The 70,535-nt window shown below is 46.6% G+C and overlaps 3 protein-coding genes across 23 annotated transcripts in view; all 3 read left to right on the plus strand.

Annotated features, from left to right (window-relative positions):
* Positions 1 to 4,190: 4,190 nt before the first annotated feature.
* AMHR2 (anti-Mullerian hormone receptor type 2) lies at positions 4,191 to 37,219 on the plus strand. Its single transcript, XM_033138489.1, has 10 exons — positions 4,191 to 4,589; positions 9,900 to 10,049; positions 15,622 to 15,702; positions 18,799 to 18,938; positions 22,099 to 22,326; positions 24,058 to 24,172; positions 26,836 to 26,996; positions 29,132 to 29,279; positions 35,513 to 35,649; positions 36,717 to 37,219. The coding sequence occupies exons 1-10, from the start codon at positions 4,334 to 4,336 to the stop codon at positions 36,843 to 36,845; spliced, it is 1,545 nt and encodes a 514-aa protein (XP_032994380.1). The 5' UTR covers positions 4,191 to 4,333; the 3' UTR covers positions 36,846 to 37,219.
* An 8,202-nt stretch (positions 37,220 to 45,421) lies between these two features.
* On the plus strand, positions 45,422 to 53,628 carry PRR13 (proline rich 13). Its single transcript, XM_033138490.1, has 4 exons — positions 45,422 to 45,507; positions 48,694 to 48,740; positions 50,211 to 50,626; positions 53,075 to 53,628. The coding sequence occupies exons 2-4, from the start codon at positions 48,722 to 48,724 to the stop codon at positions 53,111 to 53,113; spliced, it is 474 nt and encodes a 157-aa protein (XP_032994381.1). The 5' UTR covers positions 45,422 to 45,507; positions 48,694 to 48,721; the 3' UTR covers positions 53,114 to 53,628.
* A 9,565-nt stretch (positions 53,629 to 63,193) lies between these two features.
* Positions 63,194 to 70,535, plus strand: part of PCBP2 (poly(rC) binding protein 2) — a 24,973-nt gene continuing 17,631 nt past the window's right edge. For 13 of the 21 annotated variants that reach the window (XM_033138491.1, XM_033138492.1, XM_033138495.1 and 10 more), the window contains exons 1-6: positions 63,194 to 63,316; positions 65,651 to 65,788; positions 66,241 to 66,264; positions 66,360 to 66,392; positions 66,928 to 67,044; positions 69,005 to 69,136. In XM_033138491.1, coding sequence (XP_032994382.1) covers positions 65,720 to 65,788; positions 66,241 to 66,264; positions 66,360 to 66,392; positions 66,928 to 67,044; positions 69,005 to 69,136 — 375 coding nt within the window. In that variant the 5' untranslated portion in view covers positions 63,194 to 63,316; positions 65,651 to 65,719. The remainder of the gene's footprint in view (positions 63,317 to 65,650; positions 65,789 to 66,240; positions 66,265 to 66,359; positions 66,393 to 66,927; positions 67,045 to 69,004; positions 69,137 to 70,535) is intronic. The other 8 variants (XM_033138507.1, XM_033138509.1, XM_033138510.1 and 5 more) reach the window with 1 other exon arrangement.

Below are 70,535 nucleotides of genomic sequence, written 5' to 3' on the forward strand. Positions count from 1 at the left end.
ACACTGGCAATAAAATAATTCTTGTCTAGCTGTGTAAAAGACTGTTTTATCTTGTAATAATGTATGTGCTTCTTCTTTTTTTTAAAAAAAAAAATCCAATTCCCGATGTAATGATGTCTGAAACACTTTTTAAAAGTGCTATTTTTGTACAAAGATTAAAGTAGTTTGGCTCCTTTGTATACTGATTACAATTTTTTTTAAATGAAAGGAATAAAACAAGTATTTACAGAGTTTGTTTTTAATCTGCCTAGCCACACGAGCAGTATATATTGCACACACAAACATAAACATGTTTTATGGTATGCGTGCTTAGCCCCCAAACTTCCCGCCTTGAATAACTCTGGTTTCTAACCTTTTTCTCAGGCTTCTTTAGCCCTGTTTTTTCCGGTCCTCACATGTTAGGTCAAGATTCATGTTGACAGCAGGACCCTTTATCCTTTTAGCTCCATCCTTGCCTTTTGATGTTCCTCCTGCAAGACCCATGTAGTGTTAAAAGGACTAGTGGAAACCCAGGGAGAGAGTGGGCGGATTGTGACCTTCTCGCAAAACAAAGTTGACGTAAATCACTTCCGACCATTGCTGCAGCCTAGCCTTCCTCATTCAACAATGTATCCAGATCTGTGGGCACTCGGCACAAACCTTTTGTGGCTTGCTTCTCTGCATTCTTATTAACTGAAAAGGCCAGCATTTGTTTGTTTATTGTGTGTGTGTATCTTTTTCCCTGAGAGGGACACAAGGCAGCTTACAAATAAAAATAAGAACAGCTAAAAACATTAAAGATGAATTAAACATTGATAGAATTAAAACCACACACATACACAAAAAACCCTATTAAAACTACCGGTATATAAATAAAATAATTACAATAAAAAAAACAAGGCAGTAGCCATTCCATTAAAAGCAGTCCGTTCCCAAAAGCCTGTTTTAATATTGAGCGTCAATGCAGCAGCCAGACTGGTGACTGGGAGTGGCCACCGAGACCATATTACATTGGTCCTTAAAGACCTGCATTGGCTCCCAGTAGGTTTCCAAGCACAATTCAAATAATAATAATAATAATATTTATTATTTGTACCCCGCCCATCTGGCTGGATTTCCCCAGCCACTCTGGGCAGCTTCCAACAAAAATCAGATACAAAAGTATCACACATTAAAAACTTCCCTAAAAGGGCTGCCTTCAGGTATTTTCTGAATGTCAGGTAGTTGTTTATCTCCTTGACCTGGTGTTGGTGCTGACCTTTAAAGCCCTAAATGGCCTCAGCTCAGTATACCCGAAAGAGCGTCTCCACCTCCATCGTTCAGCCCGGACACTGAGATCCAGCTCCGAAGGCCTTCTGGCGGGTCCCTCACTGCGAGAAGTGAGGTTACCAGGGAACCAGGCAGAAGGCTTTCTCGGTTGTGGCGCCTGCCCTGTGGAATGCCCTCCCATCAGATGTCAAGGAAATAAACAACTATCTGAGTTTTAGATGACGCCTGAAGGCAGCTCTGTTTAGGGAAGTTTATAATGTTTGAAGTTTTATTCTGTTTCTAGTGTTCTGTTGGGAGCTGCCCAGAGTGGCTGGGGAAACCCAGCCAGATGGACTGGGTATTAATAATAAATTAATAAATTAAATAAAATGTGAGATGTTTTTGTATGCATGAGCATGGTCCTAATGCTTTTAAGCAAGAATGCACAGGTAGGGTCACTTAAGAGCTAATCTGTGACCAAAGATCTTGAGTCTACACTCCTGCTTTAAATTTGCAGCACAGTCATGGACCATGAAGCTTTGAAGGGGGGAAGTTTAGCCTATATCTGCTGTACTGTTAATGCACCTACTTGACATCTATCTTGTTTCTGAGCAGATAAGAGGCAACCAGGAAGCGCCAGTGCTGAGAACTGCAAGTGTACTTTGCTATGTCTACAGAGAGACTCCTTTATCAGCCTGGTTGTTGAAAGCAAGGCTGAAGTTGTCAACCACAGTCCTGGCGGTGGTGCTGGCAATCTCACTTAACGCCATCAGCAGAAGTGTTTATGCAACCAAGTACTGCCAGTGCTGCTCATAGTTAAATATAGAATCATAAGAAGAGTAGAGTTGGAAAGGGACCATGAGCGTTCATCTTGTCCAACCCCCTGAAATTCAGAAATATTTTGCCCAGCAGGGGGCTCAAACCCACAGCCCTGAGATTAAGAGTCTCGTGCTCTACCAACTGAGCTATATTCAGGCGGAAGGCTGAGGAGCTTTTGCATATCCTAATTGCTCTGCACTGGGTGAGAAAGTTAGCAAAATGATTGTTAACCTATACTGTCAAAGCGGAAGCTTTTATCATTTCATCTGCTCGATATTCAGTCTGGTGGAGACACTAGTATGTTTTAAGGCAGGGGTCAGCAAACTTTTTCAGCAGGGGGCCGGTCCACTGTCCCTCAGACCTTGTGGGGGGCCAGACTATATTTTGAAAAAAAAAAATGAACGAATTCCTATGCCCCACAAATAACACAGAGATGCATTTTAAATAAAAGCACACAATCTACTCATGTAAAAACATGCTGATTCCTGGACCGTCCGGGGGCCAGATTTAGAGGGCAGTTGGACTGGATTCGGCCCCCCAGGCCTTTGTTTGCCTACCCATGTTTTAAGGTGCTCTTCTGAACAAAACGGCAGCCTGCAGCCGGCCCAGGGGTGATGACATAGAGGGCAAGACACTTTGCATGAGATGTAAACTTCCATCTACTGGTTCCCATGTGAGTCCCCCACCCCACTGCCCCCTCGGTTCCTTAGCCCAGTGTTTTTCAACCACTGTTCCGCGGCACACTAGTGTGCCGCGAGATGTTGCCTGGTGTGCCGTGGGAAAAATTGAAAAATTCAAGAGAATTACTTTATATATAGTCAATATAGGCACAGAGTTAATTTTTTTAACATTTTCTAATGGTGGTGTGCCTCGTGATTTTTTTCATGAAACAAGTGTGCCTTTGCCCAAAAAAGGTTGAAAAACACTGCCTTAGCCCACTCATTCATTGGGTTGCATTTACAAGTGGGTTGTGTTGTGATAATATGAAGCTGTATTTTGCTGAGTCGGACTGTTGATTCAACCCCTTGCCAGATCAATATGATCTGCTCTGACAGGTAGCAGTTCTCATAAATCCTCAAGATGGAAGGATCTTTTCCTGGTTTACTGCCTGAAATCCTTGAACTCGAGATGCTGAGGATTGAACATGGGGGCCTTTGGATGCAAAGCATGCGCTCGTTCCTAGCGCTGTCATACCATCACAAATAAAAAGTAAACCCTCTCCTGAACATCTGGAAAGAAGGCTTCAAGGATGTCCCCCCCCCCCCAGGAAATTCTTTTGGAAAAAAAACCAAAAACTTTTATTTGATTTTACAAATACAATATTATAACAATCCAAATGCATATCCATATACAGAGAGTACTCTAAATCACAGGACTCCCCCCGCTCCCCTTCATGGGTCCTATTGTCAACATTTACAACTGTATTTTATTCCATAGTCTATATTTTATATCAATCCATATTGCCCATAATTTTGTTACACTACAAGTGAGATTAAAATCCTGCTAATGTTTTCATCTGCTTCCAGTGGTCGCTTTAAATAAAATAAAAAAAATTCCCATACTTTTAAAAAAATGTTTTTGTCCTCTTGGAAATTCAATGGGATGTAAGTACACAATTCTGCCAGTTAACCACCTCTGTCCACCTACCCACGCTATATATTGATGCATATAGCACAGGTCCCTTTCCTTGGAGTGGTGGAGGAGGGTGTTGATGTGATCTCATTTCTATTTTTTAACGAAGCACAAAAATGACCCCAACAGTATCTCAACAGGAGTGCTTGTGCACATTTTCAATTTGATGTTGAACATACCCATTCGAGTGGACCTTGAATGAATATAGCTGAGAATCTTGTTCCGCCGACTGAAAACCTCCTTGTCTCTCGCCACCCCCACCCCCCCATACCAATATTCTTTAAATCTGAAACTCTGTCCTTGAGCTGCCTAGGAGGCACCCCAGGCTAGGGCATCTGAGAATCGCCCTCCTTGAGTTTGCAGGGAGTTGTTTTGCTGCCTCGTGGGAGGTGTTTTTGTATGGTGGCATTGGAAGCTGTTAGATCCAATCTGTTTAGGCATGAAGGCAGACCCACTGGAAATTCATCTTGTCCCTCCTTGCCTAGATGTGCTGCCTCCCTCCCCCTGCTTCAGCACTTGCGGTCACTCGCTGACAGCAACCAGCCCCATCCCACATGCTGGAGCCAGCCAAGTCCTTCCCACCTGGGCCCGGAGGAGGAACTCCAAGGCGGCAAGTTAGGTTTGCATATCCAGTTCAGGTGCTCTTGGAGAGTAGATGGGGCCCTGCCGCCTGCTTTGGAGACTGTCTGCCTGGCTAATAGTACTGAGATGCCAAAAGATGAGCACCAGTGCCCTGAGTAAAAACCGCAGCTGCGTCTCCTATGGATCTAAGGCCGTGATGGAAGGTATGGAGCATCTCAAGGGCTTAATCTTGGAGGACGGCCACAACAGAACCATCCAGTGCCCTCACAACCAGTGCTGCTTCGGTATCTGGAACCTGACCCAAGGACATCTCCAAGCCAAGTTGCAAGGTGAGGGCCAAAGGTGGGCAGAGGAGCTGCTACAATTATTCCCTAGGGGTCGGGTGGGAAAGGAGGCAGGAAGACGGAAAGCCCAAAGCTCACATGATTTCGGATCCAAAGGGAGGTGGGATTTTGGAGCATATAGATTTTAGAGACAAGGACTCTGCTGCATGGTGTAGGAATGAGATGATGGGGACTCAGCAAGCTTAGAACAAAGGAATTTTCTTGATGCCATGTCCAATTATGGGTCCATTTAGTTCAGTATTGTCTACATGGCCTGGCAGAAGCTCTCCATGATTTCAGACACGATTCTCTCCCAGTCTTACCTGGAAATTGAAACTGGGACCTTCTGGAAGAAAAGCAGGTGCTCTATCATGGAGCTACAGCCTTCCCCGGCGATGCATGCATTTCATCTCTAGATCCATAAGCCTGTAAGAGAGAGATCAAAGGGTCATCAAGTATACCTGAGTGTCCCTAATGCAGGATCTCTTCCCTGCCATCCCTTAAAAACTACTGTGCTAGACTGAGTGTTCAAGCAGAAATATATTGGCACCGGGGTGGAAATGAAGCCTAGAAGATTAGCACCATGAGAAAGGGAGAAATTGAACAGCAGCCTCTACTTGCCTTTTGATTTCTGACAATTTAAAAGGCACGGAGATTCATCAAAACTGATTCCTTGCAGCATGGACTGCAGCGCAAAAGATCTGAGAGTTTTTATAGCGGCTTCAGAGGGGTGGGCTGCCTTATGGGATAATCCGGTTTGATGGTTTTCCCAGGTTGATTTACAGGTAGGTAGCCGTGTTGGTCTGCCATAGTCAAAACAAAATAAAATAAAAAAATTCCTTCCAGTAGCACCTTAGAGACCAACTAAGTTTGTTCTTGCATGCACACGAAAGCTCATACCAAGAACAAACTAGGTTGATTTGTTGGAGATGGGGTTGAGGTGCTAGTGGAGGAACAGCTCTGCACCATAGCTCTGTGGCTGGGTGCTGGGAATTATAGTTCGGGTGTGTGTGGAAACTACAATTTCCAGGTGTCTGGGGTGGGAGAATGCACTTCAAATGTATGGTGTGGATGCAGCCTGTTTCTGTGGGTATGTAGTAGATTCTACTGGCTGATTTGCAAGCACATTCAGCATCCGATGTCTCATCGCTGGATGATTTGCAGCTGAATGAGTGAATTGCTTCCACCACCACCTGGTCAAAGTGCTCTGCTTGAGAATAAGTGAGAAGAATCATAGAATTGTAGAGTTGGAAGGGAACCCCACGGGTCATCTAGTCCAACCCCCTGCAATGCAGGAATCTCAGCGAAAGCATCCAATGTAGGAATGTGTGCAACCGTCACATAATGGCTTGCCAGTGTAACTGGTCACAGCTGAGGGGCTAAGACAGAGCTTTCAGATTAACTAAAAATGTGAAAAGGCTTTTCAGCTTGTACACATGCTTGCCTGGACTCACCCACCCTGACATATGGCAGGTTACGAGCATGCCAAACGTTTCCTGCTTATTCAGTTTTGCATCGTGTAGTGATTTTGGTACCTAGGCTTCCCAAAACGAACCGCACATTTGCCATGTTATGCTCAGAAAGAGTTGCGCTTCACCACACATTTAATGCACATTCAATGCACATTTAAAGCATGTGGGCTTCCCCCCAAAACATCCTGTGAACTGTAGTTTGTTAAGGGTGCTGGGGAGGGTGAGGGAAAACGACAGTTCCCATGAATATTTGTGGGAAGTCATGTGCTTTGAATGGAGCCTTAAAAGTGTGGTGTGGATCTGCCCAATGATCATTTGGAGTCCTCATTTATTTATTTATTGCATTTTCCATCCCATTATTTTCCAAGAACATCATTTTTCTTCAGCTACCCCGTCTTATCCTCACAACAACCCTGTTATAGGCTAAGAGACAGTGACCAGCTGAAGGTTACCCACTGAGCTTTCAGGGCTGAGTGAGAATTTGAAGTTAGGTTCTCCTGTGCTGTAGTCCAGCACTTTAACCACTATTCCACACTTCCTTCCTTCCTTCCTTCCTTCCTTCCTTCCTTCCTTCCTTCCTCAGAATATGAGAGAGAAGAAAAAAACTAGTGGAGAACAGATAGCTGGGGGTGTTTGTGCTCCCAGCCAACATATATCGGACCCAGCTTATGAAATGTATCTCTGCAAGTCCTTTAGTCCCTCATTGCAGCTGTTTGAAAAGATAAAAACGAAGTTTTAATAGATGAAGAGAAAGCTCCCGGGCAGCTTTCTTACACACGGCGACCCTTCTTCCCTCCCTTCCAAAGAGGGCTGGGGAGCTGGCGGTTGCTATGGGGAGAGACGAGGAAGATCAGGTCAGAGTGCACCTTGTGCGAGTGTGTACCAAAAACGCAGCAGCAACTCCCACCTTTCCTCCCGCAGTTCGGCCAGGAGAGGAAGCCTTTCGTTGCCACAAGTGCAACTACCTGTGGCTCAGAGCGAGCGCTCACCAGTCGAGGACCTCCTCGCTGGAGGCCTGGCGTTCCCTTCCTCACCACAGAATCCCACCCGATTTCACTCCTCAGCTAGTTAGGCCGTGATGCTCTCCCGCCCAACTCTGCAAAAGAACAACAACCCCAGGCTTTCCAAGGATGTTAAGGAGAGCAGGTGACTCTAAGGAAAGGGGGGCGTCCCCCTAAAGCCGATGACAGGTGAGGGAGAGCAGGCCTGAAGGAAAACCTTGCGTCAGGGCTGGGTAACTGAGGGTCATTTTTCTTGCTAGGTAGCCTTCCAAGGGCCACATGCCAGTAGTGAGTGAGGCCAGAGGCAATCGGCGGGCATAACACCAGGTGCGAATTATATCTTTTTCCAGTAGACTACGACTACTTTCTCTCTCTCTCTTCTCTTCCTCCATCCCTCCTCCATCCAGAGAAGCAAAAGGCGCTATCAGAGTTCAAGGGCACATTCCAGCCAGGCAAAAATATACAGGGCCAGTGAGGATTTTTGTTTTTTTGGGAGGGCACCAAAGTTACTGAGCTTATTTTAGATGATCACCCCCTTATGTTGTTGAGCTTTTTTGAGGGGAAAGCACAGGTAAAAATACAGGCCGGTGGGGGGCAGGATTCTGCTGGGGGGGGCAGAACCTCAGTTATTGTCGTACTGTTCTTTGGGCCCCTCTGTCCCACTTGGCAATCCCCATGGTGAGGAATCTGGTCCTGGGAGACTTCTAGCATACAATATATTGAAATAATAAAAGTTTTGTTAGCATCCATTGGAGGTGGGGGGCAGTAGTGAAAGTATTACAGTGGTACCTCGGTTCTCAAACTTAATCCGTTCCAGAAGTCCGTTCCAAAACCAAAGCGTTCCAAAACCGAGGCGCGCTTTCCCATAGAAAGTAATGCAAAACGGATTGATCCGTTCCAGACTTTTCAAAACAACCCCTAAAACAGCAATTTAACATGAATTTCACTATCTGACGAGACCATTGATCCATGAAATGAAAGCAATAACAAATGTTCTGTACTATAAAACAAATGTTCTGTACTATAAAACAAATACTATAAAACAAATTATTACCATTACCAGTGCTTTTTTTCTTAAAAATAAAAATAAAAAAATGTTCAGGGGTACTCTCAGTTTCCTACTCATATTGAAATAATGTCCCTCAATGAGGCCTAACTTAGATTCTCAAAATGTTTAAGGGTATGCGTACCCCTGCGTCCCCCCAGAAAAAAGCACTGACTAAATTAATTAATTAATTGATTGATTGATTTAATTTGTATGCCATCCTATACCCACAGGTCTCAGGGCGGTTCACAAGACAAAATCACAAAATAAAAAAACAAACAAAATGCATAATAAAAACAAGGACAAGAACCACCCAATTATCCCCCCAACACATTTTAAAAGAAGAGTTTGGATTTAATATCCCGCTTTTCACTACCCGAAGGAGTCTCAAAGCGGCTGACATTCTCCTTTCCCTTCCTCCCCCACAACAAACACTCTGTGAGGTGAGTGGGGCTGAGAGACTTCAAAGAAGTGTGACTGGCCCAAGGTCACCCAGCAGCTGCATGTGGAGGAGCGGGGAAACGAACCCGGTTCCCCAGATTACGAGTCTACCACTCTTAACCACTACACCACACTGGCTGGTTTTGCAGGCTGTGTGCCAGCAGCAACCCAAGGAGGTGGAGCAGCAGCTCAGGAGAGACCGATATTGAGCACAACTTCTCACCCAGCTTTTTGGCCCTGGGCTATTGGTTTCCACAGAATGCTGCTATGGGTTCTTCCAAGTCGGAGGCTTCTCTTGTGATTCTTAGTGCGGGCTGGGCACTAATTCAGGGCAAACCAGTGTGGATGCTTGGAGATGAGAGACACGTGTCCACAATGCGGCGTCCAAATGCAGGGCGAGAATCGGGGCATGGGCCAAGGGTTAGGAGTCAAGATGCAAAAAAATTCAATTTATTTGAATTCTAGTCCCTACAAAATATGTGTGGGGAGGACCCCAGGTCCCACAAGGACTAAGTGAGGGTTGGCTGGGGGAAATGGGAGGAACGGTGGAAATCAGATCCTGAATTAAAATCCCAGCACAACTTTGGACTTCCTGGGATAGCCTTGAAGAAGCTGTTCTCTCTTGGTCGCTTTCCTATTTACTAAGGTGTCCTGTTAATTTCATAGTGACATACAGTATACTGTATATCAGGGGTGGCCAACTCCAAAGAGACTCCGATCTACTCACAGAGTTAAAAAGTGGCAGTGATCTACTCCCTTTTTTGGGGTTCAGGTCAAAGTTGTTGAGCTTTTATTTATGAAGGAGGAAGACCCATTGGGGGGGGGGGTTGGGTCAAAGTTGTTGAGTTTTTTCAGGGAGGAGGTAAAATGTTGAGCTTTTCTTAGGGGAGCCACAGTTGTTCAGCTTCTTTGGGGGAGAGCCAATGATGTACCAGTGATCTACCGCAGACGTCCAGTGATCTACCAGTAGATCATGATCTACCTGTTGGACGTGCCTGCTGTATATTTTTAAGACACCGAAGGACCCGCAGGCTGAATTTGAAGCCCCCTTTCCTTCTCATTGTTCTCTGTATTTGTATGTATACTTCTCCTTCTAATAGTGTCCCCCCCCCTTTCCATATTTATCTGTTAAATTTATAGCTGTCTGGGGTGCTTGCAAACCCATGAAAAGCAGAAAAACAAAATAGCATTTGAACTATGCAAACAAAGCAGATAAAACTGGCACACGAGGAGGATCTGCTTGGAATCTAGCTCTCAAGGTCACGGAGATGTGATGTTCCCCTGATTAAACTGTTTATCTGAACTCCCTCCTCTCCATCTGCCCCCCACCCCCCACCCCTGTCTCCTGCCCATCCAGGTTGCTGGATTAGTGAAAAAGATGCCTGCGATTCTGCAGCCTGTGAGTCTCGATCTTCAGAGGACGCCAAAACGGTCACTTTGTCCTGTAGGTGCAGCTCTGATTTGTGTAATGCTAACATCAGCCACGTTGGGCCTGGAAAGAAGCAGGGTAAGGAGGTCTATGGGGTCAGGGGTTGGTGGGGAGTTACAGGATAGAAAGTCGAGAGGAGGAGGAGGAGGAGAAGGATTGCAACTGAGCGGCAAATGTTGGGACCATAAAAGTGAGAATTAAAGTGAGGGAAATCCGGACACAAAAGAAGTTGTTGAACTTTTTGGGGGAAAGCCGTGTTGGTCTGCCATAGTCGAAACAAAATAGAAAATTCTTTCCAGTAGCACCTTAGAGACCAACTGAGTTTGTTCTTGGTATGAGCTTTCGTGTGCATGCAAGAACAAACTTAGTTGGTCTCTAAGGTGCTACTGGAAAGAATTTTCTATTTTGTTTTTTGGGGAAAGTCGCTGAGCTTTTTCGGGGGAAATTTCAGACATTTTCCCAGTCCCACCCCCCCACCATGCTGCTTCCATCATTTGAATTCCAGACGCATGGCAACCCTAGAACAGAAGCTAACAGCACAATCCTAACCACATGCATTAAAGCACATTGCGTACCCTACAAAAAAATCTGGACAACATACTTTGTTAAGGATGCTTGGCATTGTAGCTACAGTTCCTGGGATTCTTTTGGAGAAGTTAGGATAGCAGCCATAGGCGTGTAACTCTAATATTCCCTTCCCATGTCTTTTCTTCACTGTTCTCTTTTCTTTTCGCTGCTGTTTAATGTCCAGGCTTTCTCCAAACCCCTGTGAGAAAAATTGTGTCTGCCCTCCCGCATCCCACCCACAGGTGCACTCCTGCATATCAGCGGTTGGGGTGACCCACTCACTCAGCAAAGACCTTGAGAGTCTCGCTGGGAGGGAGCACACCACGTTTCTGAGTCAGACTGATAACCACAATTTGGAGAAGCAGGAGCTGCTTGCTCCGATGGGAACCATCGGATTGCAGGACTAGGGCTCCCTTCCAAAAACATCTCCTCCAAGAAATGTCCTGAACCCATTTGGGGGCTCACATGGAAGGGAGGGCAAAACTGGCTCTAATTCTCTGGTTTTCTAGCGCTGGAAGAAGCACAGGGATGTCTACGGGTAAGCACAACAGGAGGAGAAGAAGTAGAAGAGTTTGGATTTGATATCCCGCTTTTCACTACCCGAAGGAGTCTCAAAGCGGCTAACATTCTCCTTTTCCCTTCCTCCCCCACAACAAACACTCTGTGAGGTGAGTGGGGCTGAGAGACTTCAGAGAAGTGTGACTGGCCCAAGGTCACCCGGCAGCTGCATGTGGAGGAGCGGAGACACGAACCCGGTTCACCAGATTACGAGTCTACCGCTCTTAACCACTACACCACACTGGCTCTCAGCACACTGGCTCTCAGGAGCACACATTCTAAGCCTGAGTCCTAGAACCTAGGACCATGGTTGGGCCGGCCCAACCATTAGGCAAGGTGAAGTGTATCCTGCCTCAGGCAGCAGGATACAAAGGGGCTACATATTCCGGTGTAGAACTTTATTCTCCCTTTGTTCCCAATGTAGATCTTCACTCACCACTTCTTCCCTGTCGGGCAGGGAGGTGGCACTTTGCGGTTTGCCTCAGGTGCCAAAATGACTTGGGCCGGCCCTGCGTTTCACCCATTACATTTTTAAGACGTATACAAAGCTACAGTTCTCAAGAGTAGCTTAACTATCCACCCCTCTTCCCGGGGAACCTGGGAACGGTAGTTCTGTGCGGGAAATAGAGGTCTGCTGACAACTTTCAGCACCCTTCAACTACATTCCCAGGATTCCTTGGGGGAAGCTATGACGTCACAAAGTGGTATGATTCGGCTTTAAAGTAAGTAAGTAAGTAAGTAAGTAAGTAAGTAAGTAAGTACTTTATTATGGTCGACGACCAGCACACACACACACAAAAAAGATACATACAGAATCAATAATAAATGCAATTTAAAATTGATCTGAGATTTGATCTAAAAGGGGTTGGCCATATTAAAATTAAAATACATTAAAATTAATAATTATTGCTTTAAAAGAATAAATTTAGAAATTAATTAAAAAATCAACAATTCAGATTATTATAATACTTAAAAGAAGGATCAGGAGCCACCTAATTGTGCGGACTGAAGCTTAATAGCGACAGCACAGAACTTTGCCACCGCAGCTGTGACCTTAGGGTTGGCATCTGAGAGGAGCCAATGGGCATAGTGTTCTTCGGGACATCCCGGAGACTCACATAATAGCGGAGAGATAAGTTCATTCCGTAAAGCCCTATAAAAGCAGCAACGGAGAAGTACGTGGTCTGTAGTCTGTAATGTATAGTACACATGGGGGGGGGCCTTACGTTCGATGCACTCCTGCAGATTTGATGTGCACACTACAGCAACATTGCTTAACGCCTGCATGGGATCAAGGCACAGAATGCTAGGCTTGGCCATGGCTCCCAAGCAAGCACATGCACAGTGTGAAAGCACATCTTTTCACTGTTGGTCCTACTCTGGCATATGAGACAGTCGTGCAGCCCTGGAGTCAAAGGCCTGCCTTCAGCCAGCCTGCCCAAGATGGATCCCAGTCTTTCTTCCTCCTCCTCCTTTCCAGAACATCCTGCTATAAAAACTCTTATTTTCCTGTCACTTCAAACACACACCTGGCAGCATCTGTCTCCCCAGGCCAAAGGATTCCTCTTAGATGGCCCACCAACCCCTTTTGTCATGTTAACAGATTTCCTCTTCACCAGGTCATCTGGTCTGGTTTGCAAGCATAAGCCGGCCCAGAGATTCCTTCTCTGGCACAGCTCTGCAGCTTGTACTTTCATCCATATCCCAATTAATCAAAATTCTACCAGGGTTTTCTAGGGTTTAGGGGGGTCTTCCCCCCAAATCTATAACAATATTCATTAAATATGTCGATGTAAACAAACGTCAACATGTTACAGCCACTCCTTGAAGATGTGGTGGCCCTTGCTTTTTAATCCTGAAAGGGTCCCTTCCTCAAGAGTTTTTCTGAACCTGAATTTGACCTTGAACTCTTGTAACACAGGGGTTTTCAAAGCTGGTTCCTTTGTTCATAAAACATCCATTCAACCTCAATGTAACAATCATAGAACAACAAACTGATTGCCTCACACAATGTTCTCATGGTGGGCAGCTGTTCAAAGCAGGCGGATGGAGAGAGCAAAGGGAGGAATAAGGGTCTTCATGGTGTATTTTAGAGGCCTTAGAGTTGCCAGTCGACTAGTCTCATAGAATCGTAGAGTTGGAAGGGACCCCAAGGGTCATCTAGTCCAACCCCCTGCAATGCAGGAATCTCAGCTACGGTAAAGCATCCATGACAGATGACCATCCAACCTTGGCTTTAAAACCTCCAAGGAAGGCGAGTCCAGCACCTTCGGAGGGAGACCATTCCACTATCGAACAACAGTTACTGCCGGAGAGTTCTTCCTGATGTTCAGTCAGAATCTCTTTTCTCGTAACTTGAAGCCCCAGACCAGGAGAAAAAATGTCCTGGCCTGTTCTTGTGCCATTTTAACAACATGCAGAATTGCAGTTTGTGAAAATGGAGAACACTGCCTCCTTCAGGCTGAAACCAGGGCTTTTCCCTTTGCAAAAAAAGCTGCGAAACTTTTAGTTGATCCTCAAAAAAACCAGGGCTTTCCCCTTTGCAAAAAAGCTGCAAAACTTTTAGCTGATCCTCAAAAAAACAGGGCTTTTCCCTTTGCAAAAAAAGCTGCAAAACCTTTAGCTGATCCTCATAAAAACAGGGCTTTTCCCTTTGCAAAAAAGCTGCAAAACTTTTAGCTGATCCTAAAAAAAGGAGGAAAACCAGAAAAATATTTTTTCCCTTGTTTCCTCTTCTAAAAACGAGGTGCGCCCTATGGTCCGGTGCGCCCTATGGAGCGAAAAATACGGTATTTATTCATTTGTTATAATTGTATCCAGCCCTTCCAAGGAACTTGGAGACGTGTGCATTGTTATGGCCTAATATATTATGAGGTGGGCTCAGCCAGGAATAGGCAGATTTCAAGCTTAAACGTATCTACATTGGGTTTTTTTAGTGTTTTTTTTACTAAAACATTTAAATCCATTAACCAGTCACAGAAGCAAAACAATGGAACAGGGGAGCTCTGCATGCTTAGAATTAAGGGTGTCTCACAACACACGCTCAGCCCAGGAATTTGTTTTGGCAAACAGAACTGCCCTCCCAGACCTTTCACACACAAACCACTCCTGCTTCCTCCTCTCCAATTCCCAATTTTTCCTCCTTTCAGCCACCTAATTCTGGAAAAAACAACAACCAACCTTGTTGCTGTTGTTAAACAATTGGGAGTGCAGAAACAGTTACTACTACAAACAGTGCTTTTTTTCTGAGGGGGGTACGCAGGGGTACGCATACCCCCTAAACATTTTGTGAATCTTTGTACTTTTGTCCATTTACTGCATTTATTTCCCCCGATTTGAACTACAAAATGGTGATTTTCTTGAGTCAAAATGAGAGTACCCCTAAACATATTTTTTTTTAAGAAAAAAAAGCACTGACTATCAATCACCCGGAAATCTGTCAGTGAGCAGACATTTTGCTCACCCCTGGCTTAGGCTGAGATACAGCATTTGACCCCAAACCATCCTCTGAGTGTCATGTCTGAGGGAGGAACTGAACCAGTCTCCCTCGTCCTGGCAGTATAGCTTTGCTGAAAGCAATCTGTTTAATAAATTATTATTATTATTATTATTATTATTATTATTATTATTATTATTATACACCACCAGAGACAAAAGAATGAGAAAACAGCCATGTTCTCTCAGAGAAACTGGACTACGCAGGACATGCTTTTCCCCTCACGAGTGCTACACTAGGCCATGGCGAGATAGAGGAAGGAAACAAACTAAGCGTTGCTTTGCGAAACTGAAGTTAGTTTTGCATCGAGTGCAAACCGGGCTGCATTTTATTTTATACAGTGTACGTTCTACTCTTTGCAGAATAGCGTAAGGAAAGGCGTCGGCCCTCTCGAGAAGCTTTGCAATCGATCGCAGCCTTTGCTAGCAGGTCCCTTCCAGCTTTTTGGGGCCATGTGCAACTCCCGCCGCCAGCCCCAGACAGAATGTGTAAGGGCCGTGCACTGTTGCTCCTTTTGCACAAGTTTGCACCAAGTTCTGTGTTGCAGCGACTGCGTTTCCTGGTTCTCCCCGCCGCCTCCCGCCAGAGCGCTGCAGTTACCACAGCAAGGCCTTCTTCAAACGTGGGAAGGCAACGGGGAGGATGCAGGAATGTTGGCTGTCGAGATGAGAAGGGGGCTGCCTTATGGAGTGGGAGGTGTCCTTCCCCCCCCCCTGCCCAATTTTAATTTTAATTAAAACATCAGAGGAAAGTGCCTTGGAGATGGAAGGAAGCTGGTGCCAGGGTTGGGCAGAGAGGTCTTGGAAATGGACATGCCAGAGGCCCGTGAGCACCTGGAGGGATGGAGGAGTGGCTGATGGGATCAAAGCCCAAGGCTTGGAGCCAAGAGGCTTGGAAGTGCACACCCTGGGAAATGGGTTTACAAGAGATTGTCCTCCTTCCTCCTCCTCTGAAATGTGGAACGCACTGAACCGATTCTCCCACCGCAGCGGAGATGTTTGTGATCACCTTCCCTTCTTATCTCTGCAGCTGCGTCACTGCCCAGTGGGAACATCTGGATCATTACCTCCTGCATTCTTCTCCTCTTCCTGGGCTGTCTGGCGTTTCTAGGTATTGTGACTTTGAGGGGGGGGGGCAAGGCATTTGCAATAAGGGTTGGCTACACGCAACTGGGATGCGGGTGGTGCTGTGGTCTAAACCACAGAGCCTAGGGCTTGCCGATCAGAAGGTCGGCGGTTCGAATCCCCGCGACGGGGTGAGCTCCCGTTGCTCGGTCCCAGCTCCTGCCAACCTAGCAGTTCGAAAGCATGTCAAAGTGCAAGTAGATAAATAGGGACCGCTCCGGCGGGAAGGTAAACGGCGTTTCCGTGCGCTGCTCTGGTTCGCCAGAAGCGGCTTAGTGATGCTGGCCACATGACCCGGAAGCTGTACGCTGGCTCCCTCGGCCAGTAAAGCGAGATGAGCGCCGCAATCCCAGAGTTGTCCGCGACTGGACCTAATGGTCAGGGGTCCCTTTACCTTTACAGACAACATTCAGCTAGAGGCGAGGGAAGAAGGGGGCACACCTGCAGGCTGCTCAGAGAATGGCGACAGCAGACTCTCTGCTTGCCCTGCATAGAAAACCCAAACACACAGAACGGGCGCCAGGAGTCAGCATTGCTGGGCACCAGCCGATGCCCAAAACTCAGCAGGGGCTCCGATGATGAGCCCCCCCCCCAAACCCACTGGCCTCGCACTTCCTCCTGTCAGCTCTCTCCAAGCATGTAAACAGTGGCTTCTGCTTTGCTGTCTCCCGGGTAGCGATGCTAGTGATATGGACTGGATAAAATTATTTCTTCATGCAACACATGGCTTAACTATGGAACTCCCTGCCGCAGGAGGGACTCCCAACTTGGATGGCTTTAAAAGAGAATTAGGCAAATGTATGGAAGGGAAGTCTATGGGAGGCAGCAATGCTTCTGAATGCCAGTTTCTGGAAGCCGCCAGAATGCTTGGATCCTGCTTGCGGGTTTTCTGCAGGCATTTCGTTGTCTGCCATGAGAACAGGCTGCTGGATTGCGTGGACTATAGGCCTGTTCCAGCAGCTGTTCTGCTGTTCTTATTGAGAGAGGCAGGAGCAGGGCCGTGCTGACTAGACCAGTAGGGAGTGCTGACCAGCCCCAACTTCGATATCTGTGTCTTGAGCCCAAACAGTCTGCGTTGAGAGGAAACAGTCAAACATATGTACAAAGGCTTCCACAAAATCTGGAACCTGGCACCCGGGGGCAGAGCAAGGGGGGTGGGGGGCGGCCCACCCCAGGTTCCAGGGGAGGGGGGGTGACACTTTGGCCGCCCTCCCTACCCTGCCCCGCCGGGTGGGCCCCGAGTGGGCCATGCCGCCTTTCCCCCCTTTCCTCGGCTCTTTTTCGGCGTGAGGGGCGGGCCAGCGAGGAGGGGGCACCATGCCAGTGACAAGCGTGATGCCCCCTCCTCACTGGCCCGCCCACGCGCCGAAAAAGAGCTGAGGGAAGTGGAAAAGAGGGAAGCAGAGCAGGTGCGTAGAAGCCCCTGCTTTGCTTCCCCTTTCCCCCCTTTCAGCGGCTTTTCGTGTGCGTCGTGACATCACGTCGTGACGTCACGATGCACGTGCCGTGCCCCGCCCCCAGGGGGTGCTTCGCCGCCGCCGCACCAGGCAGCGCAGAGGCTTCCTCCACTGCTGCTGGCATGATCCCGAACATTGTCGCACTTAGATCCTCTCAAAGGACCTCTCACACGCCGTGCTTGTCCTCATTACAGGCATGACATTAGGATGAGTATGTGTGTGTGTCGTTTATTTCTGAGAAGGAAACACACTTTCTTGCAGCAGCCGCAAGCCAAGACTTCACCAAATGTGATCTTTTAAAAGTAGCCAAGATATGCGAGCAATGCATCGTATTCGTGGCTATTTTTCTATAAAAAGAGGTGCCGGAACTCACCATGAACTTGTTGTCTTATAAAGGCAGTGGCGCCCACCTGAGAGGTGCCGGAACTGAGTTCTGGTGAGTTCAGGCTGGGGAAAAACAGCCCTGGTTGTATTTATTATTTGTCGTATTTTTCCCGTCTATAAGACGCCCCCATGTACAGGTTATAAAACGACCCCTATTTTTTGAGCCCAAAATTAAGAAATAAATATTTTAAACATTCCACGTATAAGACGACCACCAATTTTAAACTTTAAAAAATTCGGTGAAAATATAGTCTTATACACGGAAAAATACGGTATTATCCCCCACCCTTTTTCTCTAAGGAGCTCAAGGTGGTGTGTGTGATTCTCCCCATCCCCTTTTAATCCCCACAACAAGCCTGTGAGGTAGGTTATCCTGAGAGGCAGTGAGCGGCCCAAAGTCACCCAGTGAGCTTCATGGTCAAGTGCAGATTTGAACCTTGGCCTCTCCCAGGTCCTCCTAGTCTGCCACTTTCACAAGAACTTTGTTTTTTTTTTAAAAAATAATATTTATTAAAGAATTTTAAAAAACAAAACATAAAACGACAACAAAAACAATTCAAACAAACTACATTAAAAAAAGAAAAATACAAAACAATACAAAAAAAATCTTATTTTCTTAAACAACCTATATTTTCCTCACATCTTAATCGGACTTCCTCCTGTCTCCTGCGTCCCTTGCAAATATCTTAAGTAACTTCCCATTTAAACTATATCTAACCTTCTTCTAATAACAACAATTTTCTTACCTTCTCTTATCACTTACTTAAAAATATTACAATATAACAATTTCTAACTCTATCTCTACATCTTACCTCACTACCCCAAATCATTTAACTCATCCTTTATTTAACAGCCTATCCTTATTTTCAAAAAAGAAAATCTAATTTTAAATCTTACAATATTTTTTTTTAATACAATTTAAATTTCCCCCATTCTTTTTCCACCGCGTCGTCTCTCTGGTTGCGGATTCTCCCGGTCATTTCTGCAAGCTCCATATAGTCCACCATTTTCATCTGCCATTGTTCGATAGTAATACCTCACTGAACTTTGGGTAAGGAACGGCTGAGCAGGATATCTAGTGGCCAGAGATTGTGGCTCTTCGTTGCCTTCACCCCCCCCCCCCAAGGCCAGCAGTACAAATTAGGCAAACATATGAACACCTGCCTAATCTGTGCAGGACTTTGATAATTTTGGGGCTCGTGTCTTGCTGCAGGGGCAAATATACTTTTCTTTCCTTGCAGTTCTACGGCAGTGGAAAGTCCTTGCTGTGCTCCTGAGCCCAGAAGAAAGCGGTGAGCTCACCAAGGTCACTACGAGCTCGGAGCCAAAAACCGAGAGGAAACTGCCCAGACAGGAGCTTCCAGATCTCCAGTTCCTTCAGGTATCAGTTGTTGTGGGGGACCATGGACCCACTGAGAGTCACCCTAGTTTGGTTGCTTTATCCGTGGGAAACGCCAACCTGGTCTGAGGGGCAGCCCAATGCATTTGGGCACCTGAGGCGAAACACAAAATGGCGCTCCTCCTCACAGGGGAAGAAGGGATGAGGGAAGATCTACGTCAGTAACAAGCAGGCAATAAATATAAACACAAGGAACAGGGTGGGAGCAGGCCAGAAGCATCTCTTCTTTTCTAAGAGGCCGTTGTAGCGACGGCATTGGGGGGAGCACTACTGAGGAGAAGGCAGATCCAGCCTCCAAGGAGTGCGCTGCAGCTGTTGCTGCCACCATGGCAGCGGAGGCAATGCATTTCTTGGAGGCCACATCTGCTGCTCATGTGGATCCTGCCGCCTGAGGCAGTAGCCTCACTTTGCTTCATAGGCGGGCAGGCCTTGGTGCAGTAGCCCTGTTCTCTTTTGCATCAGGCCATGCTATACATCTCTCTCACACGCACCTGTGTCATTTTTGCCTCCTCCTTACGATCCTAACTGCTTCGAGTGACGTTAAAGTAGGGTTGCCGTTTCTGAAAAGCTGAAAATCCGGACAATCTCTTGCCCTTACCACAGCAAAGAGACTGATACCGATGAATTGGAAAAATAAAAATGCGGCTCCCTTCTGCGATTGGATTGAAGGCTTATACAAACTTGCAACATATGAACCACTTGCATATAAACGCAGGCTTGCCATGGGCAAATTCAGTGACATTTGGAATCCATTCTTACGAATACTGTCATAGGTTAAGATCTGATGAAGTACAATAACAAGCTTGGAAAAAAGACAGTTTTGGGTGTGTGTGTCCCCCTTTATTTTTCCTTCTGTCTCTCTTATGCTTTTTCTCTCTTTTATTTACGTCTCACCATGTTTTGTTGTTGTTCAGTCGTTCAATCGTGTCCGACTCTTCGTGACCCCATGGACCAGAGCACGCCAGGCACGCCTATCCTTCACTGCCTCTCGCAGTTTGGCCAAACTCATGTTAGTAGCTTCGAGAACACTGTCCAACCATCTCATCCTCTGTCGTCCCCTTCTCCTTGCGCCCTCCATCTTTCCCAACATCAGGGTCTTTTCTAGAGAGTCTTCTCTTCTCATGAGGTGGCCAAAGTACTGGAGCCTCAACTTCAGGATCTGTCCTCAGGGCTGATTTCTTTAATAATGGATAGGTTTGATCTTCTTGCAGTCCATGGGACTCTCAAGAGTCTCCTCCAGCACCATAATTCAAAAGCATCAATTCTTCGGCGATCAGCTCTTCCGTACATTACTACTGGGAAAAACATAGCTTTAACTATACGGACCTTTGTCGGCAAGGTGATGTCTTTGCTTTTTAAGATGCTGTCTAGGTTTGTCATTGCTTTTCTCCCAAGAAGCAGGTGTCTTCTAATTTGGTGACTGCTGTCACCATCTGCAGTGATCATGGAACCCAAGAAAGTGAAATGTTTAGCGCACATATAATTATGTACTTTTAATAAAGATGTTAAAAGAAAGAAAGAAAGAAAGAAAGAAAGAAAGAAAGAAAGAAAGAAAGAAAGAAAGAAATTTATTTTTTGAAGTTTTATAACTATTTTTTTTCAGAAATTCACCAAAAAAACAGCACTTCCAATATGGGCTGCCATACGCCCGGGTGTCCCCAGACACTGTGGCGGCTTTTAGGAAATTCCGCCTGGACATCATTATCGAAGGACAAATCCTGGCTATTTCCGGGAGATTCCGGACATATGGCAGCCCTAGTTAAAGGGGCTCTTTCTTAGTTGCTTTGTAGTACAAATGTAATCCTGACATGGGCCAGAGGCATAGCTGTCAACTTTCCCTTTTTTTGGCGGGAAATTCTCTTATTCCAGCGCTGTTTCCCACTGCAAAAAAAAGGAAGACTGACAGCTATGGCCAGAGGGATGTCCATTTGCATTACTCATAATGGCTCTCCTTGACTTCCTGTTTGACATCCAGCTATCTAATGTTGAAGCATCAATGGCATAAGAGTAGCTCCACACCCCTCCACCCCTGTTGTTGTATTTCTTTGTCATGATTGCAAAAGAGAAGGCTTGCCTTGTGATGGCAGTGTTGTCCCAACAGACACCCGGAAGGAAAGAAAGCACCCTTTGATGACTAGTGTGCTATTTGTGCCGTGTCTGAGAGCTGTTCATCTGTTATAGAAAGCAGAAGAAAGCCATTTTTAAACCGATTATATATTCCAACCACTGTTAACAGTCGTGCCGCAAACTACCGCAACTGGAGCAAAATCCAGTTTAAGGTTCATCTGTGTGGAGGCATTCTGTGAACGGCTAAACTCAGAATTCTGAATACCGGCAAAAAAAACTACAGTTCCCAGTTCCCACTTCTCTACAAAGTGGGCAAGTGGGGTAGCCTTTGCTGTTAAGCTTGTATTTATGCCTCGAGGGTCGCTGCCCTTCTGTCTTCCCCCATCCTAACCACAAGGACTAGAAGCTTGCACGGTTTGTGAGGTGACGATCACATGGGGTAGAAAGCAAGGTATGATCAGTTTGGAAATGTCTTCCAGATTAACAGCTTTTTGAACTTAAATTGTGCATTTCAAGAATAATGGGATCAGAATAATGGGATACAGGGCTGTGCTTAGAGTTAGGAATTGGATGCTAAGATTTGCCGCAGCCTTTCCCAAACTGGTCCTCTCCAGATGCTTTGCATTATTATTACAGTGTTTTTGTTGTTGTTGTTAAATTAAATTTTATACTGCCCTTCACCCAAGGATCTCAGGGTGGTTTACAATATAAAAACACAGAAATACATAGCACAGTGACAAACTTAAACAATAACACCCCACCCCCAGTTTAAAATCAATTAATTAGGCAAAGGCCTGGGAGAAGAGGAATATTTTTGCCTGGCACCTAAAAATATCTAACAAAGGCTCCACAACTGGGGAGCCACCACATAAAAGGCCCATTCTCTTGTTGCTGCCCCATGGACCTCTCAGGGAGGAGGCACATGAAAAAGGGCCTCAGATGATGATCGCAAGGTCCAGGCCGGTTCTTACTATTCCTCATGCGAGGTGGGGGGTGATGGGAATTGTACTCCAAAACATCTGAAGGGCGCCAGGTTGGGGAAGGCTCCTTCACCCAAATTCTTTTTGCCCAACAGGTTCTTCATGAGGGGCAGTTCTCCAAGCTGTGGCAAGGAACATTCCGCCAGCAGCCTGTGGCCATCAAAGCTTTCCCCGCTTTGTGCTACCGGCAATTTGCATCCGAGTGGGCTGTGCACAGTCTCCCGCTGATGAGCCATGACAATGTTGTGCAGTTTGTGGCTGCCGGGTGTGGAGGACCACACAAGGAACAGGGGGGCCTCCTGGTTCTGACGCTGTATCCATTGGTGAGTGCCACGCACAGGAACTAGTGATATGATTCAGGTTGTGCCCAAGCAATTGTGCCCACACAAGTGGCAATTTATACATGTGTGTCTGGAGCAAATATTTGCCTGCATATAGTAATGCGGGTGGCGCTGTGGGTTAAACCACAGAACCTAGGGCTTGCTGATCAGAAGGTCAGCGGTTCGAATCCCCGTGATGGGGTAAGCTCCCGTTGCTCGGTCCCGGCTCCTGCCCACCTAGCAGTTCGAAAGCACTTCAAAAGTGCAAGTAGATAAATAGGTACCACTCCTGTGGGAAGGTAAACGGCGTTTCTGTGTGCTGCTCTGGTTCGCCAAAAGCGGCTTTGTCATGCTGGCCACATGACTCAGAAGCTGTACGCCGGCTCCCTCAGCCAGTAATGTGAGATTAGCGCCGCAACCCCAGAGTCGGACACGACTGGACCTAATGGTCAGGGGTCCTTTACCTAGTAATGCACAAACATTATTTGCCTGATTATAAGCACAGCACACGGTGCATTTTACGTGCTTACCTTCTTGTTCTATAAGTTGGAAGTTTGGAATCCTTCCTGGACAAAATTCAGCCCTATTGGAATCTCACCTTGCTTTTTCTAAAAATCACATTTCTAGACCGTAAGACTATGAGGAAATGTTTGGAAACGTGTTGGCAGTGTTTGATGAAATTCCAAATATCAGAGATGAATGAGGAGCGATAGCGGGATCTGACCAGGATCTCCTCTTCAACCCCTCTTCCTTTTCCAAGGCTTTGCGAAAGAACAAAACCAAAACAAGAACCCCAAATTGTCTGAAATCCTGAAAGTCAGAAGCAGAATATATGGTTGTGCAGACAACTCCTGTGGATTTTACTTAGTATACACAATTCTGTGCTGTAGATGTCAAATCCTGCAACTCTGCTGTAGTCCTAAGGTCTTGCTTGTGGGCTTCCCATAGGGACATCAGCTTGGCCACTGCGAGGACAGAGTGCTGGACTCGATGGGCCTTCTTAAGTTCTGAACCCAAATTCCCGGTGTCCAGTATAAGCAATGACAACATTATTACCGTATTTTTCCGTGTATAAGACGAGGTTATTTTCTTTAAAAATCATGCTGGAAATTGGGGGTAGTCTTACTCACAGATAGTGGAGAAGTGGGACGGGCGATTGGCGGCTGCCGTGAGCTGGAGATTGCCAGCAGCATTTTTGCGGGTGATTGGTGTGTGCGGCAAGGTCCGGTGGCTATTGGCTGCTGCGGCAATTGGGCGTGCGATTGGCTCTTGCTTTTGGCGAGCGTGCAGACGGTTGGTGGCTTCGTTGATGTGCGTGCAGTTTGCTGCTGCAGTTCTGTGGGTGAGTGCTCTTCAGCAACTCTGGGCAACCTCTCCCGCCCCCCCCCAAAATGCTGAACAACTCAGGGCAATCTCCCTCTGTTTTCTCAATTTGGAGTCCCGAACAGTGGCGTGTTATGCACGGAAAAATACGGTAACTTGCGTCTGGCAGGGCATGCGAAAGCCATACCTGAAAGTAGCTCCCGGCAGGGGAAGGGCTGTCAACAGATGATCAAGAGGCAAAGTGGTATTGGGTCACACCAGGGAAAGCAGTTAAGGACTGCAGTAGTCCCCAGCTAAGGCCTTATTCTCAGTCAGCAGTCCGCTGAGTTCTGCAATTCTCACCTAGTTGCAGTGGATGGACTGCTCTAGTTTATGTGCATTGAGTTCTGTTGCATGGTGCTTTCTTCACAGGGGTCCCTACGGCATTTCCTCATACAACACGTTTGTTCCTGGGACGTCACTCTCAAGCTAGGGTCCTCCCTTGCCAGGGGCCTTGCTTTCTTACACAAGGAGCTGTGGAAGGAAGGTAAGAGGCAGTGGTCCCGGGGGTACTCATCATCATCATGTGTTTTATTGTTCCTTAGATGTACGGGAAGGGGTAGTACCTCTGGTGGGGAACATGTCGTGCTCCTTCTGGGTAGTTCGTCCACCAATGTTCTCATTGCTTTGATCTGTGGCTCCAAGAAGCTGTGAGCAACAGCAGCCATCCCATGGGAACAGCTTTGACTAGCTGGCTAAACCAGGTGAGGGCAGCTGATGGGTCTTAAACGGTGAGTTAGGGACTTCCCCTGCATGCAAGGAAAGGCAGTGGCGTAGGAAGGGTGGGGCGTAGGGGGCGCTTCACCCGGGGTTCCAGGGGAGGGGAGGTGTTCCAGGGGGTTCCAGGGTTCCAGGGGAGGGGAGGGGAGAGCCAGTGTGGTGTAGTGGTTAAGAGCGGTAGACTCGTAATCTGGGGAACCGGGTTCATGTCTCCGCTCCTCCACCTGCAGCTGCTGGGTGACCTTGGGCTAGTCACACTTCTTTGAAGTCTCTCAGCCCCACTCACCTCACAGAGTGTTTGTTGTGGGGGAGGAAGGGAAAGGAGAATGTTAGCCACTTTGAGACTCCTTCGAGTAGTGATAAAGCGGGATATGAAATCCAAACTCTTCTTCTTCTTCTCCCCCGCCACCTGGCACCCCGTCTGGACGGGGCAGCCCCACGAGCTGCCGCTCGCTCGCCGGCTCGCCGCGGGAGCAGCAGCGCCAGCCCCGATGCATCTGGCCACCACTGCTGCTCCCGCGGCGAGCGAGCAGTGGGTCGTGGGGCTGCCCAACCCGCCGCTCGCTTGCCAGCTCGCGGCAGCACCGGCCGAATCCACTATGCATGCCCGGAAATCCCGGGCATGCACACTGCATCTGACGCATCGTGGCGTCACAACGCATGCGCCGTGGCGCCCCGCCCCCAATGGGGGTGCCTCCACACCACCGCCGTCCTGGGTGGCGAAGAGGCTTCCTACACCGCTGAGGACAGGTTCCAGTGGAAGGAGCGGGCAAGCAGGGGCGTTCCTAGCCCCTTGGCTGCCCGGGGCGGGAAGCCAAGAGGCACCCCTGGGGGTGGGGGCATCGCGGCACGTGCGCGCGTCATGACGTCATGACGCTGCGATGCCCCGCCCCCGGGGGATGCCAGGCGGGGGCTTCGGGACTACCTGCAGCTCGCAGAGGCTCCCGAAGCGGCGGCCCGGCATCCCCGGGGGCGGGGCATTGCGGCATGTGCGTCATGATGCACGCACACGCGGCGACGCCCCGCCCCCGGGGGATGCCGGGCGGGGGCTTTGGGAGCCTCTGCAGGCTGCAGAGACTCCCGAAGCTGCCACCCGGGCCCCCTCGGGGGGGGGGCGCAAGTGGGGCAGGGAGAGGGGCGGGTCCCCTCTCCTTGCCCCGGCTCCGCAAGCCAGCCAGCGGCGCGAAAAGCCGCTGGAGGGCGGGGGCTATTTTCGGTGCTGCCGGGGCAGAGCCGCAGGGACGGCCAGCGAGGGGGGTGACACCCCGACTCGCTTGCAGCCCCTGCGACTCCACCCCGGCAGTGCCGAAAATAGCCTAAAAAGAATTATTTAAAAAAGTATTAAAAAAAAGCCCAGTGGGCGGGGCCGCCTCCCGATGTGTCACCCCCAGCAGGGCCGCTGCCCGGCCCCCCCCCTGCGGCGCCCCTGCGGGGCGAGACCAATAGTGGATCCAATGGACAAGAAGCCGCTTTCTGCACGAGCTGTAGAGGAAAATGAGGGTCGTGTTAAAAGAAAAACTGCTCCTTTTCCCTTGTGGGGTATTCCGGAGCCCATATAGAGTTCTTAAGTGGGTTCTCTATCAGTAGGAGAAAATAACAGAGGCCAACCAGAATATACTGAGAAGCAAAGCGGCTAGTAAGCCTGGTCTTTATTAAGGGAACTGTTGCAACAGGGTCCCCACTCACCACACGCAGGGGAGAGGAGAACCCTGAACCATGGTGCGCAAGCCCTTATATAGACTTTTGAAATTGCCTACCCTGTAGCCCAAGACCACCCCCCCCCCTAAATATCATATCATACATGCATCACAGAATGAGGCAGTCTACAGCAGAAATACATCACAGGAGGCGGTCTACAGCAGAAATCCTGCTTGCCAGGATACCTGATAACGGTCACTGATTGCATTGCCTGGGCAGACTGGCCATTTTTTTGTGTGATGGTTAATATTTTAGTTCCTGAATCCAGGTCACAGGCTCACCCTATTCATACACAAATACACCCTTAAAACAGGCTTTGCAGAGGAATATTTGAGGTCGTTGGGAGAGTCAAAATGGCTTCAGGATTGTTCTCCCATACTATTTCAGAAACATGGTTCATATATTTAGATATGTGTGCATTTATGGATATTTATTCTATATTTGAGACCTTAAAATTCTTATAACAGTCGGATGGGACTTGTCAACCTAGGAAAGTAGACTGTCTAGAAGAAAGAAAATCCCCCTCCCCTGCTACCTGAGATCTTTTAAGTGGGAATGCTTGGGGTTCAAACCTTTTCCCATGCAGTCCCTGTGCTCTGCTACTGAGCTATGGGCCTTCTTCCTCTCTCTGCTTTCTCCCCGCTGCTCATTGTCTTGAGAAGTTCATGGTGGGTGAAGCCTGAGCTTCCGGTCAGGCCTTGCCACCGCTAACGCCCTTCCTCTTGGTACCAGGCCTGCATAAACCTGGGGTGGCACACCGAGACCTGAGCAGCCAGAACGTGCTGGTGCGGGAGGACGGGACCTGCGTCATCACGGATTTCGGCCTCGCCATGACTTTGCCTGCACGCCATGAGGCGTGGAGAGAGGGCCCCGCGGAAGGCCTTGTACGCAAGGTACCTGCATCGCTATGGGGTTGAACGGAACGGGAAGCAGGTTGGAGAGGAGTAGCATCAAGGCTTGGCGATATCGGGGCACGATAAGGTAGTGGGGGGTGACAATTGCAGGGCTTCTCAGCCATTAGACAGAGGGAGCTGCTTCATGCGGGAGATGTTGGGGACGAAGCAGCAGCAAAGCGATAGAGGACACAGCTATGTGCCACGTGACATAATATTGATTCTATGAGCTGCCTTGGAAATGGGCTGCGTAAGGCAAGGGGGTCCTCGGTGCTTTGCAAAACTTATTGCCTGCTCCTCTGGCGAAGGAAATTGCTCAAAATATGCAAAGTCTGCTTCCTTTGTTCAGTTCACGGAACACATTTCCTTCTCGCATTTACACGGCCACCTTTCCTCCAAGCCACTCAGGGTTGCCCCAGTTCTCTCTTCTGTTGTATTTTAATTGCGCCTGCAACCTGCCCTAGGACTTTAGGGTGAAGGGCAGGTAATAAATTGTAGTGTTTTGGGGGGACAGGGGGCAGGTGTGTGGGGGGGACTCCCTGGTCCTGAATGGGGTAACTGTGCCCCTGAAGGACGAGGTGTGCAGTCTGGGACTCATTTTGGACTCACAGCTGTCCATGGAGGCACTGGTCAATTCTGTGTCCAGGGCGGCTGTCTGTCAGCTCCATCTGGTACGCAGGCTGAGACCCTACCTGCCCGCAGACTGTCTCGCCAGAGTGGTGCATGCTCTAGTTATCTCCCACTTGGACTACTGCAATGCGCTCTACGTGGGGCTACCTTTGAAGGTGACGCGGAAACTGCAATTAATCCAGAACGCGGCAGCTAGACTGGTGACTGGGAGTGGCCGCCGGGACCACATAGCACCGGTCCTGAGAGATCTACATTGGCTCCCAGTACGTTTCCGAGCACAATTCAAAGTGTTGGTGCTGACCTTTAAAGCCCTAAACGGCCTCGGTCCTGTATACCTGAAGGAACGTCTCCACCCCCATCATTCAGCCCGGACACTGAGATCCAGCGCCGAGGGCCTTCTGTCGGTTCCCTCACTGCAAGAAGCAAAGCTACAGAGAACCAGGCAGAGGGCCTTCTTGGTAGTGGCACCCGCCCTGTGGAACGCCCTCTCATCAGAGGTCAAGGAGATAAACAACTACCTGACATTCAGAAAATCAGGCAGCCCTGTTTAGGGAAGTTTTTAATCCGTGATATTTTAAATGTATTTTAATATTTGATGGAAGCCGCCCAGAGTGGCTGGGGAGACGCAGCCAGATGGGCGGGGCACAAATAAAATATTATTATTATTATTATTATTATTATTACTACTACTACTACTACTACAATAAAATTTGTAGTAAATCTGAAAATTTACATTGTAATGTAGCCAAAGCAAATTCCGAGTATATTGAAAAATGTACTTGGCCAATAAATTATTATTCTATTATTCTATTCTATTCTACAACCCTGCGAGGTAGTTTAGGCTGAGAGAGCAGAACAGGCCCATCATCACCACGTGATTCATTTCAGCAGGGGTTGAAGTCAAGTCTCTCTCTGGCTGGAAGACAGAACGCTAAAACAGGATGCCTTTATCATCTTGGTTGCCCTCCTCTGCACACGTTCCAGCTTGTCAGCATCCTTCTTAAACTGTGGTGCCCAGAATTGGACACGGTATTTCAAGTGTGTGGTCTGACTATTACTTCCCTTGATCTGGGCACAATCCTTCTGTTGATGCAGCCTAGAATAGCATTACCCTTTCTTGCTGCTACATCACACCGTTGACTCGTGTTCAGCTTGTGGTCCACCAAAACCCCTAGATGCTTTCCACATGTACTGCTAATTCCCCCATCTGGTTCTTCCTGCCCATGTGCAGAACCTTACATTTGTCCCTATTGAAATTGATTTTGTTAGCTTGCGCCCAGTTCAACCATCTGTTGAAGGTCATTTTGAATTCTAATTCTGCCTTCTGCGGCATTAACTACCCCTCCCAGTTAGGTGTCACCTGCAAATTTGATGAGCTTCCCCTCAATTCCTTCCATTTAGCTTCAGCCCATGGTGTACAAAGGCAGGATGTGCCAACTCTGAGCATAACCATTTCCTATCCCAAGCTTGCATTAAGTAGCTGGTGTCACCCACATTCTCCCTAGGCAGGGGCGCCACGCTACATGGCTCCTGAAATTCTGGACGAGAGTTTGAACCTGCAAGACTTGGGCTCGGCGCTGAGGCAGGCTGACGTCTACTCCCTGGCACTGGTGCTGTGGGAAAGCCTGATGAGATGCTCTGCACTCTTCCCAGGTGAGCAAAAGAGAGAGAGGATGAGAGAAGCAGCCTCGCACTGCTCATCCATAGCCCCAAAGGTCATCACCCCATTGTAGGACATGGGTGGCGCTGTGGTCTAAACCAGTGTTTTTCAACCTTTTTTGGGCAAGGGCACACTTGTTTTATGAAAAAAATCACGAGGCACACCACCATTAGAAAATGTTAAAAAATTTAACTCTGTGCCTATATTGACTATATATAAAGTAATTCTCTTGAATAGGAATCAAATAAACACAATTTTTCCCACGGCACACCAGGCAACATCTCGCGGCACACTAGTGTGCCGTGGAACAGTGGTTGAAAAACACTGGTCTAAACCACTGAGCCTCTTGGGCTTGCTGATCAGAAGGTCGGTGGTTCGAATCTACGTGACAGGATGAGCTCCCATTGCTCTATCCCAGCTCCTGCTAACCTAGCAGTTCGAAAGCACACCAGTGCAATTAGATAAATAGGTACCGCTGCGGTGGGAAGGTAAATGGCATTTCTATGTGCTCTGGTTTCCGTCACAGTGTTCCGTTGCACCAAAAGTGGTTTAGTCATGCTGGCCACATGACCCAGAAAGCTGTCTGGGGACAAACATTGGCTCCCTCAGCCTGAAAGCAAGATGAGCGCCGCAACCCCATAGTCGCCTTTGACTGGACGTAACCGTCCAGGGGTCCTTTACCTTTTTTAATCACCCCATGCATCTTTTTATCAACATTATTCCTATTTATGGGTGCTTCCAGGCTGTCTCTATTTTTGAGTGGGTTTCAGTCACATACTGGCAAATTCGGGTTGTGCAATTAGAGTTGGGGGAGGGGGGTATGTCACAACAGAGCCACCAAAAGCCTAGGCATTTTGCAATAAGGAAACTCACAGGGAAACAAGCAGGAAAGTGGAGGATAACACATCGTCTAACCTCACTGCAAACAAATCCAATAGCTGACTGTTGTCTAATCTCCCTGCAAACAAGTCTGGGTGAAGGCCCAACGAATAGGTCATCTGAAAGCAGCCTCTGTCATTCCACAAAAAAAATGTTTGTAGCTTAACTCTTCACAAATGCAACAAACCAACAAATGGTGAGGCTGAACACAAAGCAATGCGTTTTTGGCAGCTTCTGGCTCACTCCCCACCTGCTCCACCTTGGGGAGGTTCAAAAAGCTCTCATGGGACGAGTGCTCTTTTATCTCCTAAAGCCCTTGCCCATGGCTGCAGAGTGGTCTGGCTCTCTTGCAAACTGGCCATCAGCAGCGTCGGTGACAAGCCTGTGTACTCTCCAGACAGTGCCTGCCTAAGACCTTTTGGTGCCTGAGGCAAGACGTGCCAGCAATGCTCCCCTACCCCCAAGATCTGGGCCCAAGCACTGGTGGGGTGAGAGCAGTATGCTGCCCGAGGAGGGTTGCTTCATTGGTACACAGGCCATGCCATGCCAGGGCAGCAAGCTAGCTTAGGGGCTGCAGGGCAGACCGCATGACGCACCTTTCTAGCGACCCCTCAAAATTTCGGGCAGCTGCCTCACTCTGCCTCGAGGTAGAGCCGGCCTTGCCTCCGGATGCTGTTGGGCTCCATCTCCCATCAGCCACAGCCAGCAGAGCCAATGGGCAGGAATGATGGGCTCCAGCAACACCCGGAGGGCCACAGATTCCTCATTCCTGATCTATAGCTATTTGATCCGCTGGCACTGTTAGGAGGTCGTTCTGCTCTCTAAGGCATACTGCCACCTGGTTTGCAGGTGCTCCCGCCTTGTGACAGTGGCCTCAACTTCCACCTCGAGGTCCCACTGCCAGATGCAGGGAAACAGGATGGCTTCTGAAGCGAGGGTGATGGTGTGGATTGTGCTACCACCTGGTGACAGTTCCAGGGCATGGCATGCTGTTGATGAAAAACAAGCGTTTTCTGCTCACGCACTCAGCTTTTGGGATGGGATTGAGCTCCTGGCATGAGGGTATCTTGGGAGGGTTGCCATATGCCCAGAATTTCCTGGGCATAGCCGGAAACAGTGTCCGGGCGGAAATCACCATGTCGGACGTGTAGATGTTGGTGAATTTCCTTAAAAATAGCTGTGTCCAGATTTTCACTTTTTGAAATATGGCAACCCTATATCTTGGTATTCACGCCATCTCCCATTCTCCCACAGTTTCCTTGATCCTCTCCCTCTCTCTGTTCTTCAAAGATTTATATTGTTCCTGGCAAGAGCCAGTGTGGTGTAGTGGTTAAGAGCGGTAGACTCGTAATCTGGTGAACCGGGTTTGCGTCTCCGCTCCTCCACATTCAGCTGCTGGGTGACCTTGGGCCAGTCACACTTCTTTGAAGTCTCTCAGCCCCACTTACCTCACAGAGTGTTTGTTGTGGGGGAGGAAGCAAAAGGAGAATGTTAGCCGCTTTGAGACTCCTTTGGGTAGTGATAAAGCGGGATATCAAATCCAAACTCTTCTTCCTCACTTTACCTTGAGAGTTGTCCTGTTCAGCAGCCTTGTGAGTCATGGCTTTGCTGAGTCACAACATGGTTGGCATCTGGAGTTCCCGGCATGTTGCTAGGGCCCAAGGGCCCGGGCCCCCACCGCTAAAGCCTGCCCTGAGCCTCAGTTTTACAGTGCTTAAGGTGTGGAAGCAGCCAAACCTAAGAAATGCATATTCTTGCTAGTTAGCATGAGGAGGAGTTAGTTCTACAGAGCTGTATTGCTGATAGGCAGCTACTCAGACTATAGAAATACAATTGGTAGAGAGGGCTCTGTGTGATGTCATTTCTCCTTCTCTCCCGGAAAGGAAGGAGCATATAGTACTTCCTGTTCCTTTCTCACTTCCTTTTGACCAGCCATGAGGGCAGCCATGTCTTGTGCTTGCTCCGTCTTCAGGCACATGCCTGAAGCTGGTTATACTGTAAACCTAAGTATTTTGCCTGCATAGGTTTTACTGCTACCATTGCTGTGAACCAATGCATAAAGTAAGTAAATCTTACTTTTAAACTTACTTTACAAGTTTTTGCCTGATTCTTTGTTAAGCAAGGTGAGAAGGGGGAAGGAAACCAGATTACTTTCTTAGCTTCACTTGCTCAAAACAATTCCTGTGCTTTTAATTTTGCTGCCAAGGATATGGATTTTGAAACTATTTGTCAGGAGTAGCCCAGCTACTCACGAGGAGGGGGAGAGAGGAAGCCCTGCACAGGAGCAGGGCAGGGAGAGCTGCTCTTCAAGGGGAGACAGCTCACGAAGCTATAGGGAACCTGAGCCCCTTTTGCAAACGGACTCCTCCTCCTCATCTAGCTTATCACGGGAATTGTCTCCAAACGAGGGAGCGGAGCAAGGGCTCCATGACACTGCTGAAAGACCCAGCACCACCAGCCAGACAAGATCGGACAGAAGCCCACAGCTTCCGACACAGGCACAGCGCAGGGGGGCTAGAGGACCCAGGAGACATCATTTCAGGGTGCCGAAAATCTGGTGTTGGGCGCGTAGCCGAAGGAATGTACTTCCGGATTCTGATAGTGATTGAACGGTCGTGTTTTTGACTAGCTCCGCTTGTAAATAGCTATGCTTAATAAATAGCTTCAGTTTTTTAAAAGAGGCTTTGTTGTTACTCATGAGCAACACTGGGGAAGATCCTGACACTATTCAACCCACACACATAGGTGCCTGAAGGGATAAGTTGCAATTAATAGATCCTCTTCTGCCCATGAAAACCCACCCCACACAGGGAGCACCAGGCAGTGTGGAGCCACCATTTAAATTTATTATTTATTAAATTTATATACTGCCCTATACCTGCAGGTCTCTTAAATTTACTACAATGAGCCAGAATGATTGCTATGGGAAGGGCATTGTAGCAGATTTAAATGGTAGCTCCACACTGCCTGGTTCTCATTGGTGAGCTGCTGCCCATCACTACCAGGTAAGCCTGCCATTGGGCCTGCTCACTGGCAAAGGAGAGGGATCCCAAGAGAGCACTTTGTCCTCTCAGAACTGGAGCTGGCCCAGGAGGGGCAGGGATGCCATCAGTGATGCCAAAGGCCAGTTGTATGGTTGTTGTTGTTCATTCGTTCAGTCGTGTCCGACTCTTCGTGACCCCATGGACCAGAGCACGCCAGGCACGCCTATCCTCCACTGCCTCTCGTAGTTTGGCCAAACTCATGTTAGTAGCTTCGAGAACACTGTCCAACCATCTCATCCTCTGTCGTCGCCTTCTCCTTGTGCCCTCCATCTTTCCCAACATCAGGGTCTGTTCCAGGGAGTCTCCTCTTCTCATGAGGTGGCCAAAGTACTGGAGCCTCAACCTCAGGATCTGTCCTTCTAGTGAGCACTCAGGGCTGATTTCTTTAAAAATGGATAGGTTTGATCTTCTTGTAGTCCATGGGACTCTCAAGAGTCTCCTCCAGCACCATAATTCAAAAGCATCAATTCTACGGCGATCAGCCTTCTTGATGGTCCAGATCTCACTTCCGTACATTACTACTGGGAAAACCATAGCTTTAACTATACGGACCTTTGTCGGCAAGGTGATGTCTTTGCTTTTTAAGATGCTGTCTAGGTTTGTCATTGCTTGTCTCCCAAGAAGCAGGCATCTTCTAATTTCGTGACTGTTGTCACCATCTGCAGTGATCATGGAACCCAAGAAAGTGACATCTTTCACTGCCTCCATTTCTTCCCCTTCTATTTGCCAGGAGGTGATGGGACCAGTGAGTTGTATGGTAGTGCTCATCAAGCTTCCCCACGTTCAGGTTGCTGCCAGTAGCTAAGAGGGATCAGGGCCCAAAGCAGTGGCAGTTGGGGTGTCGTGTGGTGTGAGCGCAGTGGCAGGAGTACCCGGTTGGGTCTGCTGCTGTGTCCACACCACACTGGATTCCTTGCCCTCTTGGTTACCAGCAGTAAGCAACACTACCCTGCTTCAGGCCACAACTATCAAAGGTACCATCCAATGTTTGTGCATGACACTCACCAAGAATATTCAAGACAGGAACCGCAATACACAGCAGCTCCACTAGTTGGGCAAAGAAGTACTCCTCACACCCCACTAAATATGTTGGAGCTTGAATGCTGGGAACATGCCGTATCCTCCAAGCTGAAGTGCTTCTGTGAGGGAAGATGTCTGTTATCATAGAGCCTAGGGCTTGCCAATCAGAAGATTGGCGGTTCGAATCCCCGCAACAGGGTGAGCTCCCATTGCTTAGTCCCAGCTCCTGCCAACCTAGCAGTTCGAAAGCACGTCAAAGTGCAAGTAGATAAATAGGTACCACTCCGGTGGGAAGGTAAACAGCGCTTCCGTGCGCTGCTCTGGTTCGCCAGAAGCAGCTTAGTCTTGCTGGCCACAAGACCCGGAAGCTATCTGTGGACAAACTCCGGCTCCCTCGGCCTATAGAGCGAGATGAGCGCCGCAACTCCAGAGTCGTTCACGACTGGACCTAACGGTCAGGAGTATCTTCACCTTTACCTTTACCCAGTGCCAGATTTATGTATAAGCTAAACAAGCTATAGCTTAGGGCCCCACTCTCTTGGGGGCCCCCAAAAAAATTTCAAGGGAAAACAACAACTGGATGCACATTTCCAATTGTATTTCAGTTCACCAATTACTTTGATAAAATACATATTTTTTATGTGCACATAGCTTTAGACATCTATTATGTCCATAAATTACCATATAGCATGTCTTCAACACAATTTGTTGTTGACAAAGGACGGCTGGACATATAAATGGCCCCATTACTTTAGGGCCTCATCAAACCTAAATCCGGCCCTGAACCTACCACTGCTGTTTGGGTTAGTAGAGTGATTAAATCTCCAGATCTAGGCTCATAGCTGTCAACTTTTTTAAAGGGAAATTCCCTTATTCCGAATAGAATTCCTCGCAAGAAAAGGGAAAAGTTGACAGCTATGTCTAGACTACAGGCACTTTGTGCAGCTCCTGCGTGAAAGCTTAAAAAAAAAAATTCCTTTCCGCTTGGTAGCACTCAACACAGTAACTGGATAACCTCTGTGATTTGACCTAACTCACAGCAGGGCTGAGAGATGCCGGCATGGACACTCACTCGCCCTCACACAAATAGGCTGAGCTCACTGAAAGCCGTTTCAGACCTTCCACAGCTGCCATGTGGAAATAATATTTAGCAGTCTCCGAACGGGGGCTCTGAAGTATGAACAGGTTCTAGATTGTGGGGTGCTGGTAGTGCGGTGAGCCTGTTGTGCCGACAAGGTGGAAATCCCCTGTCTCCAACTTCACCGGCTTCTGCCTCTCTCCAGAAAACAGGGTCCCCGAGTTCCAGCTTGCCTATGAAGCAGAACTGGGCAGCAACCCTACATATAGTCAACTGAGGAGTCTGGCTGTTGTGGAAAGGGGTCGGCCGGCCATTCCAGCCGCTTGGAGGAGAATTGGGCAGGTAAGGTAAAGAAAGGTCTTTGCTCCTCCAAGGGGTCCTGCTTGAGAATCTGCTAAAGATTTTGAAATCCAGAACGTCAGTATTTTGTGGGAGTGATTCAATTGTGAACCAGAACTTTGGGTTTGCACAATTAAAGTGGATTCAAAGAGCTCTGCCGTTCTAGGGCAACAAATCTTGCCCCAGTGCTGCAGAGTCATTCTTTGTTAAGGAATGATAATGAAAACTCGAACTGTGGGTGGGAGAGGAAGGAGGGAGGGAAGTGTTTTTAATACGCAGGCAGAAAGACTCGTAATCTCTCGCAGTTTATAGCAACTTTGCAGATCAGCCTACCGATATTAGCAGATGATTGAAACAAAAACATTGTCTGCCCACACGGAAGCTTGTCAGTCGTTGATGGTACTGCAAGGGGTATGACAAAATGGCTGCCAGTCTTTTTAAATATATAAAATGGCAGCCACTGTGTTACTTAGAAGCCTGCCTGCTAGCCATTAAAGTAGGGTTGTCATATTTCAAAAAGTGAAAATCTGGACACAAAGTTGTTGAGCAAAACTCGAAATCCGCCAAAGTCTAGACATCTAGATTTCTGACATCGGTTGCCATTCCCCCAGATTTTCCCGGACATTTAAGCGATTTCCTGTTCCAGCCTTTTGCCTGGCAGGGGGGCCAACACAAAACCTTGGAGTCAGCAAAAAGAGACAGAGACCTTTTGGAAGCTGAAGATGGCAGAGATCTGGGAGCGAAGGTCTAAGGCAGGGATATGTAAGGAGATAAGAATGGAAAGAGGTTGGGGCAGGGCTGAGGAAAACCTTGAAGGCAAAAGCAAGGACTGTAGAGCTGGAGGCGAGAGGAGGAAGAAAGCCAGTGGGGAGATGTGAAGAGGCACATTTCACTTGCAGACAAATGGGTTTTGTTTTGTTTTTTGCAGGCCTGTTTAAAGGCAACATTTCATCTTCTGGAGCACATACAGTTCCAAACGTCTGCCCCTGCAATGCCTTCCCACTCTAATGAATCTTCCAGCTCTCTGTGTCTCCTGACACCCATTGCCGCTTCTCTGTGTTTCCCCCTAGGCTGCTGTCTGTCTACAGGAGCTCCTTGAGGACTGCTGGGATCCTGAACCAGAGGCTCGCTTGCAAGCTGAATGTGCCCAGCAGAGGCTGCAGAAGCTGTATGCTGAGGGCCTCGTGAAAGAGTTGTGACGAGGCTGAAACACAGACGAGGCCTTTTGTCAAGAATAAGCGGCCACGAAGGGAAGTCCCACCAAGCATGGCTTCTCACCATGGCTTTGGACCTCATCGGAGTGGAATAGATGCGTTTCTTTTCCTTTGTTTTTATAAACCTTGTCCACTTAATCAACTCAATGAGCTCTGTCCACTTAGTCAACTTGAATTGCACTTGTTTACCAGTGGGTCCCAACCTGCACCTTCCTCTTGTCTCCTCTAGCCACTCTTTGGCTCTCAATCACTTGAATCTTCCCATTCCTACGTCACTTCCTGCAGCACTGCAAAGGCCATTTATATACTATGATTTGGGCTGGGAATCTTAGGCACATTTTCCTAGGAGTAAGGATCACTGGGACTTACCATATTTTTCGCTCCATAAGACGCATTTTTCCCTCCTAAAAAGTAAGGGGAAATATCTGTGCGTCTTATGGAGCGAATGGTGGTCCCTGGAGCTGAATTGCCCAGGGGCCAAAAGAGGATCATGATTTTTATTTTACAAAGAGAAAAGGGGGTGTTGAAAGGACCCTGCTCAGCAGCTGATCAGCAAGAGATTGGGAGAGAGATAAGAGTCCCCGGCTCCCTTTCAGCCCCGTCCTCCTTTGTTGAATGTGCTGCAGAGGGAGGTTGTTTGTTTCCCCAGCTACATGTGACTGGCTGATTAGATTATCTGTCTGGAAACTGTAGAAAAGGCTCCCTTTCCTTTAGAAGCTGCAGAAATGTGAGTTGAACCCCATAAAAGCAGAGCTCTTCCTCTTTGCTTTTCCCCATTTGCAAAAAAACTGCAAAACTTTTAGCTGATCCTCAAAAAACAGGGTTTTTCCCTTTGCAAAAAAAGCTGCAAAACTTTTAGCTGATCCTCAAAAAAAAACAGGGCTTTTAGAGGAGGAAAACCAGAAAAATATTTTTTTTCTTGTTTCCTCCTCTAAAAACGAGGTGCGCCCTATGGTCCGGTAACTTCTTAGTAGATCTACATAGGACTGCCGAGTAAGATACCCAAATGAAGAAACTGGTATTGGGCACAGAATTCAGTATCCTAAGAATGTCTGTTTTTCTGTCAAGCAAAATGCAAGTCCATATGCTTTCATGCAGCAAAAATAGGCTTAAAAGGATATGTGCAATGGATAGTTAAGGGAGGGCTGATGAGTGGGCTTCAGTGCTCAGTGGAGCTTCTTGCCGCTCTTTGTCCAGCAGCAATAAAACAAATATATTCAAATTTGCCACACACACAAAATAAGTTTATGCAAGTCATTTGGCCTGAAACCCCAGATAACTGCTGCCAGGACTTCAAAGTCCTTCACATATTGCTGGCACTCAAAGGTTTGGCAAATTGCCCTCTTTGAAAAGGTATCTCATAAACTAAACGTGTCTAAAGGGCAGAGCTCAGATGACTATTTTTTGCTATATGGCATGATTTTATTTCTTATACAAATATTGAGGCACATTGTCCCCCCCCCTGTTTCACTGGTATATGCAAAACGCCTGGCTCATCTGAGATTTTGTAGAACCTTTATTCTTAATAATGATAGAACTCCCAGGTGGAGAATACTTTTATTTTTATATATGTTGTTAAGGGAATCTTTCTATGAGCCAGTACTTTATTATTATCCCTCTGAAGCTGAGCTGCATCTTTGTGCTTTTGCCTCTCCTGGCTGTGACGTTTTATGGTTTACATTTTTTTTATTCTTTGTTTTCTCTCTCTTTTTGTTATGTTTGCACTTTTTAAAAAACAAACTCAATAAAATATTAAATATACAAAGTCTTTCGCATGCATCATCTTATTTATTTAAGTATATATATATTATTACCAACTAGTAGCTTATGTTCCCGGAATGAAATTAAGTAATAAAATTACCGTAGGTTGGTCGGTGCTATTATCCCCATAATACAGATTGTGACAGAGAGACTAATGGCTGATCATGGGTTCGTGAGAGAGGCGAGCCTGGAACTGGTTCATAGCTCAGTCTCACAGCCACTATACTACAGGTACATTTACAATGATAATACACTTTTAAGAAAGTACATAAAATGGTGTGGGCATGAGCTAACTTGTCATGTTGATGTTACAGGCACTAGCCAATAAGTGGCTGCGGCACTTGTACAAGACTATTCCATACAGTAATTGCAATAAACATAGTAAGTGGGGCAAAGATAACCAACATATCCCCAAAGGCAGCCCTGTTACATGGAAATTCAATTGCCATTTACCTTCCCGCTGGAGCGGTACCTATTTATCTACTTGCACTTTGAGGTGCTTTCAAACTGCTAGGTGAGCAGGAGCTGGGACCGAGCAACGGGAGCTCACCCAGTCGCAGGGATTTGAACCGCCGACCTTCTGATGGACAAGCCCTAGCCTCTGTGGTTTAACCCACAGCGCCACCCGCGTCCCTTTGCAAAAGAAATAATTGGGTTCAAATCCTCACTCGTTCAAGAACCACACTGGAGTAGCTTTGGGAAGGTCAGCCTAATCTTGGTAAGTATAATTGGTTTAATTCAACCTGAAATGGGAATGGCTATGTCTATTGGTGAAAGAGTTTAACTGCAGCTAAATTAAGAGCAAAAAGGAATCTCTTAACTCACTGATGGGTTGATACTTAACTCTTATTGTTCTCAGGTAGCTATGACGTGGTGTTTTAACCTTAGATCACATGAAAGGTATTAAATTGCAAATTCGCCATCTTGGAAGGAGTTCTTGGTTCCCAGACTCTCCGAGTGTGTGGGTGAAAATGAAGCTCTTCAGGTAAACAACCTAGGCAGGATGCAGGCTGTGGGGAGAGACAGACCTCTGCTTCTAGGTCTGTTGGAATGATTTCATATTTTGTAAGAAGATGCTGAGCTTATGCCTTGGAGCCGGCATATATCTTATGGAGTCATTTGCATGTTTCTGTTACGTTATGAAGAATGTTCTGCAAGTAAAGCTTTAATTAAACTTCTGGGCCTTGACAATGTTTTATTTCCCAAAAATGAGTCCGTTTTCATGCATCAAAGTGTGCAATATTAATATCTGCAATAAATCTAACTCTCAGGGTTATTGTGCAAATAAAAATGTGTCCTTGGTGGGAGAATGGGGATACAAATGGAATCAAATAAAGGATCTGTTTGTGATCTCCTTCAAGCACTTGAAATAAAGAGAGCAGAAGCTTCTGCTGCTCAGCGATGTTCTCCTTTTGACATTCAGCTGTCAAGCGGAATTGCATTCCTGCTGCTTCATCAGAAGAGAAAGGGTGGCTTTTTCCTACATTATGCACCGAGCTGCTTGGCTGCATGCCAGAATCTGTCAGAAGTGCAGGGCCTGTGTCCTTGGCACAGGTGCTCACTTGCACACACGGGCTCGGCTCTGCACACTGGAGCCTGGCGTCTTATTTATAGCTGGGAAGGTCGATTAGTCACTTTTTAAACGAAACTTGACTTAGAGTGATTTTTTTTTTAATGGTTGCTATTTGGGACGATGTTAGGCAAACACTATTTAAAGGTTGCATATGGACATTTTTTTTAAAAAAAAACAAAATTGTTCGGGAAGTTGATCGAGAGTGATGTAGATGGCATATTCTAAGGGCATAACTAGACGCAATGACGAACGAACATAAGGCTGCTACTAAAAATGGCAGCCCTGTGTCATGTTCTCCCTCCTCGCCCCGGACTGTGAACTTAGGGAAACATGCGACTTGCCATCATTATGTCACCCATTTCTTCTTCCCCAACCCCACATGCTGATAATGTGGAGTAGGGCTGGGCAATATCTGATTCTCAAGATTTTGATATATCACCAGCTACCGGTAAGCATTGTGATGTACCAATATATCACAATGTCTGAAATAAAGATGGAGCTATGTAGAGGCATGGGCAGGGCCGTCTTAAAGGGATCAGCCGCCCTGGCGCGACGATCCCTCGCCGCCCCCGGTGGGCCGCCTCTCCGCCCACCTCCCTCCCGCGCTGGCCGCCCCTCGGGAGGGGGGGTGGGCGAGGGGGGGATGAGGGGCGTGGCGGTGCAAGCCGGCCGCCCTCCGGAGCCTCAGCTGGGAAGGGCCACGCCCCTCATTCCCCGAGGGGCGGCCAGCGCGGGAGGGAGGTGGGCGAGCGGGGGATGAGGGGCGTGGCGCTGGAGCGGCGCGGGGCTTTGCGCGCCCTTCCCAGCGCTCCAGCTGGGGCTCCGGAGGGCAGCCGGCTTGCAACTCGCCCGCCGGCGTGGGGGCGGGTGCGGGTTGGGGAGGGGGCGCCCTGTATGCTGGCGGGCTCGCGGGGGCGCCCCTGGGGGGCCTGGCGCCCTGGTGCACCGCGCCACCCAGCCCCTATGACGAGACGGCCCTGGGCATGGGCTAGCTTCATGTTTTTTCCTGCATTGTGATTCTTGCCAGCACCTGCTCTTGTGATTCACTGGCCCTTGCAGGAGGCAGGGGAGAGCTGAGTCGGCAGAGTTAACAAAGGCAGCAGGAATCAAGCGAAGCGTTGGCTGGCTTCACGGTTTCCCCCGGACTGTGACTTTTGCATCACACACACACACACACACACTGTGATTTGTGGTGTATTGCCAGGTCAAAAATTATGAAACTGATACCACAATATGGACTTCAAACTGGTTTTAGACCATATATTGATATATCGCCCAGCCCTAGTGTGCCACAAGGAATTGGGACAGTGTGATGATGTCATGTCATTACAAATAGAGGAAGGGGAAGATTGCCTTGGAGCTACCTTTCCGGCGGGACGTGGGTGGTGCTGTGGGTTAAACCACAGAGCCTAGGGCTTCCCGATCGGTGGTTCGAATCCCCACGACGGGGTGAGCTCCCGTTGCTCGGTCCCAGCTCCTGCCCACCTAGCAGTTTGCAAGCATGTCAAAGTGCAAGTATATAAATAGGTACGGCTCTGGCGGGAAGGTAAACGGTGTTTCCGTGCGCTGCTCTGGTTTGCCAGAAGAGGCTTTGTCATGCTGGCCACATGACCCGGAAGCTGTCTGTGGACAAACGTCGGCTCCTCGGCCTATAGCGCGAGATGAGTGCGCAACCCCAGAGTCGTCCGTGACTGGACCTAATGGTCAGGGGTCCCTTTACCTTTACCTTTCCAGCAGCACTCTGTGTTACACTTTTCAGATTTGGGACCCACTTTTGAGTCCTCCCCTAACATGGGAGCCATTTTTGCATTATTATTACAGGCATCTCCACACACCCCTCCAACTTACCTGTGATCAACTGGTGTGCGATTGCATATACACTTGGCGCTGGGAAAGAATTAAATTCTAACCTGGGAACAGCAAGAAAGAGTTGAAGAGTTCTCATGGTTCGTGAGAAGACCCTTCTAGGAGCCTGAAGAGGACATCAGTGAGGGTGGAGGAAACCCCCAAAAGACCAAAGGTACAGTGGGGTTTTGTTTAGGCTGCTGAGCTTCCCCACCTAACAGCTGGCGTGTGGGGTAGCACAGCTACTTCATGCATCTTCCAACCTCCTGCTGGCCTCAGAGCTTCAATTTTAGTTGTGGATATTTTTGGGTACAGTATTTTTTGGTATGGATTGGAGAGAGAGCAGAAGAGTGGGCATTTAGAGGGTGCTTCCCTCTTACGCAGGCCATTTCCTTCTCCTCCTCATTCAATGTCAGTGTCCTTGGTACCACATAGAATTGTAGAATTGGAAGGGACCATGAGGGTCATCTAATCCACCCTCTGCAATGCAGGAATCCTTTGCCCAATGTGGGAATTGAACCCATGACCCTGAGATGAAGTCTCATACTTTATTGACTGAGCTAAGTGTGTTGTTCTTGCCCTCATTTTGAAACGATATCTATCCATATTCTGAAAATATTCTTTTTTTATACCAGACTAAACTGAAATATTTAAATGTTTCTTTGTCCTTGAGTATTCCCATCACACTTGCAATCCTTTCCTGCCACACCTGTTGAAGAAGAAGAAGAAGAAGAAGAAGAAGAAGAAGAAGAAGAAGAAGAAGAGGAGGAGGAGGAGTTTGGATTTGATATCCTGCTTTATCACTACCCGATTCTCAAAGCGGCTAATATTCTCCTTTCCCTTCCTCCCCCACAACAAACACTCTGCGAGGTGAGTGGGGTTGAGACTTCAGAGAAGTGTGACTAGCCCAAGGTCACCCAGCAGCTGCATGTGGAGGAGCGGAGACGCGAACCCGGTTCACCAGATTCCGAGTCTACCACTCTTAACCACTACAAAACACTGGCTTTGAGAACCACTACATTAAATAATCTGTTTCAGGTGGGTTTTTAGCAAAAGCTACTGTGGTTATATTACGTTTTAACTCAGATTAAAATTTTTAAATATTATTATTAGGACTGTTTTTTCTTCTGGGTAATTTGCACGCATAATGCTTTTTTGCTATCTGCTTCCTGTTATTTGTTTGGATTTGTGAGGTTTTGTGGTGTTATTTTTTTAGAAGCTACCTTCTATGGTAGCTACTCTAAAAGACAGTTTATTAATCTTCTAAACAAACAAACATTGGTGTGTACAGCTGCCCATCCTGAAAGCAACATGAGAGGGCTGGATAGACTTCAGGACTGCAAAACCAGTTTTGTACCTGTTGTTTTAATAGAGATCCACCCATCATTCACATGCAAAATATTGGCTGGGCTTTGAGCCAGATGCAAAGTGCGTGGCTCAACTGCATCCCATGAGCCCTGCAATTGGGTGTCTTGTATTTATTTACAAATCCCTGAACAACTTAGGTCCGGAGTACCTTAGGGACTGCCTTATGTCCTATCTCAATTGCAGAAACTATCTGGAGCATCATTGGCCATCCTACAAGTTGGTGAAGCTCAATTCACACCAGCAGAAACCCAAGTCATTAGCGACATTTACCCAGTCCTGTGGAATGCTCTCCCAATAAAGTTTCAAGCAGGCACCTTCAAAGATTTGTCTATGCTGCCAGGCTTATGCTTGCGATTAAGAAAACATCTGTAATAGTTAGCTGATGATCTGTGATTTAATTTTTTTTGCATGGTTTTTAATCGTGTATGTATAATGTATAGTTAGTGGGACGCGGGTGGCGCTGTGGGTTAAACCACAGAGCCTAGGGCTTGCTGATCAGAAGGTCGGCGGCTCGAATCCCCGTGACGGGGTGAGCTCCCGTTGCTTGGTCCCAGCTCCTGCCAACCTAGCAGTTTGAAAGCACGTCGAAGTGCAAGTGGATAAATAGGTACCGCTCAGGCGGGAAGGTAAACGGCGTTTCCGTGCGCTGCTCTGGTTCGCCAGAAGCGGCTTTGTCATGCTGGCCACATGACCCGGAAGCTGTACGCTGGCTCCCTCGGCCAATAAAGCGAGATGAGCGCCGCAACCCCAGAGTTGGACACGACTGGACCTAATTGTCAGGGGTCCCTTTACCTTTTTATAATGTACTGTATAGTGTTGGATACGCTGTATCCAGCCTTTATTGATGGGCAATTATAAGGCAATAAGCCTAATTTACTTCTAGGGCATTCATATATTTTCCCACCATTGTTCATCCCACACTTTTCGCTGCATTCCTCCCATCACTTTTCAAACTGCAAACAACTCTGATCCATTTTTTAATGGATTAGTTGTGCTAAGGCAAGTCATTGCTAATTTTGTTCTGTGAACTGCCTACCTCCGGGTCTAGGGCAGTATATAATTCAATAAATAATAAATTAATCCAATTTAATTGAGCAAACCAAAAGTGACCATTGCTGCCTTTTTAAAGTTTCAAAGCTGCAGCATTTTTAAAGAACTCCACAACCCAGTTAATATGTATACTTCTACTCCGTATAACAGAATGTTTTCATCTTTAAACTGTTTAACCTGGTTGCATTGAGAGCTATCTTTGACTGCAACCATTACATAAAAATTAAAATTTAAACGTTCAGATGAACGCATGCGAATATATTGACCAAGTGTATTCTGCATGCCAAAATTATTACAGTTACAGGTAGGTAGCCGTGTTGGTTTGCCTATAGTCAAAACAAAATAAAAAATAAAAAATTTCCTTCCAGAAGCACCTCAAGAGACCAACTATGTTTGTTCTTGGTATGAGCTTTTGTGTGCATGCATACCAAGAACAAACGAAAGCTCATACCAAGAATAAACTCAGTTGGTCTCTAAGGTGCTACTGGAAGGAATTTTTTAATTTAAAATTATTACAGTTATTACAAATATGAAAAGAAACAAGAGTCTCAGTTTGAATGAAAGTTTCTTTCAAGTCTGCAGGCAGAAATAATAAGTGGAATTAACATACCCTCCAACATTTCTTCAATAAAAATAGGGATATCCTAAGGAAAAGTGGGACATTCTGGGATCAAATCAGAAACCGGGACAGCTTCTCCAAAGCTGGGATGTCCCTGGAAAATAGGGACACTTGGATTCTGCAATAATTCCAGAACAAGGCTGGCCTCTTCCTTCCTTCCTTCCCTCCCTCCTTTATCTGCAGCCCGCGTCCGAACAGTCATTGGTGGAAGGCGCCGCCTACCCCGCCTGCTTGAGCCGCAGCTTCTGATGGACACGCAGCCTCTCCTATGGGAAGTTGGCGGTTACGGCCGAGAGCCAATGGGCTGGAGGGACCATGCGAAACGGAGCTCAGCAGCCCCAGGAAGGCTTCCAGGAAGTAGCTGCTGCTGCTGCAGAACTTGGAAGGGAGTGAGGGGAGAAGGCGGAGAGAGGTTGCAAAGGTGAAGGTAGGTAGGTGGGTGGGACGGGAATCCTTGCGATCTGGTAGGATTTCTTGCAATTTGTGCAATTTGTGGAAGGATTATATATGTATGCATGTATAAATGGGCTCTAAAAAGTTTAAAAGGCAACTTTTAAGGGGTGTTCTTGGTGGAGCATTTGCTGCACAGCAGTTAATGTACGATTGGGGCTATATCCCATATTTAGTCTCCCATTTCTACTTTTACTATTGTTGTTGCCTTTCTACTTTTACTGTTGTTGTTGTTTCATTTGTTATTTGTTTGAGGTGAACTCAAAACGGCTTACAAAAACTTAACATTATTATTAATAACAATTTTATTATTTGTACCCCGCCCATCTGACTGGGTTGCCCCAGCCACCCTGGGCGGCTTCCGGCATATATAAAAACATAATGGAACATTAAACATTAAAACCTTCCCTATATAGGGCTGTCTTCAGATGTCTTCTAAAATATAAATGACTATTTTTCTGGGACATCTGATGGGAGTGCGTTCTATAGGGTGGGTGCCGCTACCGAGAAGGCCTTTTAAAAATAAGAATTTAAAGCCTCCTAAAAGGCTCATTGGGACACGGTGGCGCTGTGGGTTAAACCACAGAGCCTAGGACTTGCCGATAAGAAGGTCGGCGGTTTGAATCCTCGCAACGGGGTGAGCTCCCGGTTGGTCCCTGCTCCTGCCCACCTAGCAGTTTGAAAGCACGTCAAAGTGCAAGTAGATAAATAGGTACCTCTCCGGCGGGAAGGTAAACGGCGTTTCTGTGCACTGCTCTGGTTCACCAGAAGTGGCTTAGTCATGCTGGCCACATGACCCGGAAGCTGTACACCGGCTCCCTCGGCCAATAAAGCGAGATGAGCGCCACAACCCCAGAGTTGTCCGCGACTGGACCTAATGGTCATGGGTCCCTTTACCTTTACCTAAAATGCTCATCAATAGCATATACATAAAAGGGCAGATCACTCGTTTGCATGTAGTGTGGGAACATTTTCCATTCACTTGCCTCAGTGGTGTTAAGGCTTGAGATACCTGGTGGGTTCGTGATGCAGGTGAGACTCGAATCAGGATCTTCTTGGACCACTTTGGAGACTCTTAGCTTTTAGTCAGTGCTGAAATTCTATATACTAATAGCAGACTCATCCTCGATGAGTCTGGGCTGTAGCCAAAATGGCAGCCTTTGTCTTGGGGAAATCCCAAGATCTGCAAAAGTACAAGCATTTCAAAGGGGGAGGGGACTCATAAATGGGGGTGTGGACACCCACAAACAACTCTATGAATGAGCATGCTCAGTAGGCATAGAATGCATTGCTGACTTGATTGTTGGGGGGGATAAAGACGAAGACTGGAAAACAGGTGGGGGGATGGAATAGAGTATCCTGGAAAAGGAATAGCTAGCTGGTTGGTTGGTTGAAACCCTGAACAGGACCACTCAACACTGCAACATTTGGTTGCTGTTCCCATTTGTCTGTACAAGCTATGCAAATTATGTTGGGTGCCTTCTTGCTTAGTGTGACTGGACTGTAATGTTAGGCAGAGGAGATAGAGGGGGGAAAGAGAGACATTGATAAGCGAGAGGAAAGAAGAACCATTAAGGTGAGACTTGGGTGTTCAGGAGAGGGTGTGTTGAAGGGCAGTGGATCTTAATGGGCAGTGGAGATGGCAGCAATGCTATATCCCCACTCATTTTCTGAAATAAAACAACCCCAAGTGCTGGGTTTTGCCCTCTCCCTTGGTGCAGGGCCCACCACTTAGGGGCATGTTCAGAAACCCTATGAAAGGGAACTCTTTAAAACCATACTTCTATGTACAGTGGTACCTCGGGTTACAGATGCTTCAGGTTACAGACTCCACTAACCCAGAAATAACACTTCAGGTTAAGAACTTTGCTTCAGGATAAGAACAGAAATTGTGCGGCAGTGGGAGGCCCCATTAGCTAAAGTGGTGCTTTAAGGTTAAGAACAGTTTCAGGTTAAGAACGGACCTCCAGAACGAATTAAGTTCTTAACCCGAGGTATCACTGCATGAATGAAAGAGAGGCTGGCCACTTCGTACCTATCAAGACGGTGGATTTTTGGCCTTCTTGGACCGGATGTGGGATAATAATTTGTTCTGTTCTCTAGGCTTTATCAGAATGCTAGGTTCCTGTTGATCATAAGTCAGTTAGCGGCGTTTATGGAAACTTCCTTTAGCTCAGGAAGTTTGGTTGGTTATACACTTCTGCCCCATTATCTCTTGAAATATTGCTGTGCTTAGAATAATAGTAACTTTGTAACATCGTTTGAATGTTTTAATCTCATGAGCAACACACTGATGATAGACTGTTTAGTTTTGTAAAATAACCTTATTTATTATTATTTATTAATTCCAGTTCTATACCACTTTATGTTTTTAAGAAAGAAAGAAAAACCTCAAGTGAGGTTTAAAACACCAAATAAAAAATATGGAATAAAACATTACCAAAGAAAGTCAGATATAAAGTATACATTCAAAGCAACTTAATTAACAGGAAGCTAAAATATTATCTTAAAAACTTCGTATTTAAAATGTAGATAAACCTTGAGGATTGCATGATGGAAAGATAGCCTGGAAATTATAAACATGAAATGATATAATTGACCTATCTAGTTTTGAATCTTGAATTTTGTATGAGTAACACACTGATGATGTATAGTTTAGATTTCCAAAATAACCTTATTTAGATACTTAAGATGCAGATAAACCTAATTTCATACTGATTTAGAAGATGGAAAAATCAAATTAGAAAAAAACGTGAGTTGGAAGGGAGAAATGAAATACACATGGTAGACTTTTCACTTGCCTTCCAGTAATTTAGTGTGGGCCCTCGCATGCTTTCAAACATACAAAAACATAGATCCATATTCATGATGGCTAGGGACTTACTATTTTATAAAACAAGTTGTCAGAAACTTGAATTTCAGTCTGTGTACCGCATACTATTGTCCTTGGATAATCCTTGTCTTAAATTAAATTCTACGTAGTAGAATCTGTGTAACTCTGTCTGTGTAGCCTGTAGCGCTTGTCTTTTTGCAATTTGACCTTATGGCGTGGACTTTGTTATGAGTAGAAATCTTTCCCTCCGACTTGATTTATGAGCCTGTTTATGCAGTAATTGATGGCCTTTAACTTTACGGAGTTTATGCTAACAATATCTTTCCCTACCCAGGTGACACATTCTCCCCTCCTTGAGAACCATGTGGGATCCCAATGCAGGTAAAGTGGGAAGAAGGACTGATGGGTTTATCCAGGGTACCTCTCTAGGGAATATGCATAGATGGATGGCCACAGAGGTGCATGTGAGCTACCCCTGGGCAGGAGGGCATTTTTTGATGGGCGTTGGCTGCCTCCAGAAAGGTCTCTGAGTGCTTTCTTCGCACTGAGTCATGTGCTTGTATCCATACATTTAAATAGCTTCCATGCTATTTTTTAAGAAAAGAGAGTGAGCTGACTTGGTAACTCCCAAGGCACCTCTCGTGCCATTGTGCTGGTGTACCTGATCAGCATTAAAACTCACCTGGATGGCAAAGATCTTGCAAGTGCTCTGTGAAGGTAATCCTGCCAAGAGGAAAAACAGAAGGCATTTTAAGTCTAGTCACAATTGGCTTGGGCCAGTCTTGCTTTCTTGCAACAGAACTAGGTTGTCTCAAGTCAAGGACAGACGTTTGTTTTGCCTGACCTCACTGCCCGTGAGTTGTCCTCAGCGATTCAGCAGAGGGCTCAGTTTGACATTGCTAGCTGTCACTAGTGATGTGTTGTTGCTTTCGAAAGACCCTGAGCTTTCTCCGCAGCCAACCACATGGCCTCCTTGGACCTCCTGAATCCGAAGTTCCTTCTCCCGTTAGTGTTAGGGGAGACTTGCTTTCCGAACGCCGGAGGTCCTTGGGTTGATTGAGGTTGAAACTTGTGTGGCCAAAAGCGCAGGGGCTGCTCCTTTGCAGAACAAGCAGAAATGTGGAAGGAAGAAGAACTGCTTCTCCTTGCAAGCTTGATGGGCTGAGGTTGGGAGTGGAACATGTGTGGATGTGCCCAGTTCAGGGAGCAGCTGAACTGTTGTAGGAGATCTATAGCTCAGTGGTAGAGCCCAGGCTTTGCAAAACAGAAGATCCCGGGTTCCATCCCTGACGGCACCTCCAGGTAGGGCTTGGAAAGACCCCTTTGTTTGGAAAATTTTGAGCTGGATGGATCACTGCTCTGACTTGTTATAAGACCGTTTCCTATGTTTTAGAGATGGTGTCTTGCTCATGTTGCCTAGTATACATAGACCAGGGGTCAGCAAACCTTTCCAGCAGGGGGCCGGTCCACTGTCCCTCAGACCTTGTGGTGGGGCCGGACTATATTTTGAAGGGGGGGGGGAAATGAACAAATTCCTGTGCCCTACAAACGACCCAGAGATGCATTTTAAATGAAAGCACACATTCTGCTCATGTAAAAACACCAGGCAGGCCCCACAAATAACCCAGGGATGCATTTTAAATAAAAGGACATGTAAAAACACGCTGATTCCCAGACTGTCTGCGGGCCGGATTGAGAAGGCGATTGGGCCGGATCCAGCCCCTGGGCCTTAGTTTGCCTACCCATGACATAGACGGAATGGTAAGATGCTTCAGGTTGACTGCTGTGTGTTTCATTTAGCCTTGCAACTGATAAGACTTTCTTCCTCTCCCTCCCTTTTTTTTGTTTTAGGCCAGCCAGGCGCCTACCCAGGAGCTGCCTATCCTCCCAACCCTTCTTATCCAGCAGGCTTCAACCCTGCCCACCCCCCTCCTGTGAATCCTGCCTTTCCTCCAGGTCCAGTACCTGCTGGCTCATATCCTGGGCCCCCAGCAGGGATCCCCGGGCAACCTGCATACCCACCAGGTCACCCTATCCTGCCCCCATATCCTGGACACCAACCTGGTTACCCTGTCCCCCCTGGCGGTCCTTACCCCCCACCTGCCCCGGGTATGCCCGGAGGGATGGGGGTGAATCCTTTGCTGCCCGGGGCTGTTGCGATGGGGACCCATGGGATGGATAAGAAGGCAGCGAAGAAGATGAAGAAGAAGATGAAGAAGGCGCACAAGATGAACAAGCCACACAAGCACCACAAGATGCATGGGAAGGTGTGTGAAAGCGGAAGGGAGGTGTCAGGGAAAGAGGGGCTACTCAGGAGGAACAGGGAGAGAGAGAGGAGCAGGATAGTGTTTCCTCCAGAGAAGGGGGGTCGCTGGGTTACAGAGAGCAGCCACCAATAATATCCACTGATTCATCTCCCAGCTCAAGCCCCCGTCAGGAATTGTCACCGGAAGAGGGAGAGGTGCCAGGCTATAGGAGGGCAGGGCAAAGACCAAGAGCAGTCGGTCTCAGACAGGAGGAGGAGATGATTGGGGGGGGGGGAGACGACGCAGATGCTGTTTCAAAGTGCCCAGGCATTGGCTGTGTTGGCGGGCAAGACAGAGCCCGCCACTCCGAGAAACTGAAAGTAACTGACCAGACGTATGTCAGAGACTCTGTAACTACATTATGAAAATAAATACAGTGGTGCCCCGCTAGACGAATGCCTCGCTAGACGAAAAACTCGCTAGACGAAAGGCATTCGCTAGCGGAAGGCTGCCCCGCAAGACGAAAAAGTCTATGGGGCTGCCTCGCAAGACGAAAAAATTTTTTTGCGTCGCCCGAAAACCGCTATTTTGTATCGGTGCTTCGCTAGATGAAAAAATCGCTAGACGAAGATACTCGCAGAACGAATTATTTTCGTCTAGCGAGGCACCACTGTAGTTTTAGCTTACCGGAGAGCCTGTCGTTTCTCATGAGCAACATCTAAAGGGGGGAGCCACCCCTTGACAGGAGGGTTGGGGAAGAACAGGAATCTTGGACTTTCTTTACTTGTTGCTGTGCCTCAAGAAGCTAGCCAATCTGGTGCTCTTCAGATGTTGCTGGACTCACATCAGCCCTGATCGTTGTCCAGGCTAGATGGGGCTGATGGGAGTTGGAATTCAGCAACATCTGAGGGCTAGGACTGGGTGCTATTTCCATCCAAAACTGGTTTGAAGTCCATATCGTGATATCAGCTTCATAATATTTGACCTTGCGATATAACATGAATCGTTAACGTATGTTAGGGCTGGATGATACATCGTCCCAAAAGCAGTTTGAATTCCATATTGTGATATCAGCTTCATAATATTTGACCTGGTGATGTATTGTGAATTGTGATTGTGTGTGTGTGTGTGTGTACTTTGCAAAAATCACGATGAAGGAAAAACTGAAGCCATCCAATGCCTCTTTGTATCTCCATCCTTATTACAGGCATTGTGATTGTATCAGTATATTGCGATGTTTAGCTCTCCATATATCACAATGTTGAAAACCAGGTATCGCCCAGCCCTACTGGGGGGCATTATGTTGAGGGAGGCTGCCATGGAGGTAGAGGAGAGAAGGCCTGGTGGTCTGAGGTAAATGGTCACTGGGCCTTCAACCCTGAGCCAGACAGGGTCTGTGGGGTTTGTGATTAGAAGTATTTTGCGGTGTAGCTGTAGAATATGGGGTGGTGTTCGAGGAGGGTACATAGTGTGGTTGGGGAGAGGTACTCCTTTCTGCAGGGAAGAGCTTTGACCTCTGACAGCCTGGTCCTCAGTCAAACTATGGCCGTCTTCAGAAAGCAGCAATTGTGCCAGTTGGTGGGAAAAGGAGTCCCAAGAGAGAGAGAAAGGGAGAAGAAGAAAATGGAACTGAAACAGGCGGAAAGGGTGGGGAAGCCCTCTGCAAGTAGTCAGTTTGGACCGCTTTTTAATTGGGGATGGGTCAGTGGCGCTGTGGGTTAAACCACAGAGTCTAGGGCTTGCTGATCAGAAGGTCAGCGGTTCGAATCCCCGCGACGGGGTGAGCTCCCGTTGCTCGGTCCCTGCTCCTGCCCACCTAGCAGTTCAAAACTACGTCAAAGTGCAAGTAGATAAATAGGTACCTCTCCGGCAGGAAGGTAAACGTTGTTTCCGTGCACTGCTCTGGTTCGCCAGAAGCGGCTTTGTCATGCTAGCCACATGACCCAGAAGCTGTCCACTGGCTCCCTCGGCCAGTAACACGAGATGAGCGCCACAACCACAGAGTCTGACACGACTGGACCTAATGGTCAGGGGTCCCTTTTCCCTTTCAGTGAAATGGACCAAGATGGAGGGCAGTGGGGGGCAGCAACCGCACCGAGGGAGAGAAAATAGTGGCACTGGGGGGGGGAGCACTATTCAACGCTGCAAGTTCCACCTCCCGTTAACTCTGGCTTCTCCCACCATCGGCTGCAAACTCCAGTTGACTTTGTCCATGGCAAACGGCTCTTCGCAGTGGGGGGGGGGAGTTTCCCCTCCCCTGCAGTACATGTTCAGAGTCTGTCTCTTCCTTCAGCCAATCTGCGTGTATAGGAAACAGTAATTTTAGCTGATAATGAGGCATTTATATCCCCAATTGACATTTTCTTGAGCTGAGCTCTGGGATAGATTAAAGCCCTGATTAGATTTCGGTAGCAGTAACACTGAGTCAGAATTGAAGTCTCATGAGGCTCCCCCTTCTTCTGTTTACAGCACTCCTCCTCCTCTTCCAGCAGCAGCGACTCCGACTGAGGCCTGTTCCTACCTCTTCCCGCAAATGCTGATCCTTGCGCCAGTCTTCCTGCTTCCAACAAGCGCTGATCTACTTAGCTGTCACCAGATAACAATGAGGACTGCTTGCGGGTCACCCGTTATTTACAGGGTTTGGCCAAAGTTTATCCCAACGGCATGCGCAACCTTCCTTCAAAGTCTGATGGGAACTCTGGTGTTGATGATTTAAACCGGGTTGGTGGGATCAGCTAATGAGTCTTCAGAAAGTCAGAATGTGAGGGCCACCAGATGGCTTAAGTAAAGTCCATCTGCAAATGCGTGGCAGCCTTTGCTCTTCTGAAATGTAGGCTGTTCAAAATGGCAGCCAATCAGGTTGTTTCTCGAAGCTTTCTGATTGGCTTCCTCAGGCAGTTGGGGTCCAATTGAATGGATAAGATGTGCTTTAAGTGACAAAGAAGTGGGCCTTCAGATGGCGTTGAACTAGACCTCCCATCATCCCCATGCTGGCTGGGACTGATGGGAATTGTAGTTGCAACAACATCAAGAGCAGGTTTTTTTTTTTGCAAACTTAGGTCTCCAGCTGTTTTTTCAGACTACAGTTCCCATCACCTCTGACCACTGGTCCTGCTAGCTAGGGATGATGGGAGTTGTAGTCCAAAAACAGCTGGAGAACCAAGTTTGGGAAACCCTGATCTAGAGTGCCAAAGCATAGCCACCCTTATTTTAGACGGAGGTTGAACGGGAGGTGATGGGTCCAAATTGGCCCGAGCACTTTCAAGAAATTGCTCCCACTCCTCAGTATGATCGTCTTTCCTGTGCTACCTGGGGAAATGGCAGATAGAAGCGAAGAGATTTGGAAAGTGTGTGTTGCTTATTTAATATAAGGTTGAATGATAGGTTTCTTAATATTGCAGATAAAATGTGCTTGATCAGGAGTGATTATGCTCCTTTGTGTGAACATTTCAGTAGCTTTATGATATTATTTCAGAGGCATGATTAATTTTTTTAATATAACTGAGGATGGAAATCTTGTTAGGGGGCGTGTTGCAGAAAGCTTAAATACTTAACTTCAACATGGGGAAATAACACATTGGTCATTTGCGTCATGTTTAATTGTAATGCTATAACCATGGGCACAATTTTTGGTGGATAAAAGTGGGTATCTGATCCAAGATAGCTGGAGTATCTTAATGAATTGCAGAAAATCTAGGATCGCACATCCTGCCCTGTAATGATAGAATGCTCTAAGCCATTGCACTTGGAGGGAGCATGTCCTCATTTTAACTCACAATTGCTTTTCCCCCCTGCAGAAAGGGGCTACTTAGGGAACAACCAGGTGTGCTTGGAGAATAAAAGAAACAAGTTGCAGTTGACCAACCAGTTAAAAAGTGCAAAGAGATTACAAGCAAAATGGCTTCACACAGCTATCCTTTAAAACTCTTCCTTGTTCTGACAATTGTTAGTGTTTTAGTATTTTGGTTTAATATGTATTAAAAACATATTAAAGGCCACCCTGCGATCTTTGCAGGAAGAGCGGGTTACAAAAGTTCCAAATAAATAATTTTTAAAAATGTTCTTTAATATCTTGGTGCATGTTTTGATAGTGCGAGGAGGGAAAGCTTTGTGGAGTATAAACAGCAAGTTTAAGCGTGTCGGGGATTCTCCAGATTGTTCAACAAAGAATGGGGGAGCACCGCTCTGCAATATCCAGTGCACATTAGCAGATCATAATTGTCAACATGCTAATTACTGTGTATCGGGATGAATCATCATCTGCTTGTTTATTTCCTTTTGACATTTTGCTATTATAATTCAGCAGTTGAATAACGGCAGTTACAAAAATGACTAGGTTAATCCTGGGCCCTGATCCTGTGCTGGTGTAAAGCAGATACTGTTTTGTACATTGACACAATCTCCACACTCGGATCTTGTTGACAAACAGAAACATTTGTGGTTAGAAAGTACATTTGCCTTGCGCCTTCCCCAAAGTCAGTCTCTTAAAACTGGTCCAATAAATGCAAATATCACCCTCTGGACTCGTTTGTGGAGCCAAAATGGGAAGTGCATAATTATTCGTTTAGATTTCTTATCTTGCCTTATAGCCAAAGGTCCAGCAGTAGGAAGCATTAAAAGTATTGGACTGAAAGGCTAGAACATTTCAATATGAAAGTTGAAATCCCCCTTCCCCTCCTAAAATGAGGCTTGTAAAGAGTCAATTTGCCTAATCACCTGTGGGGAGTTAGACTTGTCTCCAGGTAACCAGGCAAGTTTATCCAGCTTTTGTTGAGGAAGACATCTGTTCTCTCTACCCGCCCCCTCTGCTTTTAGGTTCAATATGTATACGTTTTACACAGATATGTGTAGGTAAGTAGGCTAATAAACATTTTTATTTGGGCATAGTATCCTTTTGTGGATGTGTTGGCACAGCTGCCCAAAACATTTATCTGAAAGAAAAGGTCTTGTGTTTCTTCCAAAACAAACCAGCGCCACTGCCTTTTTCACAACCTCCTTGCATTTGCCATTCCAGGGTAACAGCACAGGTAGATTTGTTTGGCCACTAGTGGGTCACTGCACAGAGCTGGGGGGCTGTGCAAGGCTTGATGGGGCACAGTTTGTGCAAGCCCATTCCAGAAGATATTCGTACCACGTCAGACATTGCAGAAGGGGAATGGGGATGCCCAAAGCCCTCTGCTGCTGTTTTTTTTTTTAAAAGGTCATTCCTGGTGAATCATCCCTTTTTCATTCCCCCCCCCCTATTTATTCAGAAGATGTATATACCGCTTAACAAAAATCTGCAGCTGATTTACAGAAAAAGAATCAAAGTACAGTAAGATATGCACAAAGTTCAGAATACAATTAATACATTTCGAATGCGTCATTTAAAACAGCCACTGAACAAAGTAGCGCTCTCAAACATCTCCAATATACCTGAGTAAACAACCAAGCTTTTAGGAGACTTTTTTTCCCCCTCCCCCTCTCCTCCCACCCTCCCCTTTGGACAGACCTTCATTCTTCAGATCTTTAACCATGTACACAGTCTGTTCATTCGAGCTTGTATGTTTGGGTTGGCTTCCCCCCTTTCTATCCAGTTCCTGTAAATTGCCCATTTATTTGTAATTCTTTGGCATTTATTTTCCCAACTATCCTCTGCCGCTATCTGTGCAAATATTTCAGATTGTACGTATTCAAAAACATAATCATTCCATTTTCCCATTTCCCATTTCGCCTTTTCTTTCCATCCCAGTGCAATAACTGCCATTCCGGCTAGAATCATAATCTTATACAGCTCTTGCATATTACTTTTTTACTTTGTTATTTCCCAGTATTCCCGAAAATAATAAATCCCTATTCACTTCTATATTTCTTTGAAATAATCCAGAAATTACCTTTGTAATCTTTTGCCAATATTCCTCTCTGCTGCTGTTATAACGTAACCGATGAAAAGCACTGTGTTTATGGAAACAGAAGGCTCTGGCTGCACCAACTTGCTTGCAGATAACGCTTGGCCAAACCATGGTTTAATATGAACAAGCTGCAAATTTGTGGGCTCCCAAACAGGAGATGGCTGTTGGCTTGCATGGCTAAGCCGTGGTTTGGTTTAGCATGTGGTCTGGTCCCAGACTCGTGGTTTTCCTCTCTTTAAACCACACGAGCGGTAAACTACGGAACAAGCCTTGGTTGTAGCTTGTGGTTTGTCTGGAGACAGCTAAAACGTGGGTCTGGGTTCAGGCAAAACGCAAAGCCGAACCATCATTGCAGCAGCAGAACAAACAGATGAACGGCAAAGGGAGCATGCCAAACCACGCCAAGGAGGGTGCAAATTGGGATTGGTGAGGGGCATGGCGAGGGAGAGTGGATGACCTAGGGGCCAGATAAGGCAGACATAGGAAGTGCTACGTTTGGGTCCTAATTCTGAGGTTCCCTTTCCCTCTCCCTTCAAGAAGCAGCTAATGAATCTCTAGCAGAATAGTCTCAACATCTTCACCAATCTTCGAGGTTTGGGGGGGAAGCCATGATTGCTAAACTGATATAATATCAAAATATGTGGCATGGGTGTACAATCTCCATATAAATATGGCTGGCTGCCAACCTTCGCCTCTTCGCTGCAAACAGCTGTCTTCTTTCCCCACCCCAGCCCAGCGGCCCACCAACTCGAAAACCTGTTCCCCCGTGACTTGTGTTGTTTAGAAAAATGGGTCATTGTCTTTAGCCTCTCAAAAGGCGGACTCTCTTGGATGGGTAAATGGTATTTCCAATTTTATTTTTAAGTCACGTTAAGGGACTGATGACATGATGAGGTCTCTCTCTCTCTCTCTCTCTCTCTCTCTCTCTCTCTCTCTGTGCTCTCTCTGTGTTTTATATATATATATATATATATATATATATATATATATATATATATATAGGCCTCCTCAGTTTGAGACCCCTAGCAACAGAAAAGTCCTGCTTGATCAGACCCAAAGACCTCCCTTTCATTTTTGTTTGTTAACGGATTTATAATCTGCCCTTTTATAAAATAAAATAAAATAGCAAGCTGTGAAGTACCTGTACAACATTTAAGGCTATTTAAAAACAACCCTAAGAACATCAATCAATACTGATTGGTTTAAAATTAATTAGAAAATCATAATTATTATTATTATTATGTATTCAATTTATATACCACCCTTTCTCAAAAGATCCCAGGGCGGTGCACAACATTAAAAACGCATTACAGAACATCAGAAATAAAAAACATAGTAAAAAGCATACTGACAGAAGGACAGATAGTAAAATAATAACATTCCTCTGCCCCACACTTTCACAGGCAACGGGAGCTCACTCCGTTGTGCAGATTCGAACCGCCAACCTTCTGACCAGCAAGCCCAAGAGACCCAGTGGTTTAGACCATAGCGCCACCTGCGCCCTCAACTCTTAGGGAGTTCCACACTGCAGGGCCTGCGTCACTCAAGGCACGATCCCTAGTGATAGCCAAGTGACCCCCATACCCCCTGCTCTTCTCTGCTGGCTCAGCAGAGTAACATGTTGCCAGCCCCCTATTCCTGTGAGCACCTTGGCTAATGGAGGATTCTGAACCAGAAACTGGGGCAGCACCACAAAAAGCACGTTACAGCAATCAAGCCTTGGGGTTACCAAGGCATGAGCCACTGTGCTGTTTTAGAGGGGCATTCTATATTTGACCACCTTCAGTTATGTTTTATTTTGACATCTTTTAAGATAATATTTTAAGTTTCCTGCTAGTTACGTCGCTTTGAATGTACACAGTAGTACCTCGGTTTTCGAGTGTCTCAGAAGCTGAACGCTTCGGGTTTCGAACGCCTGGGTTTCAAAAACCCGGAAGGAAATGCTTCCTTTTTTTAATGTGCATCAGAAGTTGAACAGCTTCCGCTGCATTTCTTTCAATTTTCTCCATTGATTTTGCTGACCGACCTTTGTGCCTCGGTTGTTGAATGTTTCGGAAGTCAAATGGTCTTCCGGAACGGATTACCAAGGTACCACTGTATTCTATATTCCATAGCCATCGTTATTAGCAGCTATTGGCAAAACTGTATCAGGAATTTTCTTTTAAAGCAGGGGTGAGGAACCTCAGGCCTAAGGGGCCAAAGGCAGCCCCCCCCGGCTTCTGTCTGACCATTGATCCCTCCCCTCACTGGCGCTGCTCCATTCCAAGTGCTTTTGCCTGGCTGGAATGTGTCCTTGAGCTCTCTGATAATGCCTCTCATTGTCTCGATGGAGGATGCACAGGGGGGCACAGTGTGTATAGACACAGGCTCACTGTAAAAAAAGAAGGTAAAATCTGCTTTAACTGTCCCTGCTGACCAATGAATGGCATGTGGTCCTCTGAAGATGGCCCGGAAGGGAATGCAACCTTTGCAGTGAAAAAAGGCTCCCCACCCACCTTTTGAAAACCATCCAAGTTAGAAGCACAGCCCACCTGCAAGGCATTGTGATCTGCCAGGTGTTGCAAATGAAGGCAAGGTGTGTGGCGTTCTCTAGCCGGCTTGATTGTGCGGCTCTGTCTGGGAACTGTGAGTTCTTGCTGGCAACAATCCTGGGTGTTTCGGAAGCTGAGTGGGATGGGAGGGAGACTTTGTTTTCAAGTGCTCTGAAAAGAACTGCCCCTTCTTTTTCTTCTACTCTCCACCCAGAATGTTCGAAAAAGGAAGCTGAGTCAATTGAACTATCTTTTCACACAACAGGGAAGACTGGAATCGATTTGGCTACAGCTAGGCGTAAGACTGGGCTGTACGAGCCCTGTTTAAAATAAAACCACATTATCTTTGCACATATCGTTTTTAACCAATTTAATCTTTATTGGTAGTTGTGCCCTTGTTGTGGTATTCACACTCCACAGAGGCCCATCAGCTTCATAATCTATTGCAGGGGTGGCCAACTCCCAAGAGACCGTGATCTACTCACAGAGTTAAAAACTGGCAGCGATCTACCCCCTTTTTGGGGGTTCAGGTCAAAGTTCTTGAGCTTTTTTTAGGGAGGAGGAGAGCCCTGTTTTAGAGGGGTTCAGGTAAAAGTTGAAAGTTGTTAAGCTTCTTTGGGGGAGCCAGTGATCTACCCGTGATCTACCACAGACGTCCAGTGATCTACCGGTAGATCACGATCTACCTGTTGGACATGCCTGCTCTATTGCTTTTCAGAAAGATGGAGATGCAGTGATTTAGACAAGCTCTTGCCAAACAGGGTTGCTTACATGGTGCTAAGGAGGGGCTGGTTTTAGTTTATCTCTTAGGCTCCTTAAACATTATACATTTAAAGCAGATTAAAAGTACATTTCCCCCCTCAAAAGAATTTGGGGCACCTGGAAATTGTAACTGTGAGAGGTGAACTACAGTGCCCAGAATTCTTTGAGCTCTGAAACTGCTTTAAAGGTATAAGCAAGTGCACAAGCATAGTCGGTTTTCTTTTTTTAGCTGCACTTGTTGCAGTTTTATTATTTAGATCCCTTTGTCTCTCAAGTGTCAACTTAAAATAATTTTCTCCATATGCAGACATAGTAAGGGCTTGTTTGCATACACATTATGAAACATGGACTTCCTTCTCCTCCTAGCTGTTTTTTTTACGGATCATTTTCATATCCTTGTCAGGTACAGCCTTTCTTTAGCAGCAAGGACCCAGAGCAGAGCAGGATTTACCTCTGTATCCTTGAATAGCTGAATGTTCCTGTGAGATTGAGAATAAATTAGCAAATTGAAATAGCACCGACATTTGTGTGAGAGTTAACACCTGTTAAAATAAAGAGGGTTGTGATCTCAGTTTTATGCCACTGTCAGTTTCCTTCATGGATTTCTACACATTCACCCCCGGGTTTGCACAACTAAGCAAACTGAGGACTTTTTCCTACAAGGATGCAGCGTTCACATAGGGAAACAAATGTATACCAGCAAGAGTACAGATCACATGGATGCCTATTTTGCTGCAACTGCACAGGAAGGTGTTCAGTACAATGAAATACAGAGAGGCTTTTTTCAGTCCCCCCTGCAAAAAAAGAACCACTGAGGTGCTTGCCACAAAAAGGACCTTAAAGACTGACAGACAGTAGCTTTTGTGGATCAGAGCCCACTTCCATCAGTACTTTGTTATTGAGCCCTTTATTATGAGCCAAAGGGAGAGTTTGTACTATTGTGTGGACAAATTATCTTTCTTAGGGCTAATTCACAGATTCTATTTTGCCTCTGCAATGGAAGACAGGAGTGCCTGGCGTGCTCTGGTCCATGGGGTCACGAAGAGTCGGACACAACTAAACGACTACCGGTAAACAACAACAACAACAACAACAACAACGTGCCTTAGGTTTTGTTTTTTTTAAAGAAGTATTTCCTTCACCACTGAATAATCATTGCTGCCCTTCATAAATGGATTTGGGGACAGTGTTTCTGCATCAGACTGATTCATATAAATCTGTAGCCAACTAACATTTACTCACTAACATTTACTTAGAATTTACTTACCCATTGAAATTAGTGAACCTAAATTTGTCACGTCCATTAATTTCAATGGGCCTATTGTGAGTGTGATTAATGCTGGATACAACCCAATATTCTTTAATTGCTTAGTTTTATTTTATTTTTTTACACTTGCCTAAGGTGATGTACATACTGAGTGGAAACACAACAAAATAATTATGTCGCTCTTCCTAAAACATTAAACTGCTATAAGCAGGGGGGAGGGAGCCGCCTAAGACAGAGCAGCTTCGATTATCTTCAAAAATTGCGTGGAATAGTCAACTATGTTAGCTGGCCTTCCTGGGGCACCATGACTGAAAAAAAACCCTTCAAAGTTTAGAGCTCTCTAGCTGTAATGATCTCAATTACTGGTCAAAGGGGCTGATGGCTAGAGATGGCTCAAGTCCATCCATATTTTTGTGTAGAGTTGAAAAGTTGTGTACTAAGCCAGCAGAACAAGGCTACAAGACCAGGTATTTTGGGGGTGGCTGTCGAGTCTCACGAAGACCATGGCTTGGATTATGTTTCCAAATGCCAGATTCTGCCCAAACTCATTTGTCACTGAGCAATCCCATTCAAAGCACACAGTGGGAATGTGGGTGGAATTCCACTATCAGTTTCAGAGAATGTGGCTTTTTGGCAGGCCTGAAACTTGGAAACACCTCTCCTTCTAAAATGTGATTATTGGTAGCCAACTCGTGCACCCTGCTCCCCAAAAGGTGGTCTCTCTTCCTGGAGATTAGCCAGAGCTTGCTGACCAGAAGGTCGGCGGTTTGAATCCCTGCAATGGGGTGAGCTCCTGTTGCTCGGTCCCAGCTCCTGCCCACCTAGCAGTTTAAAAGCACGTCAAAGTGCAAGTAGATAAATAGGTACCGCTCCGGCGGGAGGGTAAACGGCATTTCTGTGCGCTGCTCTGGTTTGCCAGAAGCGGCTTTGTCATGCTGGCAACATGACCTGGAAGCTGTACACCGGCTCCCTTGGCCAGTACGCGAGATGAGCACCGCAACCCCAGAGTCGGACACAACTGGACCTAACGGTCAGGGGTCCCTTTACCTTTTTTGAAGCATGTTTCAGAAGCACTGCAATACCCATTTATTGAAGAGCTTCTTTTAAGGGCCGACGGTGGTAGAATTTTGCTGTATCGTTTTATTCGGAAGCTTTATGTTGTTTAAATCGCATTACCAATCTCAAACCTTTTGAGTAAGCCAGGCTACATACATATACACACACACAGTTCAGATACATCACATGTGTAAAAGTCAATGGTAAAACTTGTGTGCTTTGCCTAGAGACACCATTATGGTGATGGGTGTGGAATATAAGTCACAAGGGGGTGTGAGTCGGTGGGGTCCCAGGTTTCCCCCTCCCAAAGGCGTCCCTAAGCACATGTCCTAATGGAAGCAAATTCACTGGCAAGGGCGCACTGGAGAAGAGGGTCGGGGGCGAGGGACACTCCAGCCCCCGCTTAATTCCGTCCCAGCTCTTTTCGTCAGTTTACTTTGTCCGATAAAACTTGACAGGATCTACTCTGAGCCGCTTCTGCTGCTTCCACCTCCTCCAGGTTGCCCTCTCTCAATTATGCTACAGTGCTGCAGGGATGTTGGGAACAGCCTTTGTGTCTACATATGCACAAACACAGCGCGCGCGAGATGGCTGCCTCCTTTCTTCCTCCCTCCGTCCCTTTCCTCCTCCTCCTCTTCTCCATAGTTCCCTGCTAGAGCCACGCTGCTTTTGGAAGACTACGCAGCACGCGGCCTGCAGGGGGTACCTCGCCGCTCTTTCGCTGGGCGACGCTCTAGCCGGCGCCCCAGGCTCGCTTCAAATGGCCCCCTCTTTATAGTCGGCATTGCAACGTCCGCTGGGGAAAAGACGCGCTGGCCGGAGCGTCTCTGTCGTTCCAGCGCGGAAGAGGTCTGCGCGGGGGAGGAGAGGGGAGGGCTCTTATCGTTTCCGGGTCAAGGCGGGGTTGAAATCGCCCCGCTCTCCAGCTCCCCCTCCCAGACCCGCCGAGGCCGCCGCCGCAAGAGCAGCTGCCGCAGCCCCTTCCCGCTGCCCTTGCCCTCCTCCCGCCGCCGCCATCCCGCCCGCCCGCCCCGGCTCTCTCCTCCTCCCCTCCCCCCGTCCCGCTCCCTCCGCCCGCCCCGGAGACCCGCGCACCACCCGCCCTCCCTCCTCCCGCTCCCCCCCGTCCCGTCCCCTTCCCCTCCTCCGCCCCAGCGAGGGAGCGAACGAACGCGTGAGCGGCCGGGCCCAGTCACCCCGCCAGGTAAGGGCTTCCCACCGCCCCTTGGAAAGTACTCTTTTTTTCCCCCCCTCCCCCCACTTCCGAATCCCCGGCCTCGAGTAGCTGCACTCTTCCGCCGACCCTTCGCCTCGAGCCGGGCCGGGCCGCTACGCGAGCCCGAGGATGCGCTTGCGGCCTACTGCGGCCGGGTCCCACCCGAGTGCGTGTGAAGCGCCTGGAGTCGGTGGGTGGGGGGAGGGGTGGCGCTGTTGCTACCATTTGCGTATCGGGGAGGAGCGGGCCCCGCGTGGAACGCGGCCGCGGGGGGGGGCGCAGTGGACTGGATAGCTGCGTGCGTATGTATGTAGTTTGGGGGGGGCGCTCTTGCTGCGTCACATCGAGCGGGATGTGGGCCCAGGCCTCTTGCGCGCGAGGGAGAGTAATGGCGGGGGGAGGAGGAGAGGGGCGGAGATTTCTCTTTGAGCGCGGGGGGGGGGGAGGAGAAGGTTGACGCTAACGCGGCCGGCTGTGAGTAAGAGAATGGAGGAGGCCTGGCTCGCGGGCCCAAGCGCAAGGCCGCCGGCGGCAGCAGCAGCGGACGGGCGGGCGGATCTCATGGCTGGAGCGGGTGGGGAGCGGAGGGGTGGGGAACTGGGGATGAGAAAACAGGACAGTTGCGTCGTGTTATTTCAAAAGGCGTCCCGCCAGCTATACAGCGCCCCCTTCTTATTTTTTCCTCCTCCTCCCTTCGATTCTTTTTTAGGCAGCTCTTCACTGGCGGAAAGTCATTGTGAGAACTTTATAGCGCAGCTTTAATCATTACAGTAGAAGTATAAAAAATTAAAATAGAGCCCTGTATCTATTAAACTGCCCGGTGGAACGAGATATATATATTTTTTAAAAGTTTTAGTATGAGGATGTGGAATCTGTTTAATTTACCCGTTCCCCTCCCCATCGACCCCTCCACGAGTTTGAAATAGGTTTGACTCTAAACTTAAGCGGTGCAAGGTGCAGATCTGCAAGTTTATAATTGCTCGTTAGAGTGGGCAGCTTTAGGGTGGGAGATGGTTTGAGACCTTGGGGAAGGAAAAATACTGTAAATAGGAACTTCACTGGCCGATTAAAGAAAAATTGCAACTTTAGGCTTCCGGTGGTTGGAGGATTGGCCTGTGTGGCTTCTTTATAAAACCAAAATCGGTTTAGGGTTGACAACCTTCCTTTCCATACATTAATCAATGACATGGTTCAAGGTGTTATTGTAGGTAGTAAACCCAGTAAATAAATTTCTTGAATATTGGAAGTTAAATGGATTAGTTGAGATAAATAATAATTCAGTGTTTATATTGTTAAAAGATAGGTACCAACTTGTGCAATGTTGCAGAAACAGCAAACTATTGGTGACTTTTAGGAGTTACGTCTTTTATTTGGATTTTTGCTTTTTGATCGTAGACTAGTGCTAAAATTATTTTCTTAACCTGATTCACAGTTCTTTTTGAATAAAAATGTTTTCAGCTTGGAAGTTGCTTGCTGTTATTTTTTTCTTCATATATATGAAAGAAAATGATTTTCATATATATGACTTTCACTTGCTTTGAAAATGACTTCCTATTCTCTTAATGAGTCAATTATCCCTAAGCATACTAAAAGGTGACTTCCTGTCACTGTTCAGTAGTACTGTATGGAAAAAAAACACTGCTCATGCTTAAAAGTTGTTACTTTACATGGTTAAAGTTAAGTTTCATGGCATGGGAAATGGGGTTCTTGTTACTTATAGTTGACAAAAAGAACCATGAAGTTCAGCAGCAGGCATAAATCTTGTCAAATATAGATGGATTTTTTAATAAATAAAAAATAGTGCAGGTGAAGCTGTGAAAGTGACTGGGAAGTGCTTCTGCTGAAGCTATTTGTAGTTTGCTGAGCAATGGAACTGGAAACTGAAAGTGACAATTGATCTCTATCTCTCCTAGCAAAGGAAGGAGGAGGTCAAGTTGTTCAAGGGGATATGTCTTTTCTGTGCCATGAGTGTTCAGGGGATCATCTTTAACCAGGAGTCTCCAATGGGCATTAACACATTTGGCTACTAAGTACTACCTGACCATTTTGTGAATAAACTCATTGGAGGTGTAAACTTCTGCGCATCAACTGATTAGTGACAGTAAGCACATGCAAATCTGTGGCTTTGACAACTTGTCGGTGACAGTCAACTGGACCTATTCCTCAGATTAAATCTTCTGCAAGATACATTTAATGCTGAGGCCTGTACAGTATGGAGAAGAGAACAAATACAGGACATCAAAGTGTTCAGATACTGCCAGAAAACAGTATTAATGAATTCTTGCGTGGCGACAGTGCAAGATAATCTTTTTTATTTTATAGGTTGATTTTCCTTCCAGCGACCAAAGATTTGACCACTTTCAAGCCTGACTTAACTGAATACAGCTCAAGATGGACACTGGTGTTATCGAAGGAGGTTTAAATGTCACACTTACTATTCGCCTACTTATGCATGGGAAGGTACTTGCTTTTCCTCATCTTGGTTGCGTCAGACTGAAACTAGGTCACAGTAAATGCCTTGGAAAACCCAGTTGTCTGATCAAATTAAAGCATCAGTTTGCTCTTGGCGTACCATGTTCTTTGTAGTAGAGCGCTCTGTTAACCCCAGTGGAGAATATAATACTGTAATAAGTTGGTTGGGTGTGTCTTGGAAAAACAACCAAGCTGCCTCCTAATTAGAGATTTACAATATTTTGTTCAATCATATATAAAGCTGCCCTAAGCACCATCTAGTAGGGGTGCTACATTCAACTTTTAAATGCCCAAACTTGCACTGTTAGTTGTGCAGATGAAGGCTTGTTTGTACATAGAGTGGGGTATAAGCAGAAAATTGTATATACACTGACGGGTGGGCTTATATTGGATTGTTAGACTGATCGAGAACTATATCTTTCTTATGTTTGCTGTTTCAGGAGGTTGGAAGCATCATTGGGAAGGTGAGTGGTCCAGTGTAATTATTATATTATTTCCTTAATTCAAATTAGTGACACCAATAACCAGTTTCTCTTTTTTTCTGTGTGTTTGTATGTAGAAAGGAGAATCTGTAAAGAAGATGCGTGAAGAGGTAGGTTCTTGGGGATAAGAGCAGTGAAAACAAATCAAGGGAAAGTTAAATATGACAATAAGGGGCTCCTCACCTGGTAGAAACAGTTTACTGAGGCGATACCAGTCAGTTCGAAAGATTAGGCGTTATTCATGCCCAGTATCAACTTGAACATATCAATTTATGACTTTCCTAAAAAACCAACCAGTCTTGATGGGAAGGAGTGGTAGCTATTTGTATCTCAACTTCTGAAAGCTGTGTTTGGCAGTATCTCTACTAGGTACTTCTGATCTGCCTAATGCACTAAAACCTGCAGCCTTGTCCTTTGCATGTTTATTTGGAGTAAGTCACAGTAAATTCATTGAGCCTTAATTCCAAAATGTGTGCATAGAATGGCTGTCTTAATAGAAAGTCGAACGGGGGTGGGGGGAAGAGACAGAATTGAAAAGGGGAGTCTCCTTTGACCTACCTTGCAGAGGGTTGGGCTGGATGACCCTTGGGATCTCCTCCAGCTCTGATTCTATAACTCAGTTCCCTTCCCCTCCCCCCTTTTTAGAGTGGTGCTCGCATTAACATCTCAGAAGGGAACTGCCCAGAACGGATTATCACTCTTGCTGGACCCACTAATGCAATTTTCAAAGCATTTGCTATGATCATTGACAAACTGGAAGAGGTATGTGACACCCCCCCCCCCCTTTTGATGGGTTGAATAATGTGTGTTCCATCTGCTGATGTCTGATGTGTTGGAGGTGATGATGTGGACCCATCGTTTCTGGCAGTATTGAATGTGGTTAAAATCTTTACTGCAAACACAATGAGAAATACAAATGGGCTTTATTTACTCATACACCACATTTTGTGGGAACATGGAATTTCAGTCATACACATTGGACTCTAGGACTCCCTTGAGTAGGAAATTTTGGAGCACGGAGATTAATCTTGATATTTGGTAGTATAGCAATGGAAAGGCTGTCTGATTAAAACAATTTGATCATTGCTCAAGAATATAGAGAACTTCATATCTAAAAGCATATCTCCCAAGTTCTGCAAACTAGTTCACTTTTTATGTTGCTCAGTTCCAAGTTTACTGCCAAATTGGGACTGGTACAATGTTCCAAATTGCAATTTGTTTTCAGTTGCCTTTCAAATCAGTAGCTTGGTGTAGTCATCATTTTACTTAGGATCTTATATTCTTTGCATAGTTCATTCGCCCTGCTGTTTCATTAGAACACTAGGAATAAACAAAGTTTGAAGCATAAGATTGACTTTCTGGCAAGCTAAAATATGTGTAGCAAGATGGGAAGGTACTTCTCTAGCGATATCTCTTAAAGCAAAATGCCTATTCACTTAACCGCAGCTGTATGATTTGTGGTAAGCTGTGCCTCTTTAAACTTTTGAAATTCAGTGCTTGAGCATTAGCAGAATGCCAGTAACCCGAGAACACTTTTTGCTTCCCTACCTCCCCCACAAGGTCCGAGCTTCTGTCCTTGACTTGTGAAAGATGGTGTCTTATTGCTCCTGGCATGGAGATTTGCAGCTTGCTTAACAGAATAGCTGTTGCAGCTATTGAGTTTAGATGCTTAGGCTGTGCTGTTTGTAAGGCTTACATCATAGCCAATGTATGAAAGATACTGAATATAAGCTCTGGCACTAACAGAAGGTTTTTGTTTCTTGAGTGCCAGGCCTTCATGAATGATGTGCAGGCTTGGCTCTACTGAACCAGTTTATAGTTGACATCTGGCTGCAGCGATTTTTAAAAACTATCTTACAGTGTATATGGACAGCCTCTGGGATGCAGAGATTATCTACTCTGGATTTTTACTGGATAGGAGCTTACTTCTAGATGCCCGCTATATTCATGGTTCATGCTATAAGAGAAATCTCTGGAAAAGTACATGGGGGAGTTAATTAGCTAGCCCAAGGGCACCATAAAGTATATCTCCTTATTAAGAATATAACTAAGCTTAAGAAAATGGTACATGTTCCAGTTCATGCTCCCAAGGTGGCTTATTAACAATTAATGAGCATGCTTTTTGCATTCTACTCATACTCCATCAAGGAGTTTATGGTGCAGGAGAATTGAGTCATCAGGATATTGTGAAAGAACAAGGTGAATTAAGCAGCTTAGCCATATTTTAAAAATTGTATCAATACAGCTTCTGGCTGTGACTATATGAGAACAGTTTCCTAAGCAGAAGCTGTTGTGAACCAGAGGTTGCCAGTGTTTTGGGGCCTGTGGGCACTGTATGCACATCACAACCAAGCACACATTTGTGACCTATAGGCTACAATAGAATACTTCTTTCAAGCCTAATTTCAGTGGGAGGAGGGGACCTAGTGAGCAACAGGGAAGGCTCCTGTGGGCACATGTGCATTTGCAGGCAGTATGTTGTGAACCCTACTATATACATAAGTGCTGCATAGATAACAAATTGATGGACTATAATGATGGAACAAATATTTAGACTCTTTGCTCCTCTATAGTGTATCCATTGCCGGAACCTCACATTTTTTGTATCTTAAGCTTCTTCATTTTATTGAAATTTTGATTACTGAAAAACTGAAAAGAATAGCTAATCTTAACCTCTCATTTGACATTTTGATAGTTGAAGTTTGTTAACTTGTGCTTTCAGGACATCAGCAGCTCAATGACCAACAGCACGGCTTCTAGCAGGCCCCCCGTCACTCTGAGACTTGTGGTACCTGCCAGCCAGTGTGGCTCTCTCATTGGGAAAGGAGGCTGCAAGATCAAGGAGATAAGAGAGGTGTGTACTTAGACTTGTGAAGTTCGCTTGTGTTGCAAAATGCTCGTTCCCCTTCACCATGACCCCGCCCTGTGCCAAATGTATTGAGGTTGAATGCCACACATAGACTCTGCGTCATCCTGCTTAATACAGCCGCTTATATTTAGTGCTCATGAAACTGAGACGAAGAGCGGCTGGAGCCAAGCGCAGTGGAGTCAGGTGCTTTTTGTAAGTTTGTATTCCCCTTTTGGTCTCCCATCCTTTATCTCCAGGGTCAACTTATTGCCAGATAAGTGGCAGACTAAGACCTTTAAAGAAGTTTGAGTTGTATGCAAGGATGGCATCTGGGATTTGTATTTGACCACATTACCTAACTATTCACTCGCTTTCAGTCCCCTTTTCCAAATTAAATCTTGGTGCTATGAATGCGAAGACATTGGAGAGTTAATGCCTCAGCTACTGTATCAGCATAGAATGACTATCAGTATTCACCTTTGGGGGCCCATTTAGAGCTTTTCCTCCACGTATCTTGGTTGTGTAGTATTTCTCTCAATTTGAGTCTTGGGAGAGACCCCAGTTCCATTTGATTGAAACCCCTCATTTTAAAAACAAATGGGTGCATGGGTTGAAACATTTCAGAAAAATAAATATGTCTACATGGCATATTAAGTGGTATAGGCCAGGTTAAAACTTTATGTAACTGAATCCCCAAAAATAAAAAGTTACTCTCCAAAGCGTAGGAAAAAGCTGCATTTTCATTATGTGCCTCAGCCCATCCATGAGTGTTTAGGGTGGATTATAATGAATTCTGATTTTTATTGCCCATTTCTGCCTCTTGCACCACTTTAAAATTGAGCTAGCCTAGAAATAGAGATTTCCTTTTAGCTATCCATTTGCAGTTGGTTTCAATTGTCTTGACTACGTACTCTGGGCAGAATGCCATGTTGGCAAGCACTCCTACTTAACGTCAGCTGCAGGCCTACAGATACCAATTGCCAGTTCAGCATTGCTGCTGTGGCAAAGTATTAAACATAGGTGAACTATTGTCTCCTAATGTTTGGCACTGGTATCACAAACCTACACTAACCTTTCCATTTGATTAGGGTTGTATCCATTATGGAGTTTGCTTCCTCTGTTCCCATCCTCCTCCGCTTAAGAGGAAAGAAGAAAGTTGTTTTTGGTTGGCTTTCCATCATGAAGCCCTTCCATTAGTTCATTTCCTGCCTCAACCAAGGGTGCATGCCTCTCTCTTCTCCTGGATAATTTCCCCCCATAGGCTTTATTTTCAAATTTATTCCATTCCTATATCTTCCCTTTATCTAAAGCACCTTGTTCCTAAATGCAAAATTTGACTTTAACTACTACTATCTTTCCCCCACCTTTGTGGAATAGAAAGTAAGTAGTGATGGGGCTTGTAGGA

Source organism: Lacerta agilis, chromosome 2 (assembly GCF_009819535.1).
Source record: "Lacerta agilis isolate rLacAgi1 chromosome 2, rLacAgi1.pri, whole genome shotgun sequence".
Lineage (NCBI taxonomy): Eukaryota > Metazoa > Chordata > Lepidosauria > Squamata > Lacertidae > Lacerta > Lacerta agilis.

Excerpts from the sequence above, each read along its gene's own strand:
- AMHR2 (XM_033138489.1), top strand. The coding sequence starts at position 4,334 with ATGGGGCCCTGCCGCCTGCTTTGGAGACTGTCTGCCTGGCTAATAGTA. Across the intron at positions 15,703-18,798 it reads GGGCTGTCTGGCGTTTCTAG|TTCTACGGCAGTGGAAAGTC; the intron begins GTATTGTGACTT and ends CTTTCCTTGCAG. Across the intron at positions 35,650-36,716 it reads CTTGGAGGAGAATTGGGCAG|GCTGCTGTCTGTCTACAGGA; the intron begins GTAAGGTAAAGA and ends GTTTCCCCCTAG.
- PRR13 (XM_033138490.1), top strand. Across the intron at positions 50,627-53,074 it reads ACCACAAGATGCATGGGAAG|CACTCCTCCTCCTCTTCCAG; the intron begins GTGTGTGAAAGC and ends TTCTGTTTACAG.